The sequence below is a fragment of the Eubalaena glacialis genome, chromosome 17 (assembly GCF_028564815.1).
Source record: "Eubalaena glacialis isolate mEubGla1 chromosome 17, mEubGla1.1.hap2.+ XY, whole genome shotgun sequence".
Classification (NCBI taxonomy): domain Eukaryota; kingdom Metazoa; phylum Chordata; class Mammalia; order Artiodactyla; family Balaenidae; genus Eubalaena; species Eubalaena glacialis.
Window position 1 is genome coordinate 21,432,548 of NC_083732.1, and position 72,089 is coordinate 21,504,636.

General features: G+C 38.4%; 1 protein-coding gene across 2 annotated transcripts; it reads right to left on the minus strand.

Annotated features, from left to right (window-relative positions):
• Positions 1–27,650: 27,650 nt before the first annotated feature.
• On the minus strand, positions 27,651–43,568 carry PEX2 (peroxisomal biogenesis factor 2). Of its 2 annotated transcripts, XM_061171656.1 has the most exons (3): positions 43,428–43,568; positions 29,682–29,772; positions 27,651–29,521 (listed from the first exon to the last, which is right to left on the minus strand). In XM_061171656.1, the coding sequence occupies exon 3, from the start codon at positions 29,502–29,504 to the stop codon at positions 28,587–28,589; it is 918 nt and encodes a 305-aa protein (XP_061027639.1). In that variant the 5' UTR covers positions 29,505–29,521; positions 29,682–29,772; positions 43,428–43,568; the 3' UTR covers positions 27,651–28,586. The 2 variants fall into 2 exon arrangements, with proteins under 2 accessions (XP_061027639.1, XP_061027638.1); XM_061171655.1 differs by lacking the exon at positions 29,682–29,772 and having other exon boundaries at positions 43,428–43,566.
• Positions 43,569–72,089: the final 28,521 nt, after the last annotated feature.

The window sequence follows — 72,089 nt, forward strand, 5'->3', positions numbered from 1 at the left end:
CTTATAATGATCTTATGTGATATTTTGTTCAATAATTTTCTTATCTTTTGCTTTGCTCAAGTTGTCCTTTAATCTCGGTAATGAGATTCATCTCCTGAGGGCCTGGACTAATAGAGATAGTCAGAGATTCTCTGGAATAGCAAGATTAGTCCTTTTTAGACCAGAATAGCTTGAAACAATAACATTGTTGTCAAGATGTTTACTATTTCATGTAAGAAAAACCAATGAGCCATTCAAGTCTTGTAAAGTGAAGTATATGCAAACTGTGAGTGGAAGCCTCAAATTATTGTCTAATATGTGAACCAGAGATTTAAAGTCAATATTCACTAACTATTAAAATCTGTCTTTTTTCTGCAATAGATGTGCCACAGATAATGAAACTAGTGTAGCTTCTAGATTTTTCCCTTTTTTAAAACTTCTTGTAATTAAAGGCTATCAGTGAGTCCCTAGCCAAAATGTTAAAATGTCGGGCCATGAGTTCCCTGGCTCCACATTTAAGGACCTGAAAATATGAGAAAAAAAGTACATAAAAGGCATAAAGAGCAGATAGAACAGATTCTTGGAGATTGAATTTTTAATATCCTATTGTTTTTGCGAATAGGCACTTACTCACCAGCCATAGGTGATTATCAATTTCTGCCAGGGATGTGGTAATAAATGCCGACTTCATTTGTCACTGATCTGCTTTGGGGACAGAGAACTGTTAACCTTAAAGCGAACGCACACCATTTACATTCTTACATAAATCTAATTAAGAATTACCAAGGAGAAGAAAAGTTTCAGCCCAACTCAAAAAACATATATAATGTTACTCTCAATCTTTTTCATCAACAGAATATTTTGCAAAGTATTATGTCATTTTGCTCTAGAGATTTCAATTAGGTATCTTCTTTTGCATATAATCTTGCTATTGGAGGAAGGAGTCAGAAAAAAAATTATAAATAGAGGAGAAAACTTACATTAAGATCAGTGTTTAAAAATTGTGAAAGGAGATTAAGGTTACAAGAGAATATTTTAAGTAGACGTTATTAATTTCAAAGCGGTGTATTTCCTTAGATTTAGCTTGACATGTAGTTAATGACCCCACAGTTAGAAAATTCCTATTTATATGAAAAAATGACAGAATGGAAAGTGTACAAACTAACCTATTTAACCTTAAAACCACTTTGTTATTGAAAATGTTAAAAACGATCACCTTTCAGACTTATTTTAGAATGGAATTGACCTAGAATGAAGTTTATGACTTTTGGAAAACTAATCTTGCTAGATTTTCTTTATGTTTTTAGTTTATGATGGTTTCAAATTTTGGTGACAGTCACATTAAAAATATCAGTACAGAAGACTGCTTTTTGCTTATAAACAAAACAAAGAGAAAGATATTACTATGACCTTATCTTCATTCTCTTATGAATAGGATGAAACATATTATAACTTTTCTTTTAGAAATAATTATCCTAAACCATAGCCCAAGAAGTTTTAAATTAAGTTTAAAAACATTAAATGGATACAAATTACTCCAGATTTAAAAGACGTTTTTCCACAGGAAGAAAATAATGGCTGTCAAAGAGTCACCAACATTCAATTCAAGCATCAGCTCATAAATACTGTGTCCCAAGATGCTGGGGGACTATAAATATAAATAAGATATACTCTCTATCTTCAAGGAACTTTCAGTGGGGGTGACATGCAGAGCCAAAACATGCATAAATCAAGGCAGAAAAAATTTCCCAGACTCCTTTGCAGGGACATCCCCTTCCATGCCAGCTCCCTCCCCTGCACATACAAACTCACACCTTAAAGATTTTTCTCTGTTGATGTTCTTCAAGGATGGGTCCTTGGCTCTTATCCCCTCTAATGTTCTATATTTTCTAAGAAGTTTCTAGGCCAATGAGCCTCAAATATACATCAACACAGACTTCTCCTTGGATCTTAAGTGAACCTTAAACACAAGTTTCCCCAAAGTGAAAGTATCTTCTCCCCAAGAACTGATTTTCTTCCAGTGTTCCCTGTCTTGGTGAATGGCACCACCACTCATTATACACAACCCTGAAACACTGCCATCCCCCTCTCTCTCACTCTCCATATCAAACCATCACTAAGTTTAGATGATTTTATGATCTCAGTATTTCTCAAATCTGTACACTTCTCTTTACCACCACTGACATCCCCAACACCCAAGCCACCAGTTCATACCTGAACTACTGCAATAGTCTTGTAACTGGTTACTCTGCATCCGCTTTTGTTATCCTCAGATAATTTCCCTGCTACAACCAGAGGGTTCTTTACAAAACCATGTCACCCACTTAAAACTCAGAGGTTTTCCATTTCTCTTAGAATAAAGACAAAATCTGGACACTTCCTATCACAACAGATACTCTCACCTTATTCAGCCCTTGCTTCATGTCTTCCAAGTATCTCTGACTTTCTTTCATTTTTTTGAATAAACCAAAGTCACTCCCACCATGAAGCTTTAGCATTCTCAGCTCCCTCTACCTTTTCCCCTTTTCATCTAGTTGACTCCTATTAATCCTTGAAATCTCAGTTTGCCTGTCAATTCCTCAGAAAAGCTTATCCCAACTACCCAGGAAAACCCTAGTTATACATTCTCAAAAAAACACTTTGTTTTCTTGAAAAGCTCTTTTCCTAGTTCACGTCAGTTTATCCTTATATCTTAGGGCCATTATTTAATTAATAGCTGTCTTCCCCAGTAGTCTAAGCTTTGTGAGGGCAGAAACTCTTACAGGACAGAGCAGAGTGCCAAGTTCATGGTACGTTCTCAATAAACATTGTTGAATGAATGGATGGATGGAGGAATGAAAGAAAAGATGGATAGATGAGCAGAGGAATTATCAAGGCAAATTAAAAGTAAAGGGAGAATTTATTTAATTCTCAAAGTAAGGCAGGATAGGTTTCTTGAGGTCATAGCTTTTGAGCTGAACCTAATAGACTAAGAAAAAGGGGAAAGTTCTTCTAGGTTAACGGGAGAAAAGTTTTTTTAAAATAAGAAAATATAGAAGTTTTTAGATATTGTTGGCATGGTAAGTTAGCAAATGTGGCCAGAGTAGGAATTTGTGAGGCATTAGATATACAAAGGGCATATAATGATGTACTAAGAATATTATTTGGTAGACAGTGAGACACCAGTGAAGATTTGGAGGAGGAATGCATCATTATTTAAACTGTTGAAAGATAAGTTGAATTTAAAGGATGGACTAGAAATTCAAGAGATTAGAAAGAGAAATACTAGTTGAGAGGCTACTCAGGAAAGAGAAAGGAGGTCTCAGCTTGGACTGTGGAAGTAGTGTTGGAAAGGAGAAAAGGGCTAGATACATTTCAGAGAATGAACCAATAGTACCAATAGTACTGGGTGACCATTCAAATGAGAGGAGGAAGAAGGTGATGAGATTCAAGATGCTTTGATTTCTCTGCCCATAGGCCCATGGGAGGAGGACCAGAATTAGAAAGAATAACGTTGGTGAAATAAGTTCAGACTAGAAAAAATAAAAATTGGATAAACCAGTATAATATTATAAAGATTATTGTCTGATAATAATTGCAGTCCTGCCCTTAGACCCTGGAGAGGAGCCCTTGCCCAAGGACCCACAATTTAGAGGGCTCTACCCTGGTTCTGGTCTGGATATGTTTCCCCGTGGGATGAGGAATCCACAGATCTAAGAGGGATGTGCCCTGGAGTCCACTACTCATTGCTAAATCAGCTCTGGGTTCCTGAGACCCTAGAAACCATGCCCAAATGGCCCTCAATCCACTTCTGGAATAGGTGCAGTCTTCCTCATTAGGTCCATCTTCCGATGTGCTCCCTTAGGCTCAAGAGATGCTCAAAGGATAGCTGTCTGTAAGTGTATGGATGCAGCCTGCACCTGAGGTATGGGGTTCTACACATGAGGTCCCACATGACATTGGATAGAGCCAGGAGGTGGAGAAAAAGAGAGAGCAGGACTGGAATGGTTCTCACCTTTTGTTATGTTCTTGGGAGGAATTCCCAGAAATCTGAAAGAAGTTTAAATTTGAACCTGGCCTTTCAGGTTTTTATGGAGGCATATTTGCCAGAGCAGAAGAATCAACTATATTGAACTGTTAAAATATCAGGCATCTAAAATGTCTATACTGTTGGTGGGAATGTAAATTGGTACAGCCACTATTTTAAAAAACTAAAAATAGAGCTACCATATGATCCAGCAATCCCACTCCTGGGCATATATCCAGAGAAAAACATGGTTCAAAAGTGTACATGCACCCCAATGTTCATTGCAGCACTGTTTACAATAGCCAAGACATGGAAGCAACCTAAATGTCCATCAACAGATGAATGGATAAAGATGATGTAGTACATATATACAATGGAATATTACTCAGCCATTACAAAGAGTGAAATAATGCCATTTGCAGCCCTATGGATGGACATGGAGATTATCATACTAAGTGAATTAAGTCAGACAGAGAAAGACAAATATCGTATGATATTGCTTAGATGCAGAATCTTAAAAAAAAATGATACAAATGAACTTATTTACAAAACAGAAACAGACTTACAGACTTACAGAATGAACTTATGGTTACCAGGGGGAAGGGTCGGGGGGAAGGATAGATTGGGAGTTTGGGACCGACATGCACACACTGCTCTATTTTAAATAGATAACCAACAAGGACCTACTGTAATAAATAAATAAATATCAGTCATCTGTTAAGATATCAGGCTTGGAGATATAGACTCAAGAGCCATTAGCATCACTGACACCATGATATGGAGAAAGCGTCCTCTGGACCAAGTGCAGGCTCAGAAGTCATTATGAAGGGTTGGATGTGGGATAGGCAGAAAGAACGGAGCCAGCAAATGAGACTTAGATGAAGCAGTCCTAAATGTAGAAGGCTGCTCAGATGAGCAGTCAGAAAGGTAGACATTCATGAAAGCCAAGGGGGAATTTCAAAAATAGCAAGATTATTAATAGTATCTCTTTATAGATAGGTCAAGCTGGATGAGAACTGAAAAGTGACCAATAGATTCTAAAGGACCTTTTAAATAATTGTTGCAATTATATTTTATGGGCAGTAATAAGATCCTAAGGGATTAAGAAGGAAATGAGATGTGAGAAAAAAAGGGTCATAAGTAATGAATATTTTCTTGAAAAATTTAGTAGTGAAGGGAATAAAAGAGAAGAATGGGGAAGTTTTTATTAGGATAGGAGACAATCAGACTTGTAACCAATGGTGTAGAAGCCATGGAAGGTGCAAGGGAGGGTAGGTAATTGATGGAACAAGCATAGGGCACTTGGGAAGTAGCAGTGTTCATAAAGTGGGTTAAAGGGGGTACCGGAGTTAATCTAAAAATTAGTGGCTGCCATTATAAGTAAGTTTGGAAAGGAATAAGTGATAGCAACTGAGAGAGTTTGCATCTGGTGGTTTTCATTTTTTCTGTGATGTATAGAACACGTTAGAGTGTTGTTATGTGGGTGGTTTAAAAAGAGCAGAAAACTTCTGAAGTAATCACTGTTGGAAAAAGAATAGTAAGTTAACTAATTCAATGAATTAGTGAGCAGCGTTGGACTAGTAAAGGCTGCTCTATACACTTGTCACCAAATAAATCAGGTTTGGTCATGTCTCTCCTTCTTGACAGCTTCATTTAGAAAGTCAGGAAATTCAAAAATAGAAAGTGGATTTTAGGTTTTCCATGTTTATTTATTCAACTATCTAATATTTATGGTTTTGCCTAATTAGCTGATTTAGACAAGCACAGAACCTATATTTGGGGAACTAACTGTACAGTGGAATTAGAATAAGGTAAGTAGTCAATACAATTTTGAATACTTGTGAGTGAATAGTTGAACCTTTTCTTGGGGATCTGACTGGGTAGGAAGGAAAGTGAAACCAGATTGTAAACTCTGAGATCAGGAACAACTGGAATGTTTTTCTGTAAAATCTGCATTGAATAGGTTTTAAATAAACCCTTGATCAAGAAATGAATGAATGTATTTGGTCTTACAAAAATTAATGATTCGGGCATAAATGAATGGTTATAGAGTAGAGAGAAGTTAGACCTGGAAGTCTGGATGAAATTAAAGAGTAGATTTAGTGGTAGTGCAAGATTGACAATGAGAAGCTCAAAATAAGGATTGGAAGAAAAATTTAGAGTTTGGCATTTAGGGACTAAAGAATTCCAAATAATGGAAGTGCTAGGGTGTGGCTCTGTTACAACCAGATGAGGGAAAAATGTGTTGGATTTGGTCCAGGAACTGTGACATCTGAGTATTGGGTGGTTGTTCTACTGGAATGAGGTAAGGCAGGTCTAGAGGGAATCTGGTGCAGGTTTCAAGAACTCTGAACATGAAGGAGAGCTTCCTGAAGTTAAGAAAAATCCTGGTAAAAAAAATAGGAGTAGAGTCATATAGGTAAAAAAGTGGGAAGGGAAATTAAATGAGGGTGGACACGCAAAGACGAAGACGTGGCAGTGAGAAAGGAAAGGAGGTGGATCTTGATGGTATCTGCTGGTTCTGAAATATTATCTGTGATTGAGCGTAAGGATTTTAAAACAGAAAAATTATTCTAGGTTATCTCTGTGCAGTCAATCTAATCACATGTGGCCTTAAAAGTTGAGAACCTCTTCTGGCTGTAGTGAGTGAGAGGTGGCAGTGTGAGAATGATTCTGACACTTTGCTGCTGGTTCAGGGAGGTAAGGGACCACGGGCCAGCATTGGAGAGAGGTTTTCTCTAGGAGCTAAGGGGTCCCCCCTGCTGACAGCAAAGAAACAGAGATCTTGAAACCGAGCAGGACCCTCTGGAGCTCCTGGGCACAAAAGTCTTTCTGTGTCCCCCGTTTCTTTTCTTTCTTTTTTTTTTTTTTTTTTGAGATTCCAGGTTTGTTGCTATGATTTTTTTTTTTTTAACATCTTTATTGGAGTATAAGGATACAGGCTTCATTCAGCCTCCATGACCCTCTCTGAGTTCCAAAGAGCAGGTTCAAACAGTTGCTAATCAGGGAAAGGAGGGGATGCAGAGACAGGGGAAGAGCAGTCAAGAAACAATAGTGCAGCCTTGGGGCGGGGTCCTGGTTCTCCCTCAAGGGATACACATAACAGTATCTTTGAGCTGTTTTGCAGATACTGAAATCCCTACCAGGTGGAGAGGTGAACTGTATGCTGCCCACAAGCATGTAGACCCCAGACCGCTTGGAACCAAAAGGTTGATGATGCCGACTCGCACTTACCTCACCACCAAACGAATGTCCACGAGCTGATCACGCCCTCCTCTTTGAACCATTACTATAAAACTCCTCACTACCACCTCCAGGTGGGGACACAGTTTTGAGGGCATTACCTCTGTGGCCCCCTTTGCCTGACAAAGCAATAAAGCTATTCTTTTCTACTTCACCCAAAACTCTGTCTCCGAGATTCAATTCTGTACCGGTATTCTGAGGCCGAATTTTGGCATCAGTATCAGTTCTACAACTGCATAGAGTCATCCCTTGGTATCCCCAGAGGATTGGTTCCAGCACTTTGATTTTGCCCTGGTGAGACCTGTCCTGGACTTCTGATCTATAGAACTGTGAGATAATAGACTTATGTATGTTGTTTAGGCCACTAAGTTTGTGATCATTTGTTACAACAGCAATTAAAAAAAAAAAAGAATTCAGGGGCCATTATTGAAATAGAGATTTTATAGTAATTTTCTGACAAAAAATTGGGGATTTTAGAGAAAACATATAAAATATTTAGGAGGATATTGATAAAGACTTCTCAGGTTTCTAAAAATGCATGGAAAATTTATTTTTCAAAGGTCACACTCTTTCACAAAATTACACAGAGGTGAAGGATCTCATATTACATGCTTTAAAATAGAAATTATGTAATAAAATACAAAATGTCAGTTTGACAACTGGTCCTAAAAAAGTTTTTATAAGCTAAAATGAATAATATTTTATATCAAAACCCCACCACAAACCACTACTTTTTGTAATTAAAGAAAAACATTTTTTTTTAAATGAAATGGGGTGAATATCCATTGCAGAATACACAGTTTGTTCCCTATAATCTTAGGTTCTGTAGGGTTGACAAAATTAAAATGATTGACCTCTTGGCTACAATTTAAATCTAGAAAGGGTCTAGAAAAGACTTGGTCTTAGCCCTGGAGCTTAGTACAGCTCATATGGTAGTCTTGAAAATTGCTCAAGAAAAAGAAAGAAAGAAAGAAAAAAAACTAACTCTTTGCACCTTTTATGATTTCATAGCAAAGATAATTTTCAATCCATCCTGTTTCCATTCTAGTCCTACATGCCCCACTGGTCTGGGAAAAGTTTTCCTGACAGAGGGATGAAAACAAAAGGGAATTTGCCTGCATTTTGCTGATGTGCAGGCAAGATCTTTCCCAGAATTTCCTTTTGGCAAAAGCAGATCTTTCAATTTACATAAAAGTGACTGTGTTTTTCCTTTTACTTGTACCCTTTTGATTTACATTCTTCCTTATTGACTCACTTCTTCCTGGCGTGTTAAAAATCACTCCTCAAATTCTAGAATGATTAAGTGGACTTTCTGGCTCTTCTTCAGGCAATGCTTCTTCATGACCACACTCTCTTTCTAATTCCAGCCGTTTCACCCCCATGACTGGCCTGAAGAATGGGGCTCATTCTGGGGTGGTCCCTGTGCACCTCTTCTCTCTGCAAGTGGGGGAAGTAAAAACATATTTATGGCACAAGACCCTGTATGGTATTTTAGTGCCTAAAATATTTTAAAATAGTATTATTTTTATAAAAAAAGCAAATATATTAAAGTTTTGGTATACAAGATAGTAAAATGTCAATTTTTAAGAATAATGAATAAGGAAGGTTTGAGGAAGACTTAGAAACAAAATAAATTCAGTAAATTTTTTGTTTTTTAAACTGATAAAGGAAAGCAGAAAGTAATAATAAAAGGATCGTAGGTTTGGGAACTAGATAGAGCTATCTTTGATGTGAAATCAAATTTTGTAACATATTAACTCTGTGGCCTTGGACTTAATATTTAACCTTTCTGAGGTTCAGGTTTATGTCTTCTGTTGTTCCCATCTGTAAATGGGGATGGTGACACCCACCCCATTCAAGACAGTTGTTGTAAGGATTCAAACACAGTAATTCCTAACACATTGCCATCCTGTATGCTTGTTGAGGGTGGGAATGGTGTCTTCTCATTTTGTTTTTCCCATGCTAAAGACAGCAGCCATCTGGTAGACACACAAAAGATGTACATTGAATGGCTGAACAAGGGCAGCAATGTGAATAATCCAGAATAACAGATCATTGGAATGAATGTATTCCTCGTGGGGAAACTTACCTGTGGCTTTCCAAGGAATGAGATTTACATGATTCATGGATAGCCAATATTTGCAATTAGATTGCATTCCATGGGAACACATAGGTTGAGCAGAAAGCTACCCAAGACCTTGCTGAACAATTAAGGGACAACTGGCCTGGGACTAAAAACCCTTATAAAAATAAATAGAAGTCAATAACAATGCCAGTCCCTTTATATGCATTCTTTTCTTTTTTTAAGCACTAGGATCAATGGGTCTAGGCTGTCATCCATTTACTATCATGCTGCATTGGGAGCTTATCTTAGACCATGGAACTCTTCTTTTGGAATATCCAAAGACAGGGAGTATATTTGGTAGGGCAGTTTGGTAATTTGGGGGTTTTGATTTTTTGCTCTATGAAATCCCTGATCCCAGAGTCTGGAGAAACCTAAAAGCTAGAATTGAGCAAAGATTAATTGGAATGCTGGCTTCAATTTATTCTGTCTCGTTCCCACTGTTCTTACAACAGGTTATTAACTTATTTGGAACTCTGTAGTGAGAACATCTTTGAGTTAAAACTTGAGATCTTTTTTTTAAGAAATAAAGATGGTAACTAAGAGTAAGAAAAATAACATTACCAGTGATCAGGAAAAGACTTATCTTGAAAATAATATTATAGATTATTACTAGTATTATTTTTAATGTACTTGTACAGCCAATATGTCTTGCATTCAACCAAAAATGACTCATAAATATTTTAAGGCCATATGAATTGAGGAGAGTCAATCAAATTTAAACAAAGCACTTGTTTTAAAATGGCATATTTAAATGTTCAGCTAAAAGAACGAGCTTCCTTTAGCCTTAGAATAGCATCATGCTTTCTTTAGTGAAGCCAGTTGCACCAGGGAGTGAATATGAATCACTCTTAATTTCATTAGTCTATTTATATTACTGCTCATTATCTGAATCATCAAAATATGATGATGATCAGGCTTTTAAGGAGCGTGATTTTTCTTCTTCTTTGTTTTGCAATAGTTCAAGAAATTCATATCGTATCTTACTTGTGAGTGCCTACTATGAGTGGGAAAAGTAATTAAAGACTTGTGATGGCAAAACATTTCCGTACCTGATGGCATAAACCCCATGGATTTAAGCGATTTAAAGGACTTAGCTTGTTATTTTGTAGCGATAAATATGATGAAGAAGAGAACTGGATTATAGTTTTTAACAGAAAACAAAATAAACTTGTTTATATCTAATTAAATTGATTCATTAGCTATGTTATAATGACTAACACACTAAGGAAAGCATTGTTAAATAATTAAATACAGAGGCAGTCAATATTACAATATTGCATTGTTTTAATCAAAGTGTCAGCTCCAATAATGTAGATGGCCCTGGGTTGTGGACCTAGGACAAATAAAGCTGAAAGGATTTAAGGGACAGAGATGGTGAAAAAGCAGAGAAGTAAATAATAAAGAGATGGTTCAGTGCTCAGGGCTGAGCTAGTGTTCTGGTACCAGGTCCAAAAATTTGGCAAGATAGGAGGAAAGGGAAGAGCGGAGGCTTATAACTTTTATTATTAAAAGAAAATGTTCCTTGGAGATCGACATCCATTGGTTGAAATCTTAGTTCCACTGATTGCTTACAGCCTGACCTCAGGGTCATATCAGAGCTAGTTTTCTCATTTGCAAAAGGAGATAACGCTTGCCTCTGATGGTGGTTTCATGTGTTCCCACCATTAGGGGTTATCTTTGGACTGATCTCTCTTCTCCAGGAGCTTACATTTGAGTAGATGAGAGAATGTGTACTCAAGTAATGACAGTAGAGTGTGATGGATGCAGTGTGTCTGCAAAGTCCTCAAATGACAGAAAGATTGCTTGGACAGGTGAGGGCAACCTGCACAGAGAAGGAGACATTTAATGCTATATGTCATTACTGATTACCCAAGGTAGGCACTTGTCTTAGTCTGCTTGGGCTGCCACAATAAAACACCATCATTGGGTGGCTTAAACAATAGAAATTTATTTTCCTACGGTTCTGGAGGCTAGAAGTTCGAGATCAGGGTGCCAGCATGGTCAGGTTCTGGTGAAAGCTTCTCTTTCTGGCTGACAGACCCACTGCCTACTCCCTGCATGTTGATGTGGTCTTGTTCGTGCTGAAAGAGAGAACTGTCCGCCGTCTCTTCCTCTTCTTATAAGGTCACCAGTCCTATAGGATTGGGGCTCCACCCTTATGACCTCATTTAACCTTAATTTCTTCCTAAAATCTCTATCTCCAAATATGGTCACATTGGAGGTTAGGGCATCAGCATATGTATTGGGCTGGGGGTGGGTGCAGGAGAACACAATTCAGTCCACAGCAGTATCTAGTTAGAGGCAGGCGCCAAGGCTGTAAAGACTACGGGATGATGGATACAGAGTCCACACAGAGAGGCTGCGCAAAAGGAATTCACAGGCAGGTAGTCTAGTCCACTAGCAATTCTTCACCAGAGTTGAAGTTCTTCACAATAAGGTAACAGTTTTTCTCAGATTAGGACGTTTTGCATATTTGCAACTTTTTAGGGCAAAAAGCAGTCTCTAATGTCAGGCTTCTGGTGTAGCTCAGTGGGAGCACATGACTGAAGAAATGATGCTGATATAGAAAGAGATGATGGAGAAAGGGGAAGAACCACTGTCCCCTCCATCTTTGATTCTTCCATGGGGCCGGATACGCTAACAGATGTTCAATACATGTCAGTTTAATTAACTTGATAGGAAAATCCAAATACATAAAAACCAACTTGTGTTTTTGGCCCGGTGATAAAAGAAAGTACCTTCTTTTCAGAAAAAGAAAAGAAAATTGCTGCCTAATATTCCAGGAAAGGTGAGGTATTTGTTAAAATATCTGAAGTAGGGCTTCCCTGGTGGCGCAGTGGTTGAGAATCTGCCTGCCAATGCAGGGAACACGGGTTCGAGCCCGGGTCTGGGAAGATCCCACATGCCGCAGAGCAACTGGGCCCGTGAGCCACAATTACTGAGCCTGCACGTCTGGAGCCTGTGCTCCGCAACAAGAGAGGCCACGATAGTGAGAGGCCCGCGCACCGCGATGAAGAGTGGCCCCCACTTGCCGCAACTGGAGAAAGCCCTCGCACAGAAACGAAGACCCAACACAGCCATAAATAAATTAATAAATAAATAAATTAAAAAAAAAAAAGTCTTTAAAAAAAAAATATCTGAAGTACAATGCTTATTCTACAGAAGCTCATCCATGCTGAACTCAGTGAAGAGTGGGTGTAAATAGAGTGGGTGTAAATGTCCTTTCCACTGTCTCTTCTGTGTGCACAGGAGGACTACGTTGTGCCCCCCTCCTTCAAGTTTGATTGGGATCACGTGACCCAGGGCTGGCCCATGTGATGTGGGCAGCTGTGATGCAAGCTGCTTCCAGGCCTGGAACTTAAATATTCCTTGTGTGGCCCTCAACCTCTCTCTTCAGGGTTGGTTACACCCTGACTTGGAGACCACATGTTGTACATTGTGAAGCTGTTAGATAGAGGAGGCTCACCTAACCTGAACGGGCTTTATACCAGTGAGAAGGAAATGTTTTATTGTGTTAAAGCCACTTAGATATCAAATATAGGTTAGCTTATCCTGACTAATACATTACCCTTCCCGTGTGTGAGGAAATGTGTTTTCTGTTCTGCTTAGTTCTATTTTATGTTAGTTTTCAAAAACGCTGGCCCCAACCAATTAAACTGACTTAATGACCCCTACTGGGTCCTGATATGTAGTTTGAAAAACACCCTTTTAAAGAATACTAGCGTTCAGATAAGACAATGCGATGCTCACCATTAAAACAAGTGGATTGAATCACATTCTTAAAGACTTTGGCCTTATGGTTCAGACTGATCACAATTAGATGGTTTCATTGTCTTCTTAGGTAGCTAAAATCCTACCCCAGTCTTCTCATCGATTGCTAACAATGGGAACCAACTCTAGAGACGTGCATTTCCAAAATGAGGCAAATTCTATTAAAACATCATAAATATTAATGACACACTCCATAGAAAGGACAAAGGAAATAAGATATGAATTTTGAAATGATTTTGTGTTTTTTTTTCTTCTTGATCTGTGATGGCTCAGACTGCCTTCTTGGGTTTCATTTTCATGCACCATCTTCAATCTAGGATTCCCAAACTTTTACTCATATCTATGGCTTCCTGGAGCAGTCTGCCTGTGGGACATCCCCAGGAGCTGCTACAAGGTCAACTGCTCTTCCTCCTTGAGGCTTAAATCCTCTGGGATAAACGTGAAGCCAGTTAGGTGTTGACTTTTTAATTTACTCCAATAATTAAGCTCTAAGAAAAATTGTCCATTCACTCGGGAGCCAAACATTTTCTCCCTGTGCTCATGGCATCCCCAACCATGAAACTGTTCCATGAAACTTTGAAACTGTTCTCCAACAGAAGAATGTTGTCAGGGTAGCACCCTCACCCCCTTTTGTTTGTTTTTGTTTCTTTGTTTAAAGTAATATGTTGGTCAAGCAAGACAGTAGTGGGCTTGGAGACAGCAGATCTCTATCACTTCTGAAAAATGTAGGAAGTATGGATACCCTGGTGTATCCTAGGCTTAGATCTGACTCAGCTCACCCTCCTATCTGTGGGTTTCAAATGATTTTAAACCCTAAGGAGATTTTTTGGTCTATCCTATCTCTACTTGAACTGTTAGGAAAGTTTGATGACAAGGAGCCAAGTAAGCTTTCTGCTCATAAGAACTTTTATTTAAAAATTTTTTTTCATTAGACCATCTTAATATTCCAACATAACACATGAGGAGCAAATTTAAAACAGATTCTGACCTAACTTCTTCACAGGTTAAAACCCTCTGATGTTACTTAGTTTGGGGGGAAAATGGTTAGAAAATGTTTTCGCCAACATAGTTAAAAGCATGTGGTCACAGCCTTATGTGAAGATTCCACATTCTGTGGATTTGTAGACTACAAATAGAAATGTAAGAAAGTACATAAAAATCACAAAGTGCTAGATAACAAGCAAAGGTACAAATAATTAATACTCAACTATGGTGTTGCCATTTACAACAAGACAGAGTCTACTGAGAGTAAAAGTGATACATGTATGTCGGACATTTAAAAACAGAAAGACAGAAATCATGGTAAAATTTAAAGTGCCATTCTGAGAGGACTTATTTTAGTTACCATAAATTAATCCCTACTACTTGTTCCTTTATGGATTATGAAGAGTGATTATTGTTTAAGGTCACTGATAACTGGGATGAACTAGAAATAAAGATAATTAGGTTATTATAGCCATGATGGTTGTTGACATTTGGGAAGAAGTAGAAAGCACCAGTTATAAAGCAGTGGGAATCATCTGAAGCACACAGCCATAGATGTCCATGATATTTCCATTATGGAGAGCCAATTGGGGACAGAAAGATTTCAAAGATTTTGAAACCTGTGCCAAATGAATTAGATATTCTTCCATCTACATAAATAGAAAACCATCAAAAAAGGCGTTAAAGCAGTATAAGGCCCTATTAATTTGAAATTTAGATAGCAAGCCTCACGGTAAAATATTGGATGGCTGGACTAGAGACTGTAAGTCAGAGGTAGCAACCTAAACTTAGGCAGGAAAAGTAGAAATGGAGAGTCGTGGGTAGAAAGGATATATAAGGTAATGCAAATGTAGAAGTACCAGGACTAGGCGACCAACTGAGTGTGAAAGTGAAGGAGAAGTGGAAATTAAGAAAGGAGTCCAAGATTCCTTTCATGGTGACTGGGTAGATGGCGATACAATTAAAAGAACATAGTAAACAGATATGCACTACTATATATAAAATAGGTAAACAACTAGGACCTACTGTATAGCACAGGGAACTCTACTCAATACTCTGTAATAACCTATAATGGAAAAGAATCTGAAAAAGTATATATATACATACATATATATATATATATATAAAACTTTGAATCATTTTGCTGTACACATGAAACATTGGAAATCAACTATACTTCAATTAGTAAAAGAAAGAACATAGTAAAGAAGTGGGTTGGGGGATAATGATGATCAGTTCAGTTTTGAACTTGTTGAGTTAAAATTTCAGGTTAAACCAAATTTACTATGGTCTTTGAAAACCAGGTCAAAGAGTTCAACTTTGATACAGTAATTAGACAAGCTCTATTGAAGACCTAAATTGTGGAATAATATAAATTGTATTAAAGTATACTTTATTGTATATCCAGATACAACTTTTAAGAAAAAAATAGATTAAGAAAAATCCATCTTTGAGAAGCTGCTGATGTAGGCATGGTGATAGCAATAGAAAAATTTAGGAAGGAACCACAGAGGGGAGATTTGACATCATGTCATGTAAGGAACACAGATTCCCTGACATATACATCGGTGCCTGAATAAGGTCACTTCTCCAGATAAAGTAAGTCCTGCAGGTGGAAAGTTTGGCAAGGGGATTTAATGGGGGGTGGGTGCCTTCATGAAAATTATAAAAGACATCCTCTCCTGTGGTTGTCTACAGCCCCATGTTGGAGCTCAACACTTAGCATGGAGAGTGTGGCCTGAATTTCAGCTCCCACTCACCCTTTTGACCTAACTTCCCTTTGCAGTGTGGGTGTCAGTGCCAGAGGGAGGGTAAACCTAGATAAGAGAAAAGGAAGGGAGCCATGTTTTGTTTTTACTTTAAGTAGATAAAAGACTCTCTTGGGGAAGGAAGATTAGACATTTTCAAAGGGCTTTACTGGGCAGAATTATGACCAGCAGATAACTATTTCAAAATGGCAGGTAAATGTTTTAAGTAAATAAAACTGCTCAAAAGCATGACTGACTTTCTTAGGAGACAGTGAACTCAGTCATTGGAAGTAATAAAATGGACTCTGGTTACTTAGTTGATAAATATTTTACAGAGGAATTCTTCAAGAAAATTCTTTCAAGCCTGTGATTTGATGATTACTTGAGTGTTATGACCAATAAATCTGTGACCACAGAGGAGAGCTGACTGGCTGGAATGGAGGAGACAGAACTTGGGTTGGCTCTTGTAAGAAGAATATTTTCTCAAATACAAAGATTTGGGGAAAAAATAGAAGAGCCTCCTCCCCACTCCCACTTACCTTTTAATATTTACATAGCTGTATAATGTTTGCTACAGTTGACTATGATTTAACAGAGCAGCTTTGTCCTAAAAGACCTACTTGGATTGATAGATTATTCTAGTAGAAGTTGATATGGATGAAATCTTGATTTGACTTCAGCTAGATTATGTGTCTGCATCCCCCAGATTTTCTAATGTAGGTAATTGGATAGCTAGTGTTTGTTGGTTTCTGTTTCTGCATTCAATTGCTTTGAATTGGTATACTTCACATCTAGGACATCCACTTTATTTCAAAAGGGGGGGGGTCTTCAGTAAGATCCAGCTGTAAATAAGTGTACAGGTATCAAGTATCTGTATTTAACTGAAGTAAGAAAGTAAGAATAATAAATATCAAAAACCTTGTTTTCATTGAATATTAAATTAATTGACCAACTAATTTAGGGAAAAGAAACTTATTTTCGAAAAAAATTGTAAGCTTATAAAAATAGAGTTTTTTTCAGACTTCAGCAGTGAAGAAAGTTGAAAGAAAATGGAGAAAGGAAAACAGCTCACTAAGAAGGAAGAAGAGGAAACTGAACCAGCAGGTTAGTTTCACAGTTTATGTTGCTTCTGTCTTTTCAAAGGATAAATAGAAGGTCAGGAAGATAAAAATCCAGTTTCCTGGTTCAGGGGGTTCCTGCACATCTCGGAACATAGTCTACCTTCAAATTCACAGCTCTCATTGGAGATTAGAAACAGGTTCTAACAGATCAGTGTACCTAAGAGTTAATAGTTTTAATAAAGTAGAACATTGGGTCTACCAATTATGTAAACCAATACCTATTTATAATGACAGCAGTGTAATCAGAATTGTCAGAAATGGAGGAAAATAAACTTTTAAAAGATCAGAGGTACTCAGCGAAACAAATAACTTTTCACTTAAAAAAATGGATTCTCATTTAATTTATGGGAAATCCATTCATCAAGATGAAAACAATAAGCAGCAGCAGCGACCACCACCCAGTTCCTTTAAAAAAAAAAAATCAGTTGTTGTCAGCTTGATCTAACAAGCTAGCTAACTAAAATATTATTTCAATTTAAGTAGCTTTAGTAAGTGACCAGAAATGTGCATCTTTATGATAAACCAACTATTATTGGATTTAGCATACTATCATTGCTACTTAATTTAAAGTATTTATGTCAAAGTGGAGAAGAAAAATTTAAATAATATTTACTCTGTCTTATGTGGCAACCTTTCATAGTCTATTGCCATTTGGCATGAGCATAGTCTAAAACCAGGTTCAGTATTGTAAGGTACTATTGTATCAGTTATCTATTGCTGCATAACAAATTACCATCTGAAGATGGGGCCTTGTTTGCTAGTTCCCATTGCTGCAAATGTTTGAGGTATCAAAATGGTGCTGACTCTTTAAGTACTCATTGCATCAGACCATTGCTATGTTCTCTGTAAAGACCAGAAGAAGGCCTCTCTCTCCACTCTGACCAGGTTTTGTCCTTCAGGCCCCAGAGCAACATTGTTTATGTCTGTGCCTGACAAGGATCTTCCAAAGGACATCTCCTTTATCTTCTGTTGGCAGCCCCTCCATCACAGGATGTGTTGGTTAATTTTATGTGTCAACTTGGCTGGCACCATGGTGCCCAGATATTTGGTCAAACATTACCCTGGTGTTTCTATGAAGCTGTTTTGGATGAGATTAACATTTAAATTGGCAGACTCTGAGTAAAGCAGACTGCCCTTCCTAATGTGGGTGGGCCTCATCCAGTCGGTTGAAGGCCTGGATAGAACTAAAAGATCAGCCTACCCAGAGCAAGACAGAATTCTCCAGCCTGCTGGCCTTCAAATCAGAACAGCAGCATCGGCTATCCTGGGTCAATAGCATGCCTGTGTACTTTGCAGGTTTTGAATTTTCTAACCTCTATGACTGTGAAAGCCAATTCTTTATAATAAATCTCTTCATATACATAAAAATACATATTTATGTCTATATCCATATTTATGTATACACATCCTATTTGTTCTGTTTCTCTGCATAACCTTGACTAATACACGGGTCATATTTATTTAATGTGGGTGGGCAGGACACTATGCCATTCTCGCCTTCCTGTCTTGGCATCAGAGTATAAATCCTCTCCCTCCTCTTCTTGGTCTTAGTCAAACCTCCTCAAGTGACTTGATATGCACATCTCTCAAGTTTATTCCATTTTGGACTGCTTTCCTAGGATAGATTCTGAGAAGTGGAATTCTTTGGTCAAAAGCTATGAGTTATTTAAGGCTCTTCATTCATACTGGCAAATTGCTTTCCTCAAATATATCATTATTTGGGCCTTCATCAATAATGAATAGTCACATCTGTATAGCATATTGTTATTCTAATTAGCATTTCTTTGAATGCTGGCCAAGATGAACATATTTTTATGTTTTTTAGCCATTATTATTTCCTTTTATGAGAATTGTCTTTTCATGTCTTTTTATTCATTCTTTTAAGGATGAGGATCAAGGACATTAACCCTTTATTTCATATAATTTGAAAATATTTTTCTCATTTTGTTGCTTGCCTTTACATTTTTATGAATTTCTTTTCTTTTTGTAAAAGAAATATATATTTATTGTAGAAAATTTGGAAAATGCAGAAAATCACATAGAAGGAAGTAAAAATTACTCCAATTCCCCTGGAGATAGCTATTACCAATATTTTTCTACAAATTCTTCTAGTCTTTTGTTGTGAATATAGATAAATTTATATATACATAAATATTTCATTTTTAGGAAAATATAATATTTCACATTCTGCATGTAAGATTTTCAGTTTTTACTCTAGAATATGTAATGAACATCTTGCCATGTTATTAAATATTCTTTTATAGCATGATTTATTTGACCTATTTCCTGTTGAAAATTTTTGGCTGTCAGCAATTTTTACCATAGTAAATAGGAATGAACGTCCTGGTAAATAAATCTCTCCAACTATCAGTAGTATTAAATAATAGAATTATAATTTCTTGCGAAAAAAGGAGACATATTTTAAAAGCTTCTGATACATATAACCAATCCTTTCTCTGAAACAATTTATACTCCTACAGTAATATAAGAAAATGCTCATTTCTCTATACTGCTAACCATACTTGGTATGACTATTAAAAATAGCACCACTAGAAAATAACTTTGACAATATGTAGGGTAAAATGAGCATCTCTGATATTTCACCTTTCCCTTGACATCCATTCTTCTATTCATTCCACTAATAATTAGTGAGTCCCACCACAGACCAGGCACAATGCTGACTTCTAAGAAAACAGTAATACCCCCTCCTCTTCCTGAATCATTATCTTCATTTCCTGGGTCAGAAGAAATTCTTGGCATGGACTTTTCCTCTCAAGTATCTAAGTATCTCAAGGATACACTGTATCTCCCCTATTTCTCAATTATGCTACAGTTACTCAAATAGGACATTCTGACCAGTGTCTGCTCTATTTTGGCCAGTACTCTATAGGATAGTTCCCTCTGAGTAACTTTTTTTCTTTTTTCCTGATACATTCCTAATTTTTGTTGAGATCCATGTAATACAGGAGGTATGGACAAGCCAGCTGAACAGTGAGCCTCTGGGAGAAATTGTGAAATAAAATTGAAAAGCCATTTCGTATTATGGAAAGAGGATAGATTTTGAGTAAGAAAGATCGTAGTTCTCACACCTGCACCGTAACTTTGGACAAATTACTTAGTTGCCTCTTTTGTGAAGTGTGGCTTGTATAATACTTTTCTCATTGAATAAAAAATTCTAGAAGAGTAGCCACAGAGCAGAGCTAAGGATTTTTGGTTTGTTTCGACCAAACTTTGTTACTTGGGCTGCCTCATTTCACTAATCTTATCTCTAGCTTTGCTGCCCGGTGTCTTCTGAGGAATCCTTAGCCTTCCCTGCTGGCACTGGAAGATGTGGATCTCCACTTGAGGTTATTAATGTGTGCTTTCTTCCCTAGACAATGCCTTATGTTATGAACCTATCTTCGCCCTGCTCATGCGCAAACCCCTGCTCCGACTGGACCCTGCTTTCCCCAGTGATAAATAGTTTTCAAGGAAACCTATGAGCTCCTTGTGGACAGAAATCATGTCCTGTGTTTTCTCTGTATTTTCATCCTCACTGCTTACCTTGCACAATGTCTGGCACCCTGCAGGTGCTTGATGATTATCTATTCAATGACTATTCATCTGAACTTGGATGCTAAAGGCTCATGTGTTAAATCCCAGGAGTAATTTTATTTTTCTCTTTCGAATGTCTTTCGTTTGTTTCACCTGAAGATATCCTACATACTTATCAAGACTGAACCCGAATGTCACCTTTCCTGGGAGGCCTTCCACAGGTCCCCGATGAAATAAATTACTCACTTCTCCATGCTCTGAAGCACTTTGTCTATTTACTCTCTTCATCTTCTCATTTGGTAGACTCTGATCTCCTATTTATCTTTGGATTTCTAGTGCTCAATAGACGGAAGAAAGTGTTCGATAATTGTTTGTCTGAGTTGGATGGAGAGGAAGCCTACGTTTAATTGTTCCTATGACTTCCAATTTCAGATTGTATAAAGGAGAAGACGATCTAAAACGTACTTGAAGGACAGTAAGTGAAAAGAGGCAATGTGCAATAATCGGGGAGCGCAGGGGATGAGGAGATAAACTAGGTTTGATTGGTGGTTCTGTAGTTTATGGGTGTATGTATAGAGACCAACCTTCCCCTTTCTCTGGCTCCCTCTGGTCTCTGCCTGGTGCCAGCAGAAAAGCCACTAGAAGTGGCAGCACATTCCATATAATTTAGCAAATTAGAAATCATGCTCTAACTTTAGAGACATCCATTGATGCTAGAATTCCAGGCACCATGGCAGACTCATGGAAGATATTTATACTTTTCAAAACACACTTGGAAGCCCCTGCATGGAATTGTCCTGCTGAGACAAGTTCATGGGGCTTCCTTATGTAACTCATTAAAGGAAATATGTGGGTAACCAGAGCTGCAGTTGGAAGGCAGAGGGGTAAATAAGGACCAGCTTCAGAATCGAATTGGTTATCTTGAAAATCTGTCACTTCACCCTTGCAATACCTCATAACTTTGTGTTATTAGTAAATTTAATTATCATGCTTTTGATTCAACTTCTCAATCCAAAGACTGAGGTGTTTTTAAAAAGACTGGACTTTAATTTCCTAAGTTTTTTAGGAGATATTTAACCCTTTCCCTGTCAGCATTTCTGAGAAATTTTCATGTATCATATATGGCCTTAGACCATCACGGAATCTGCAGGCATTTTTTTCCCTCTTAACTCCTTATTTTATACCTGAATGTCCATTTTCCATTTATCAACTTTTTGAAACACCAGACAAAACTGAACTCAAGTATTGGTGGAGGTAGTTTTCCCAAGGATCACTGTCAGAAGTTCCACTTTTAATAGAAAGCCTCTTACACTCCTTCACTGTGGGGCTGAAAAGAGAAAGTAAACATTATTGAGGAAAAAGGATTTAGTCTTGGAAAAATTCTGTTTCAGTATTTCTAGTTTGACCTTGGGAAAAGGAGTATATGTTATTGTTTGCAGACATCAAGTAATCTGTGGGTTTTGAATTTTCTACCAGTTATCTATCCACATGTGGAAGCAACATACGTGGGAAAGGAAAAAATAGAAGACTGATTACTTAATTTTTTAAAAATAAAACTGATGAGACAGCAAATGATATTCAATCCTATTAAAGAGACTAAGCACAGACCTTAAAAAAAGAAAAATATCCTTACATTCCTTGCATTGGGATTGTGTGATATGGTTCCACAATTCAGGGAGATTGGAAATTACAGAACATCTGCAATGAAATTGGTTTTCTGTGGAAAACTGATGAATCACTTACTGCCAATGACTAGAAGGAAAAGCACTTGTTTATGCCCTTATGTAATGAATTTTTATGAGGTGAAGTTTGCTGCTTATAAAAAATACACTTTAAGCTGCTGTAGATGTAAAATAATAGAATTCAGAATTCAGAGCAATGCATTACTGCAAAGACAGTCACTAGCAGAATATTATCTGCTTACAAAACACCAAAACAGGGCTATTACTTCTATAATGGAATTTAAAAAAATCTCATCTACCCAGTTGTATTCTAGAAGAAAAAGTATTTAAAGAGACATAGCTGAAATTGACAGCTCCAAAATTGCATGTATTTTCAAAGAAAAGTTATTCTCTTATTGTGCTCCTGAATTCCAACTGTTTTCCCCTCAATGCAAAAATATCAAAGAACATTTTAAATTAAAAATGGTACTCCTAAGATTCACCACAAAGACAAACTGGGGGTGCTGGCCTCTCTATGGTGTTGTAGAAATGCATGTAGAAATCTTCTCACAATAATACCATTAGTTGCTCTGCTCGATGTTTGTTAAGGGGTTCATGATCAAACCCCAAACTCTCCTGCCTTCTTCAAACACTTACTGAGCCCTTGTATTGTGCCAGTCACTGTTTTCGGCTGTAGTGTCACAAAACAACGAGCAAGATGCAGTCTCTGTCATCACTGAGCTCACGGTCTATTTTGCCATTTAAGAAAGAGAGTCATCCAATTGAAACTGAGGAATATTCTGGTAGCTTTGAGAAGGGGCACTAAGAAATACTGCACACAATACCGGATGGGGGTCCTTACTCTCAAAGAATTTATTTGCCCTTTGTACTTGGTCTGGAGCTAAGCATTTTTAAAGCAAATAACCATACTTCTCATGAGTGGAAAACAATCGTGGTGTTTTATAATTTTTGCTGATTAAAAAGGCACTCTTACAAATTGTTGGAGATTTGAAAGCATAGAGGCTGTCAGGAGAGGATGGTATTTCCTGAGTGCTTAGGGAATATGTTTACCAGGGAACCATCCCTGACACCTCACAGGACGGTAAAGCCTCCGGCTCCACTAATTCAGAACTCCGACTAGATAAAGTTTCAGCTGAAGTTCAAGCTTGCATTATATCTTATTGGCAACCAAACCATAAAAATACCTCAGAAATGTCAGCATTTCTGTGTCCACATCTGGAAAGAATACAAACTCCTGGGTCAGAACCTGTGTCTTGACTCTTAGTTGAGGACATATGGTCATCTTACAGGCTTAGGTGAATTGATAATATAAAGTATTTATGTCAATTGTTTTGATCTGGTGTACTAGTTCTAGATATTTTAAAGTAACTAAACTACATTCATTTACAAATACTGTACATGTATTTGTAAGTACCATACAAGTACTTTTGGAAAAGGGAGTGGGGACTCTTTACCTTTTTGTTGCCTACACATTTCTAAGTGCTTGAAAAAAGTGTATATGCTATATGGAGTTAGAGATTTAATATGTAATTTATAAATGCATTAAATAATTCAGACTCTTTTAAGAGTTGTGGGTGGTTGGCCATAAAAAGGGCAGACTATTTATTGTAATGCAAAAATAGCTACTCTAAGGTTTTTAGGATCTTGTATCTCCTAAATTCACATAGTTAAAGGACTTGTTTACTAGCTGTGCAGATGTTTACCTTTGAATTGAACTGAAACAAAATTGGCCAGGAGATTTTAAAGAAATAAGTAACTCATTTTGGTGTAATTAAGGAGTATTGCATGCTCATTGTAGAAAATTGGGGAATACAGAAAAAGTATAAAGAAAAAATCAAAATTGAATTATTTATTGTAAGTTTATGTGCCTGTTTATCTCATAGTTGAGATCATATTGTACTTAATAACCTACTTCTTTCTTCATTTTAATATTATATTGTAAGCACTTTCTCATGTAATTAAAATTATTTATGTATATTTTTGCATAAAAATTTTTTCTATGGTATTTATAACATTGTGTTAATTAAATAGCTCTACCATTTTATTTATTTCCCTTTTGTTGAACATTTGTGTTGTTTCACATCTTTATTATGAATAGTGCTATACTGAACATCATTTCAATAAATCTATATCTAAAATCTTATCATTTCCTTGAAATAGATTCTTAAGGTCAATGGATATAAACATGTCCACATCCATCTGATTTTAAAATCAGCTTTACTTCCATAGATTTATGTTTTATTGGTTCTGGGATTTCAGCAAAGGCATGAACCAAACTTGTTAATGAGAAGAAGTTACTTTACTGCTAATGAGAAGGAAAGAGAACTACCTATTTAATACTGTACTCCCTGGCCTCAGAAGTGACTTGGTTTAACCTCATTTGACTTGTTTTAATTGCCAGAATAACAACTCAAGGCAGGATTCCATGAAGGCCCTTGTATAAAATGGTGCTTACTTTTTTTATTTTTTAATGACATTTTAAAAACCATACACTTTTTCTTGAAAATATCGAGAGAAAATAAGACCTGGAAAATATCGAGAGAAAATTACGACCTGGAAACATAAAGGCCTATTCTGTCTTGTTACTTAATGTACATACTCTTTGAAGGAAAAAAAAAAAATACACGTGAAATACTTGCCAAATTACTTGTGGTGATGAGTACAAATGTACACTACACACTAATTTTGGCTGCAGAGAACCCTGGAACATCAGTCCTATAGACAATATGGCCTTTTGGTTTGGCTAAAAAGTCTGTTTGGAATTGTTCTGTTGCTGAAAACATCTTTTCTTAATAGAGTAACACTTCACTTACTGAGTGCTGTTAGGAAAAACAGCTTCCAAAGGAATCAAGTTTTTGCCTTTGAGTGCCAACACATTTTGAAGGCTTCCTCAAATACAGCAATGTTAATGTCACTGCCTCCTTAACCAAATGATACAGATTGTAAAGTACTTTTATTGATGATCCGAGGTCATTTTTTTAAGCCACAATTACTATTCAGTTATTCTCCAGAGTCTGTGTGTCCCTACTGTAAATGTTACCAGATTAGAGTTTTTAAATTCTTTTTTTCCATTGATACCAGGTTTTCTATTATTCCTTGTTACTATAAACATGCTTGCTTTTTACCAGTGTTCTCCATCTCTCGTCTGTTATTTTTCATCTGTTGGTGAAAGTTCATTAGAAATCTATTCAAAATAAAGCAGCCCCTAAATGGGAACTCAAAGAACTATGCCATGGGTAGAGCTTTGGTGCATGAAATCTATGAAAACCTGTTTGAATTTCTCAAGGCTTTGCTGGCTGTGGCCATTTCAGATAGTGATGCCGTTAACGTACCACAAACCTAATAGAATTCATAAGAATCGTGGCTTGTATCGACTGATTATTTGCTGTAGCCTTTGAACTGGTTTTCTTGCTTTTACTCGTTAACTCTTCACACATTAGTCATTGTGATCCTTTAAAAGAATGTAAGTTTGATGTCATTTCTCTGTTTAAAACCTTCCGGTGGTTTCCTCATCCTTAGAATAAATTCGGGTATCTTTTCACCCTGGCCTGCAAGGGCCGGCCCCGGATCCCCTTATCTCACTGCCTCATTTCCCACCTCTCTTGCTCCCTCTCATTTCTTGCTGTTCTTTGAACAGGTGATGGACGCTCACCTGAGACCTTGGGCACTTGCCATTTTCTTATCCTGGCGCCCCTTCTCTGCTTGGCTCTCTCTCTCTTTTCATTCAGATCTCTTCAAATTTCAGCTCCTCAGAGAGGACTTCCAGGAGCATGTAATTCAATACAGCATCTCTTGTCACTCTCCATTCCCTTAGCCTGTTTTATTTTCTTCGGAGTACTTCTAACATCTGAAATGATCTTACAACATGTGTTTATTGTCTATCACCCCTCCAAGAATGTAAACTCCATGAAAGCCAGGGGTTTTGTTTTATTCATGAACACATCTCTGAGTACAGAAGAAGAAGAATGCCTGTAGGGGCTCAAGAGATAATTTTTGAAAGAATGATATGTTATTTAATTCCCATTACAGTCCTAAGAGGTTGACATTACTGAATGCCCATTTCATAGGCTGAGCAAACTGAAACTCAGAGAAGTTAAATAAACCTGTCCACACCCCAGAGCCGCTAAGTACTGAAGGTGGGGGAGCTGGGAACAAGGGAGTGGGTCATGCCTTGTGTTCACTTGGACGGATGTACCTTAGATACGATCACTGAAGCCACTTGGATACACTAAATACACAAGTAGCAAACCTGACTACAGAACAAGTTGCACAGGAGAGAAAAGAAAAATGTTAGTGTGGAAGTTCTTATTTTCTCAAAGGGGGACACTCAGGGCTGAACGTTAGGTTCTGGATGCTGAAGTGGAAACATAGGATGTGGCTAAATACGACCCAGTTGTCGTGAACTTTGGGCCCTGAGGCCGCTGGGGAGTGGGAACGCAAGCACCAGGGTTCAAGTAAGTCTCCTGGCAGCCACAGGGCAGCAGGTACTAGATGGAGTCCGAGGCTGTCACAGCAGCCTGGCCAGCAGGCCTGCGTCTCTGGGGGGGAGGTGAAGCTCCCTGAGGCAGCACTAAGTGTACACGTCACCCATTGACGAGAAGGTGAATGCCAGCTGCCCTTAGTGTGCTCTGTGCCAAATATCCTTAAAAGCAGGGAAAACAAAAGAAGGGAAACTATAAAGAAAAAAGACGGAGAGATGGGAGCGGTTGTGACACCCACCGGGGTAGCCACCCGGCTCCTCCTTTGAGGATGGCTCTGTGGCCTCACTGTGGTGGGTCAGGTCCGCAGGCCGCCTCAGCCCTCAGTTCCTTCAGGGTCCGCCCTGGGTGCAGCGCTGCCAGGCCTGAGGTCGTGCCCTCCCCAGAGCGGCCACATCCAGGGTCTGAGAGGTGGAGGTCAAAGGCCTGACTACTCTGGCCCCGCCTAGGACATCCTGAAAGACAAAACGCTCCAGAGATCTCCTCAGGGTTGGCCGAGGCTGGCAGGCCTGGCTTACAGTTCTGTTTCCTCTGCTATTCCTGCTTCTTCACCATTTCCTTTCACAGGCGTGGATCCCTAATGAATATCTTGTACTGATACTTCTAACCCTTTTCGACATCTGTTTCTGCAGAACCCGACCTGTGACGTTAGGTTTCATCACTGGCTAACAAGGTGTCTCTTGGTACACTGGAACCAAGAGGCAGCCTCTGGCTATCCAACGATGAGCAGAACAGCCACAGTCTCTGACCTCATGGGGGGTTATCACTTAGTGGGGGTGGCAGATGTGAAATGAAAAAAGAAAAAAAAAATATTGTACTAAGTGCCATTAGGGTCTGTAGAAAAGAAGAAAACCCCATAATATTGACAACCGTTAGTTAGCATAGGTGTATTGTGTTTTCACGTTAAAATTATGACAATGTGGGCACCTACTCAGAATTCGCTATCAAAATAACACCATAACAAAATTATTGGTAGAACAAAATCTTGTTAACTTTATTTCATCCTTTCAAATCTGCAATCTAAGATGACCATTTACTTATAATGTCCTTATCAAAGTAGATCACTGGTAAAATAGACTCCGGGATATAGAAGGCAAAGGGAGATTCTAGTTGGGATCTACTGCTTCCCCCTTTCTGGTGGCCACCATTCTCCTAAGAACACCGGTGGTGAACTGCTTCCTGTCCTGCTTTAGGTTCATGGGGTGTTCGTGAGGGTACGTCACCCAAATTTGAACGATCAGGAGCAGTATTTCTCCATCCTGGTTTAGGAATGTACACATAATCTCAGGCTGACCAATAACGGTGAGCTCCTGGACTTTGCCAGAACTATTAGGCAAGAAGCTCTCAGGCCAGTGGGATCAGAAAGCTGGTAAAATGGAAGTCTTGAGCTTCTGGTGGCCATCGTTTGGCCTGAGAATGAAGCTGACTGAATCCTTTAAAAGCTGGCTTCAGAGAAAAGCTTAAAATTACAACTGAGACATCAGATCTGAAAGTTTAAATCAACAGGTCTTACTATTGTCATTTTATGATGTTATGAAGTCATTTCTGAAAATAAATGCCCACTCATCTCAGAGTCATCACAATCTTTTATTTTTAGAGTCTAACCTATTTCCAGGAAGTAGTAGAATGAAGGAGCATTCTTAGTGGTCATTTGATAAAAACTATCCATTATTCTTGACATTAAAAATTAAATGCAATGATTAAAAAAATAATAATACGTTACCATTTGTATCATATATTTAGAATCATGTGGTTTCCAGTGTGAGTAGAATTTAGTCGTGCCTGGAAAGGAACAGAGGGCAGTGGCTGAGAAGCACATGTCCTCGTAAGACATACCTAAATAGTATGCTTAGGATGACTCATGCTAAGGATTTAGACAAAATACAGCTCTCCTCAGAGGAAACAATTTTAGCTTCTAAAGGGCATTCACTTCTGTCATCTCGATTCCTGATTTCAGCGGTTGCAGGCTGTGGACCTCTGTGCCGCACTTAGGACAAGCAAAGGACACATCAAATAAGAAGCTACTCTTCACACAGTAGTAACAGAAAACATGCTCGCAGCCTATGGTGTGAGGCATGGTGGGCCACTCCCCACACAGAGAACACTGTCTGCCGCTGGTGGCCAGCGTGCTGTCACTGCTTGGAGCTCCGGTCAGAGGGATACACCACGAAGAGAGCTTGGCTTTCAACTTCTGGATGTTGACAAGTGGTAAGAGGAAAATTAGAAACTCGGCAAAGCTGTGCCAGAGGAGTTCTCTATTCATATACTCAAAGCCTACTTCTCGGACATTTTGGGGCCTGCAAAATACAGAACGGATGCCCAGCAGACGCTCGGTCAAAGTTGCGAACTTGCCCCTTTGAAGGAAAATCAAGAAGTTAATCAACCTGCCCAGCTTCAAAAGTCCAACCACGAGATTCACGCACTGCTTGGCTTTCCTGAAGGATGCTACGTGACGGTTTCGAAACAAATCGTAGCATCGCTCTTCTAACCACTTCCCACCGATTGTACAGACGGCATACCAGAGCTTTTGATTTTTGCTCGGTGGCTGGTATCTCAGGTTTGGGGAAAAATCGTTCTTGTACTGAATATTCAAAACTGACTGTCCCACGGTGGCATTTTTAGAGTAGATGGTGAATCTCCACAAGAAAAGCCACAAGAATGCTTTCACCTCTGGTTCAAAGCGGGCTAACAGCCCTGGCTTAAATCCATGAAAGCACTGAGTAAACTGGGACCAAACGAGCTGCTCCAGGGCCTTGTTTAGTTCAAGTGCATCCAACTGGCTTATTCTTAGCACTCTGTTTGTCCGCTTCATATTCTCATCTCTGGAAGCCATGCTTTCTCTGAAGGTCTCTAGGAAAAAGTACAATTAGAAACCATCATCAAACAGTTGCAATCTTGTACCATCTTCTCGACTTACACTTGGAAAACTGTGACACACAAATGACACAGGACACAGAGGAGATGGGTTTTCAGTAGCATCAAAGCAGCACAGTAAACAATCACTTCTTACTTGGAACTTCTTCCTTTCTTCTCTCTCTCTCCTCCCTCTCTCCTTTCCTTTCTTTTCCTATCTTTTCTTTCCATTCTTTTTTTTGGCCCTCCTAATCAAAGGAATAACAAGTTTTAGCAAGTTGCATCCTTTTTCCACAAACTTTCCCCTAGGTAGTCCTCCTGGGTCAGATATTTTAAAGGGAGATGATAAAATCCTAAGGCTAACAGCGATGAGGCTGAATAATAACATGACCTATTAAATACATGAACTTAATAAATACAATGAACTATGTGGAACGTTGCAATGGATGGTAAGTCAAGACCTCAGTTTAATTTCCAGCATTTCTACTGACTCCGAAGGAATATTTTCAACAAGTCATTTAATGTGTCTCAAGAACATTTTACATTTGTAAAGGAAGTTAGGAGAAAACAAAATTAAACAGTAAGTATTATTCTAGCACACAGTCATAGACAATAAATAGTAGCGCAAAGCAACATGAATGCAGGAATGCCATTATTAAGGTGCACATACAGTTCTCTAAGAAAAGGAAACTATGATGTAAAAATAGACACTGAGATCATTTCATAAAAACACTAAGGAAACAAATAGGTGCTATAGGGATAAAAATCTTTTAAAATGAAATAGAAAAAAGCTGATTAATGGTTAGCTGGGTATGACTGACTCATTCAAAACACATTTATTAAATGCCTATTTTGTGCAAATCAATGAGATTAAACCACCCAGCAGCTACTGTTGTTAAGGAGTTTAGAGATTCTACATTTTCCTTTAGGTATTTTACATTTTATTAATGAACTGGCAAATCCAAACTATGACAAGAAATCCCTTTAAATTTAGTTCCTAAAACAGGCCCTCAACACACAGAGCTGGATCGTGATCTCTGGGCCATCAGAAGGCCTTTGCAAGGCCCGAGGCACTAAGGGAACACTGAGCTACAGATGGAGGCAGGGATCCCGGTGAAGTTCACTGCCGCCAACTGTGCAGCAATAGTGACCTTGGTCAAGTCATTTTACCATGTCTCTGCTTTGGTTTCTTCACTTACAAAACTAAGGACCGGAGACAAAATGACATCTAAAGTTCTTTCAAATTCTATTATAATTTTTTACAAGATTATACAAAAATAAGAAACAAAAATGACTACTAAATGATAGGTGGTTTAGTGCTGTTTTCGTCTCAAACCAGATCCATGACAGGAATGCTTCTCACTGATAAATGGGGTGGGTGACCTCAACTTTTTCCCCCTTCCTGCAGCTCCCTCAAGACTTGACTTGGCCGCCTATAAGCTACAACAGTGGGGATTTTGGCTGCAAGTTCTGTGAAATCCTTGCCTCGCACTAGCCAGGAGCTACAGGAAAGAAACAAGGGGATTAGGACAGAGTGCCCTTTCTTCTCTGTTTTTCTAATCCCCTCCCAGCCTTTTCCTCATCCTGGCTGCTCTCAGCTCCCCGCTGGATGACATCTAATTGGTCTATCTTACCTTTTGCGTCCTTCAGTGCATTTCCCACACGGCAATCCTTCTACCACACAAGCCTCCCCAGATCTACCCCCAGGCTGCTTTCCTTCCTAATGCTTCAACCTCTAGTCACAAAGTGGCCCCCTCTCTTGTTCGCTAGTGGACATTTGCTGTCTGTTCCCATCACCTGGAACAGTCTGTTCCCATTCTTTAACTGAAAAACTCACATGATACTAAGTTTTTAAGTACTAGCTTAGGGACCACTTCCTTCTGACCCTCCAAATATGAGTTAGCTGCCTCTCTAGCTGTTCCTTTAGCACCCCGTCCTTCCTCTTTCTTGGCCTTTATGTATTTACTGTTCGTAAACTACTTTTTAATTGTCTACTTCCTCCGCTAGAGGATAAGCCCTGTTGCAAAGATTCAGTCCTGTCACAGCTGAATCTTAGCAACTAGCACAGTGCCTGGTACACAGACCGCCTCCTGCAAATACTAGATGAGTGGAGTAGTGAACACGGAAGTCTAGGGTGGGTGAAGGGTAGAAAATACAAATTCCCATCCCCAAACCTTTAAAACTATTTCAAGTTACCATATCCAGACCGTTGATTACTATTTCTTTCAACATGTTTCTTGTGCCTCTGCTGTTTCCCAATGAATGTGTCAGAGCCAGTGATAAAATGGGAGAGCAGACACAGTCTCAGCCCTTGCGGAGATGATAATCTAGTGAGTGGGAGGAGGGGGAAAGGAAGAGTGTGCTGCAGAAAATAACACACAGGCGATTACGATAAGGTGTGATAGGTGATGCGCAAGGGGAACTTCAGAACATTTTGCTCGCAACTAGACCTCAGAAGGTCCAAGAAGGCTTCGGGGGCGGGAGGCAAGATCCCTGCAGCCACCTGAAGGATCAGCAGTGTCCGGCAGGTAAGAGAAGGTAAGAAAACCACTCCAACAGAGGGAACGCTAGGCGCCAAGGACAGGAGGGGTCAGGACAAAAGATGAGGCTGGAAAGGAAAGCAAAAGACGGAAGCGAAAGGCTCTGAACGCCGGGCTGAGAAGGTTGAGTTTTATCAAGCAGGTAATGGGGGAGCCACTGAATGGCTGTAAGCAAAGAACTAATCACTGCATTTTAGACAGCTTGTTCTGGCCACATGGAGAATGGATCAGAGGCTGAAAGACTGGAGGCAGAGAGACCAATTAAGAGGACTGTTAACATGATTTAGTGAGAAACTAAGGATGGTCTAAATTAGAAAGGTATCAATGGGGATGGAGAAAAATAGGTACCTTTGAAAGCTTTGAGGTGGAAGAATGGACACGACTTAGTGAGAAGTAAGCCAAGAATAACTGACTTGAGTAATGGAGTGGATGGTAGTCCAATTCTCTGAAATAGGAAACACATGCAGAGATATAGATTTGAAGGGAAAGATAATAAATCTGTGTAGTTTTAGAGATCTGAGGCTCCTGTGAGACAGTTCAGTGGAAAAGCTCAGTAGGCAGTTATGGGGATATGACAGAGAGAATCTGGGTGGAGATTTTGAGTGTGAGCCCCCTCTCATGGGACCGATCTATTTTAAATCTACTTGATCTATTTAAATGCTACGATCGGGAAGGCAGTGGTCTAAGGATAGGCAGATCTTGTCCATTTACAGCACATTCAACTTTCTTTGTAACAACATCACCTTGTTCTCATGGTTTCCTACTCCAGCTACTGTGGCATTTCATGGGTTATGTTCACTGCTAACACAAACCTTTGGCCTTTCAATCTTTCTCTGCTGGGGTCTTCGCATCACATTCCTGTAGTGCTTCTAGTCTAGCGCTCTTCAAACCTGGGCACTCATCACGTGGAGGCCTTGTTAGATTGCGTCCCTCAGTTCCAGATTTTCTGATTCAGTAGGCCCGGAGTGGGAGCCAAGAATTTGCATTTCTAGCAAGTTCCCAGGTGATGTCGCAAATTACTGGGCTAGTCCATTTCAAAGCTGAATTCATAATTTTGTGGTCATATCTATCACCCATACAGTTCAATGCTGCATGCTGGTCTTCCCACTCATTTCTGCTTGGTTTTCATTCCTAGATCTACAGAGGTTCTTACAAATCTTCACTGATTCAGGCTTTCTCGTTCTGCTATTAAGTAGTCCTTGTGAGATTGAGACCATTCACAGATTCCACAAATTCTATGAGCATCAATACATCCTAGCCCTGCCAGGTGCCTGGGATGCAAAGATAAAGTCTTATCCTGGCTCTCACTTTAAAGACCCCCACCAAGGTCTGCACAAGGGAAGCAGGCAAGGTGATGGACAAGTCGGGCATTAGCGAAGGGAGATGGTATTGCACGGTTCTCAAAGACACTACATAAATTTTCAAACTATCTCAATAGAAAAAAACTCCCAAAATTTATGTAAAAAATCATCAGTGATTATTTTGCTCACTTTTTTCTGCAGTTTACAAATCTTCTCTAATTAACATAACATGTATGTAATTAAGAAAAGAAAAAACGAAAACATTATTTGAAAAACCTCATAAGAAAACTAAACTCTATAAAGTTATTTGTTCTTATTTACCAAATCATGTCTTTTTTACCTCATTATTGCCCCTGGGATAAAGTACAAACTTCTTAGACCTAACCTAGCTCAATTCTGTCTCCATCTCTGTAACCATATAACCCATTATTCACCAAAGAACCTTTAATTGCAGACTATCCTTCGGTCCTGCGTTTGTACCTTTTCTCATGTACCTAAAACACTTACCTTCCCCAGCAACTCCTCCTACCGCCCTCGACCATCTGCCCTTCACATTCCAACCCAGTTGCAACATTTTCCATGAAACCTTCACAATTATCTCCAACTCCCATTGTCAGCATTTTTAACTCTGACAGCAATTGTCCATGTCACATGCTTGAGCCCTCAACTCTTTGTACCGTGATTTCAGTTGTGTGAATACATCTTCTCTCCCTAACTTGACCATAAACTAGTTAAGGGAAAGTGCCTCATACTTGCTTCTCAAAGTGCTTGCCACCCACAAAGTGACTTTGATACCTAACTCAGTTTTCCTCACGCAAAATTCTATAATCGTTCAGGATAGGTGGGAATACGGTATATGCAACTCTTCTACTGTGACAGTGTCAACAACTCGGCGTCTTCCCCAGGTTTTGTATTCTGTGGTCAGCAAGATAAGGGAAACTCCCTTATTTGTAAAAAGTACTCCTGAAAAAGCTCGGATCATACTGGACATCAATGTCAAGTCCAACACTACCAGTCCCCTCCCCTCACCCCTTCCCTGCCCCCAGCATTGAACTGGATGGATTGTTATTCTTTTCGGTTGAGGGTCAGATGAGAAATATGGCTTGTGTTAGAGCACCAGTTCTGCCAATTTATGTATCTTCAGATATTAGAGTCACAGTCAGTTCTTAGTAATCTTATAAAATTTACCACAAAGACAGGCACATAGTAGTTGCTTAGTAAAGATTTGTTGATCCCATATGCAGTGGAATGAGTAGTTTGGTAGTGAATCTGTACTGACTGAACATTGCTGAGAGCATCTAGAGGAACTGGAGGCTGAGGGGCGCGATCTCTTCTCAGGTTCCTTACTTATATGTAGGGAGAAACTGCTCAGAGAGAGTGGCTTCTCAGAGGAATCATCTATTTCAAGTCCCTCATTTCTGGAGGAATCATACTGACGGACATTTAGTAAAGACAGGAATTTTTAATGGCTGCCAGAAAAGAAGACTTAACACACTCTCTAACCAATCCAATATTTAACAATCCTTATTATCAAAAAATTCTTTCTTATCCCTTCTGTTACAGTTTAACATTTTTTTTTTTTCTTTCCTTTTCTTCGCCCCAGGCCTGGCCTCGGTGTAGATTAAGAACAGCTGGGCTCGATCTCCTCCCTACAGAAGACTTTTTACTAGAGCAGAAGACTATTATTAACTACTCTTTGGCCTTTGCTCTTCCAGATGAATAATTTGTTTCTCTGTTTTTTTTGTTTTAGGTTTTAGTTTCTAACATTTTAGTCATTTTTGTGACTTCTTTTAGTTGTAAACATAGAACAGACACTGTCCATTACGCACCATAGTTTGTTAAAGTACAATAGCCTTCCTATTGCTCTATATTCTTGTCTGGCAACTGTGACAGAGTAGAAAGACCAGGTTTAAAATCAGATGGACTTGGGCTCAAATTCCAGCTTGGTCATTTAGTTGCTATGTAATCTTAAAAAAGTCATTAGCATCAGATTCTTCTAGAAGTTGGAAATGAACCACTACCTGACAATGTTGGTAAGATTAAAGCGGATAATGTTATGAAAGTGGTTTGGAAACGGGAAAGCAGTATTATTATTGTATTATTGCTACTTTGGTTAGGGATCAGCATCAGAAGAAAAAGACTCGGTGGATTTTACCAAATCTCATTTCAAAAGACTGAAATCTTCATTATTACTCATCTAATGCCTCAATCGACCTGTGGTAAAAGAATTTTTTTTCCGCAGGAAATACTGACTACACCATTAAAACATAACTGGGGCAGTTACACAGTGAACATGATGTCACCTTGATGTGGGCACGTGTGGGGGCCGGACGGGAAGGGGCGAGACATGGTCCAGTGGAACTCATCACACCCTTCACTTGCATCTTATCTGAGAGGAGATGTTGGGGTGGGAATCCCGAGAGAACGGGGGTGGATGCCAGCATGACCTGCTCTCTGGGCTGTTTCACCTGCATCCACGTGGCTGTGCCTGTTGATCCGGAAGCAAAGAAACCTCCAGAATGCACACCGATAGCACCTGACTCTACGGTGCTTCGCTGAACAGGCCCTGATACAGGCAGTCCAAGACGAGCATCCAACATTGGTTCCTCACCGACACACTCCATTCAGTTCCTCCTCCCCACCCCTCCTGCTTTCTGGCAGGTCAGTTATTCTAGAATACTGGCTTTAGAGAAGGGCAGTGCTCAAGAGTAGAAGAAACTGATGAAATCGAAATAACTAGAAGTTCAATTCATCTGATTACAGAACTTCTTCCTTCCACTGTCATACAATACTATTTCCCCATAATGGGTGTAGAATACAGAAAAATGCCATAAGTGCCTTAAAATCACATAAAGTTATTCTCATTCTAATGTAAGAAGTTGGTGTTTCAGTGAATTCTAATTCTCTGACAAATGGCTACTCAATTTAACCAATATTTATTGAGTGCCGACAAAATGCCGGGAATTCTCCTAGGTACCAGGGATTCGGTCCAAATAGTTAAGTCTCAGTTAACTTCTTTTTAGTCAAGCATTTCTAAAGAAATAGGATGCTATGGTAATCAAGACTAGCCATCGATCTCTGAAGCAAAGAATGGATCTCACAATAGGAAAACACTATAAAGGGTCACAAAACTCCCCGGGGCAGAAAAGAGAAAAATTGCATTTAATGTTGTGCAAACTCCAGAAATATGCAAACACTGACACTGGCCATGGTCTGTCTGGGAAACACAGGGATGGGTTCCAACAGGAGCTGCGTCCTTCGTTATTTAATCCCCATCAACGTCTTTGCACTTGTTAGGAAGTAAAGAAACAAGTCGTCTGCTGTGACCAGAGCTTAATGGCTTGGCAGGAGAGACTGGCTGAAGAGTTAACACCCTGCAAAAAGACCCTGTTTTAAGGAAATTGCATTGATTTTGTAGCCATGAGTAACCACTGAAGAGAAGAGACATAACAGGATATAAATTTTAAAAGATTAATCTGATGGTGGAGTTCAAGAAGTTGAAGAAAAGGAAAACTGCAATTCTGGAAGACCAGTTACAGGACTTCTGCAACCTTTCAAGGGTCTTAACTAAGGTGCTTATTAATAACTTTCTGAACAAGTCATAGTAATTTAACTTGCTTCACTGACAACTATGAAAATAAAAAAGATTACAGTGTCCTCACATTTTCGAATCAAAAATCCCCAACTCTTCTGGTAAACCAATGCTTTCCTGACTCTGTTACATTGATTGCTATCCACACGCAACTATTGGTCAGTCTACTTCTACTTTCAAGAGTTTAAGTATTAAAAATCCCATATTATTGGTCCTTGTAGGTTAGTATCTAATTTCACAAAAGTAGGCTCAAACGTGAATAGTTAAAAAAAATACAAGCTAATCTTTTTTCAAAAAAGTTGGGATTGTTTTGAATTGAAACAAACACCATCAGATTTAATTCAAATTGATTTTTCCAGAAGGCCAAAATCAGGTGATGCTTTTTCCTACTCTGCCATGAAATCTCATTCTTTTAATACACAATCCTATCAACCTCTTCCTCCCCACTCCCCATTTCCCAAACTATACTAAGTTAAGATTCTAAAAAGCTAACCCAGGGGGAAACATTTACGGCCATGCAAAGAGACTTATACAATAATTAATTAAAAGTATAATTGGCACTAAATAAATTAGTGTTTAGTGAAGGATACTGCTATGTTAAGGATATGTGAAAAAGATGCTTAAGGCAAAAATCAAGACCAGATAAAAAGTATAGCACCTACGAGGGTTAGTGTCATTAACTTGTCACATAAATATGTTTAAGACAAAATGATCTAGCACTAAAAACTATTAAAAAGGTCTCCTGCTGATATTTTATCACTAGACAGGTCACACTGCTTTTCTTTCACAGAAGAAAAAAAACTGAAAATTCGTTTACTAAGAGCAGCGATATATAACCTTATCCCTTAAATAACTCATGCTTTCTTTTTAAGCTTTTCATTCCCCAAATAAAACTTTGTCATCTATATTGCATTCCAAAACCAAAACAAATGATTGTATCTCACTAAAGAGGGAAGAATTTTTCAGGATGTATTCCAGAGCTTTTATCGAGTATAGTACAAATTATGAATGAATATATTTTATTTAAAAACATGTTATTGACAGAAATCTATCAATAATAATGTGGGTATTGTCAAGGGCCTGTCAATATTAATGTAATTATGATTAAGAGGATAACATGGATTTTTAGCTATAATACCAAGTAACATCTCCTACATTACTGCTATCAATATACACATTATTATTGACCTGTTCCGAGATGCTCGGTACTAGATGTATTACCATTAGGCATGTTTGTCAATGCATACTGCCGACAAAAATTCTACACTTAAATTTACAGTCCTGTAAACTTTGTCAGCAGAAACATGTGATTCCCAAGTAATTGCTAAGGTTTCAAACCCATCCATGCACCCGCTCCCTGCCAGACTATCCTTTTCTAGATCCACAATAATCAACTAATTTTTAGTATAACAATGTTGCTGCCACACTATCCTAAAGGTTCTAGTAATCAAAATGGATGAGACCATTTTTGCCTTTTAGGTTTAAAAAAAAATTTTTTTAATCAGCATTTCATATTAGGAGGTTATATGAAAAAAGTTCTATAACCCGAGATCTTAAGCTTTGAACCTATACCCTACTATTTTATTTCCTTTGTGTAGTCAGATAGATTTACTGTCCATTGTATTGAAATCAATACTAATAAATGGGACATGCATCAAAGAGAGATTTAACAGGACACTGATTCCCAGAACACATTTCAAACATGAGCAAAAAAGAAAAAGCTATGGCTGGGACCCATTAGAACACAGTGACCTCTGGCACTGTGAACAGGCCTAGAAATCAACAACTGTAAGTTCAAATCCCACTTCTGCCACAGGCTTGCTAAGTGACTTGTCACTGCTCTTTTGTTCCTCTCTTTCATCAAATATGAACTAAGTCTCAATAGTTTACAGATATCTGATGATACAAATTCCAATTGTTCTCATTTGGATACAGACAAGACATGCAGAATTTGAAAATTCCCTTATGGACACTAGATCTCTGAATTACTCTTAACTTAAATGCAATCCTCATCAATTTCCAAATAGAATTTTTCTTTTTGGGGGTGCTAGTGGGTATGCAACAAAATGTCTTTAAAATATATCTGAAGGATAAAGTTCAAAATAGTATACATTTCTCAAAAAGACGAACAATGATAAGTAACTTGCCCTAGCAGAAGGGAAATACTCTTTTTATTTGGAGAGAGTTGGGAATTCAACTCAAAGACTACAATCTTCAAGACTATAATTAGCCTTACACAATTGAGCACCTTACCTATTTCATTTACGGTTATTTACTCAAGTATCTACAAATAACACAAAATACTTTTTTTTAAACCTGACCGCAGAATTGCCCACTACTTCGGCCTCACTTCACAAATACATTTTTAAGAAGACAGCATGGCACTCATAATCTTTTCTTTCAGAAAGTTGATACTTCTGAGTCTTTGAGAAAGAAAGCACATTGTGGAAATAAAGAGCAGATGTCTGAGTGAACATGGGGGTGGGGAGTTAAACTGCTTCCGATTAGTTCTGTATTCTAGCCCAGGTTTACCAACAGGCTGTGTGACTCTGGACAAGTCATTTTACCACACTATACTCTTCAGCAGTTAAAAAAAAAAAAGCGCACTGTAAAAAGTCCACCTCTCTAGAATCCTTATAGGATTTTAGGAAACCTTGGAAGAGGAAGAGAAAAAAATAAAAGAACAGTCATTTCCAACTGCAGAAATGGTTCACATCGAACATGAGTTTGGAAAAGACTAGAGAAAGTGGAGAAATCAGAACGGTGGTACCCATGAGACAGACTCAGTCCTCATGGAAAAAAGTAGCGAAGTCTGATGGAAGAGAAACCCAACCAATCTGTGAGTTTACAACTGCAGTAAACCTGTACCACTTACTTTCTGGTTATGAACTGCTAATAAGCAACGACCACAGCTAAGTGTCCTTTGCAAAATTAAATATTAAATCATTTAATCCTTACAATATTATGAAAGAGGTTCTCTCAGTATTTTTGTTTTAAATCAAGGAAACTGAGGCACAGAGAGATGAGCTGACTTGTATGAAATCACACAAGCAGAAGTGGTGGGGCCATGCTCTGTACCAGCATCCTCTATGGACAAGGCGATGACGGACCTAAAAGATGAACATAAACACTTCAGTATGGCACTGCAGGACATGCAGATGGGGCTGTTTTAAGTGGCTAAGTACTACGAGATGAAGAGTACAGGCATGAACTACAGCAAAAATTGCAATCCAAGGATGAACAAAGAGCAACCCCATGAAACTTACGGAGCAAATAGATCTTTAAGTGCTCTATAAATCTGGAAAAAAAAACCTGAGGATATAATTGCCTAAGAAGAGAATTCTAAATGACTTTAAGATTACTGGAACACAGGTTTATTTGCACATTTTATGGCACTTGAGAGAATGTGAGAAGAGCCACGAAGGAACAGAGGTATTAGCAATGGAAAAGGAGAAGTACCATGGGATACATACTATGTATGAGGCACTAGACGTTTTCTTTACAGTTCTTTACCTCATTTAATCCTCATAACACGGTAAATATTATGCCCATTTTAAGAAGTAAAAAATTAAGAGAAGACTGACAACCTGTTTAAGGTCAAGCTGGCGCTTAGTAAATTTCTGGTAAACACTAGAGAAATAGTGAAACACACAAAAGGAAGTTAGTAGTATGGGTATTTGGTAAGCTTGGATCAAATTCAATCCCACAGAACTCGAAGCAGAATTTTTCCCTCATGATCTTTCCAAACACCAGACTGCCAGTCAAGCTCTCAGGACTGTAGACAGGGAAGAAATTCAAGGAATCTGGTAAAGTTGCCCGAGTTGCCTGGGATGCACCTCATCTACTTTCCCTGTCTTTCCGTGTGGTCAGAGAACCATTCAAAGAGACTCAATATCAAATCTGAACCAAAGAAATATGGGGGTGAAAAAAGGAGGTGCCAACATTCATTTAACTATTATGAACATATACCATACGCAAGGTAGAGGCAATGCCAACTCACCTACCTGACACTGGAAAGGAGTGGGTATACATAATCAAACCAGAATTACTCCAGAGCTCTTGGTTTTCATGTTTTTATAGTAAGAAGAAGGAAAAGAAAACTGGGATGAAATTTTATCTCACCTTATTGACAGGCAGGTAAGAAGGAAGAGCTCTGGAAAATAAAATGAAGCAAGATAAAAAGCAGTCTAGAAAAGGGCATTTTGATTCCAAGGTGGGAAAAGGTTGGGAAGTTAACAGCCCACAATGGGAAGTACAGAGGGTGCTAGACATCCTCTTCCCTGCTTCCATGTCCACATCCAGAATTCACAGCGATGGCACTTGCAGTGACAGGATTACAGATGTGGGGCAAGTGCGGGCAGTTTGGGGCTTTTCTGCTGAGGTTTCTTCCACCTTCCAAAGGAACTAAGGAGGAACATGGAATGTTTAGAAACTGCTGTCATTTCACAGTGAAGAGAAAAAAGGGAACGTCCAATTTGCTTCTAGGTTGTCCAACCCAGATAATCAAGGGAGGAAAAAAAAAAAAGAGCCAGTGATTCAGAGCAGAACTTTTGTCCAGAAATAAAGATTGTGCATATTGCATACCTTTTCCTGTGCTAGAGGAACCGGACTGTGGTGGAGTGCAAGAGGCAAAGACACTTAAGATATACTTGATGTTGTGAGGAAAACATGGGGCCAGGACTTGGAAGTTTACTAGTAACGTGACGTTAGGTAAGACTGCTAACATCTTTATGGTTCAGCTACCAAAAATGGAAAATGGAAAATGGAAAACATCTGCCTTCCCTATTGCAAAGACTATTACGAGCTTCAAATGTAAGCAAAAATTTTATGGCTAAAATTTTAAAAAGTAGGGGGAAAAGAGAAAAGGAATTATGACTCTGATCAAAAAGAAAGAAACTTAAAATTTGTATCTATTAAATAAGGTTGAATATAGCCAGGTTTGTGGCTTTTGGTAATGAATTAACTGTGAACATATACACTTTATTATTTTAAAAAAACTGTAATAATCAAAGGAATGCACCTTGAATACAAATGAAAAATTAACCAAAGAAACAAAATTTTAATGCTAGAAGGAAACAGATCATCTAGTCTAAAATATGAATTTAATCTTCCTAACGGGATCCCTGTTTTTCAAGCAGAACAGAAAAAAATAGCTGTTCTTGTAAAATACTGCTGAGCGTCTGCTTGTTTCATCTCTCCTCTGCATGGCTCCAGTAAATTTCTACAGAAGTCCTCCTATGGAACAGTTTTAAAACCACAGATTGAGGTGCTACTCCTAATTTCTAAAAATGAGGAGAATAAGGCTAAGAGGTAGACCTGGTCAGGAGTAGAACTCAATTCTCTTGATTTAGTCTAGCATGTTCTCTACTATGCCCTGTTACTTCTATTTTCTTTCCCTTTTTTTTTTTTTCTTTTTTAAGGAAAAAAATAAGGGGTTCTCCTTTTAACTTGTACATAATTCCTAATTCCACTCTCTCCTTTCTTCCAAATCTCTTTATGGCCCAAAACCATTCAACTCTAATCTTTCTGGATACAAGTAATGGATAATATGGGCAAGATCAGGGAGAAGATAAAGTGAAAAAGAAAAAGGAAGAGTCAGCCATCCCAAGATTATTCTGTTCAGGCTTAACTAAAGGTAACTCATTATGGGAAAGTATTTAGAAGACAAACTGTGGTGTGGATGGAACCTCAGTCTCCCTGTAATTGCTTGAAACTGTTCAGGTATAAAGTGTTCCAGGGACATCATAGAATACAGACGTGTTGTGAGCGGTCAACAACTTGGTCTGATTCTGTGAACAGCCCTTTCACTAAGTGTAGTATTTTTGGAAAATGGGACCTAAAGAAATAAGTAAACAAACAATGAGTTTTAATTTAAGGCCTCAGAAGAACAATGATTTTTACATTCTATCTCTTATCAGAAATCAATGTTAAACATAACACGCTCATGGCAAGCAATTTTCTAAGAAAATTCTCAGTAACGTTTTCTCCCCAAGAAAATTAAAACTGCTTTTGAGTTCATCGTCTTTCAAAAATGTTGGAAACTTAAGCATACTCAAATTTTTTGGTACCAAACATAACATTTTACATGAACCATCAGATATTAAAGTTTTGACCCTGAATAATTCTTAAGCCGTTCGTAACAGTTAAATCTCACCACAGCCAAGTGCGGCGAAAAGATTTCCAAGTGTGTGTCTAGAAAGTCACTTCGCAGAATGCAAAGGAGCTCAAGTCTAGCAGTGTTTCTTTTTTTCTTTTTAATGGTGCGATCCTAAGACTATTTTTAGGAGTTTACGTTTGTCCCACTGCCTTTCCCAAAATCAGATTGTGATTGCCTCTTCCAGGAAGACAGGAAGACAATACAACAGGGAAACAAGTAAAAGGCGACAATTACAAGGTCGTGAAACTCCACGCCCTCCCAGCTGTAAGCAAGACCTCAGGTCCGCACTCCGGCTCTCTCGGGCGACACTGACCTTAGGAGTCTGCGAAACGCCCCGCTCCAAGTAACTGTTCCTGAAACATTCTCTGGGAAGCTTGGCTTTTCCTAGCAGAACCTGGGCTCTCCAAGCTTCCGGAACCCGCGCGTTTACGTAGTGACGCAGCACCCGGAAGTGCCTGAAAAAAACGGGAAACTAAACCAACGAGAACCACGCTTTAGCGCGCCGCGGAACCGCGAATGTCCATGTGCCGAAGGCCGAAGGGCCGAAGAGCCGAAGAGCCGAAGGGCCGAAGGGCCGAAGGGCCGAAGAGGACACCCGCGCGCGATGATTGGTCGGCTGACAGTGGAGGAAATCCGTATCTGATTGGCAGGAGAGTGGCGAACTCGGGGGGGCTGCGCGTGGCGAGGCCTGGGTGTCGGGGGTCGCTGGGAAGCAGGGGCTCTCGAAGGCAAGGCTTTTCCTGCCCTCGGGCGCCGGCAGCTGATCTCCGGACAAGCCCCGCCGAGTGGCGGCGGGGCGCCTCCGAGTCTCGGGGGCTCTTCGCTCGCCCCGGGTGGAGGGCCCACCGCGGGATAACCCCATAGGGAAGGGAGCCTCCGGCTAGCGCGGCAGCGTCCGGGCTGGGGCAGTTTTGCGGCGCGGCGCTGCCGTAGTGGTGGGGGGGGGGCGGGGCTTGTTGGCCTCTGCAGACTCAGGGAGGCAGGTGGCCCCGTCTAGTCGGCCGTCCACCCTGCAAAACCGCGGCTCGGGAGGCCCTACCGGGCGAACTGAAAGCGCTCGCAGCATTGGGGGCCGTGAGCTCCCGGCCGCAGGGTCGGTGTGAATCACCCCAGAGCTCTTAGAAACACCGACAGCCAGGTCGCCCAGTTCTGGGGAAGTGAGGGGGGATTTCTAGGACTGGGGCCCGACGGAAGGTGTTTTTTGAGCGTTCACCAGGCGATTATGTGTAGTCGGCGTTGAGAATCGCCACCGCCTACTCATGGATGGCACTGTCGGGCTGGTTTGCTCTAAGGTTTGAATGAAGTCAGGTGCGTAAAGTTTCCTGCACACAGTAGGTCTTAAAAACGTTTGAGCTCCTGTCTCCCCTGCCCCGCCTTCTCGCCAGGAACAATCAGTCCTCCAGTAGCTGTATTGATAGACGTTGGAGAGCTCATCCTGTAGAAGCAGTGATGCAAGAAAGCTTTGGGTTTTTTTGTTTGTTTGTTTTTTTAAATTATCCCGTGGAACACTTGTTATTTAGAATTTAAAACATTATAGACAAGATAAAAGAACATTTCTCAGTGAAGTCTAATAACTGTTCAAATTCATTTTTACCTGAAAGATACACAGTTAACACCACAGATACCTGGAATTTTCTTGTCTTCCATACATTAAGGAGTTCTCAGGTCAGGCCTAGGAGAATGATGGTGATGATTTCTCCAATTAATGAAATTCCCATTATAGGAACCAAGAGTACAAGTGATATAGAGTAGGAGCTCCAAGCTGAAAGGGTGTGTAGTTCCCTTAGGTACAGAAGGGGAGGTTTCTGCAGAGCTCGAGTTGGCCAACTAGTAGCCACTAGCCACCTGAAGTGTGGGTAGGCCAGATTGAGATCTGCTCTAAGTGTAAAATGCACACCGGATTTCTAAGATAAGGTATGAAAAGCAAAGAATGGAAACTATTCATTTGTTATATTGGTTACCTGTCAACATGAGAATGTTTTGGAAATTTTAAAATTACGTATGTGGCTCCCGTTACATTTATGTTGGATAGAGCTGTTCTAGCTCTTTGAAGAAGACCAAGTCTTTCATGTAGCAATTGTGAAGGAAGGCAACCATGTACTTCTCAGGTGGACCTACATCTGTACTGTGCTTCACTTAATTTTTATGAAAGGGAGAAAAAGGGACCAAAAGAAAGACTAACATAGGGGACATTTTCAGAAAGCAGTTTCTAATTCATGGAGCCTTATGTATCTCACATGAACGTCACGATATCCGTTGATAAAAGATACCAAGCTATTGAGAAATTTGAATTATGTTTAAGGAATCTGATTAAGAGGGCAAAACGTGTAGAACATTTAAAATTTCTATTGAAAATGTTTCACATAGGTTCTGGGTTTTACCATTTAATCTCTAGATATAGTGAACTTTTTTAGTTTTCCAGTGAGCTAGTAAGCTGAGGTTTCAGGGAAACTTTGTTTCCAGTTTTTTATATTTGCTTTAAAAATATATTTATTTTTCATTCATTTATTTAATAAAAGCCTGCCGGGGGCCAGGGGTATTGCTAAGCAGTGTTGATGTAAAGGTTAACACTCAGACACGGCCCTTACTCTCTTGGAGCTAATGGTTATCAATTCAGAGACAGTGAAAAAGTACATAATAACCAAGGCATAGTGTATTTTGCCATTGAGTAAGTGCTTTACCTCTGTAAATTCAACACCTTGTTTTAAACCCAGAATTTATATATTCCTGCTGACATTTTAATGAAGAGTCTTATTAGGACTTGACTATGGGCTTAAAATATATTAGTAAAAAATCAAAGTATACTTAATTCATCTGTTAATTATGAGAACTCAAGAAAAAAATTAAATTTGACTATTCACCTTTAAAAAGAAAGAAAAGATGAAAAAATTACAATAACATCTTATTTATGATACCTTCTTTTAGCCTTTCAGCAACTTTTAGGTTCTAAGGAATTTAATAATAGAAATGGAAAGGCGACATTGATTTATGCCCCAACATAGTTTAAAATTGCTGACTTTAAAAACTTAAATTTATTTTAGCATATTACAGAGTTCTTAAATCAATATATTTGAGTCTTTTAGGAAAAAGGTAAACATAAATCTTATGTTAGTTTACTACTGCTGCTGTAACAAATTACCACAAAGTTAGTGGCTCAAAACAACACCAGTACATTATCTTACATTTCTGTAGTCAGAAGTCCAGCTCGGGTCTCCCTGGGCTAAAATCAAGGTGTCCACGGGTCTGTGTTCCTTTCTAGAGGGTCTAGGGAAGAATCAGGTTTTTTGTTTATTCAGATTGTTGACCAGATTCAGTTCCTTGCTATGGTAGTACTGAAGTCCCTGGTTCCTTGCCAGCTGTCGGCTGAGAGATGTTCCCAGCTTCTAGAAGCCACTCACATTCCTTAGGTTGTGGCCCTCTTGCTCCATCTTCAAAGCCAACAATGGTAGGTTGAGATCCTCTCATCCTTCTGGTTTCTCTTACCTTTTCATCTGTTGTTTCCTCTAATTTCAGTTTTTTAAGACTCTGATTAAGTTGAGCCTACCTAGATAATCCAGGATAATCTCTCCACGTCAAGGTCCGTAAACTTAATCACATCCTTCAAGTCCCTTTTGCCGTAGTGAAGTAACATATTCATGGGTTCCAGGGATTAGGGCATGGACATTTTTAGGGGAGGTTATTCTACCTACCACAGATCATACTTGGGTCCATGCAGTATATCCATCATTTCTTATCAGTACTCTCAGTACTTTAGGATAGAATAATAACGTTTATAATAACAGGTAAATTTTATCATATGTATAATATGTTCCAGGCACTATTCCAAACCCTTTTTCTGCATTTACTCTTAGTCCTCAGAAATGCCGTAGGAGACAAGTACTGTTTTTATCCCCACTTACAGATAGGGAAACAGGTACGGAGTGGGGAAGTAACTTCTCACAGCTATTAAGTGGTAGAATTAGGATTTGAATCGACATGGTCTGATTCCAGGGCCTCTGCACGCTCTGATTTACTAAACATGCTTTAGTGATATAGTGACTATGAGTTCAGGCTCTGGCATCACAATGTGTGGATTTATATTCTACCTTTTACCAGTTACTGGACGACCTGGACAAGTTACCTAACCTCCCTGGTTAGGTAACTGAATTCATAATAACACTTGAGGATTCAATGAGGCACTATATGTGAAGTACTAGAAAAGGGCCTCCACGTGAGCTGTTGCTAGCTATAATTATTGGTGACAATTCAACTTTTAAAAACAGTAGTTTATTGTAAAACAGGAATGTTTCTTTTACGTAAATTCAGTCTCTTTATGAAATAAAAACTGAAAGTTAAATTTTTCCTTTTTATAAGATTTTATTTATTTATTTTATTTTTGGCTGTGTTGGGTCTTCATTGCTGCATGTGAGCTTTTCTCTAGTTGCGGCAAGCGGGGGCTACTCTGTTGCGGTGCGCGGACTTCTCATTGCGGTGGCTTCTGTTGCGGAGCACGGGCTCTAGGTGCACGGGCTTCAGTAGTTGTGGCACGTGGGCTCAGTAGTTGTGGCTCGTGGGCTCTAGAGCGCAGGCTCAGTAGTTGTGGCTTAGTTGCTCTGTGGCATGTGGGATCTTCCTGGACAAAGGCTCGAACCCGTGTCCCCTGCATTGGCAGGCAGATTCTTAACCACTGTGCCACCAGGGAAGCCCTAAATTTTTCCTTTTAAAACACCACAATGCTGTCTCCTTTCCCAGCCTCTAACTTCTCTCCACTGCAGCCTCGCCTCCGTCTTTCTGGTGGTGTTACTTTCTAGTGCTACCTGATCGTACACTTTAAACACTTTGTCCAGACTCTAGTTGCCCCAGGTTAACATCCAAATTCCATAGAAAGGCACCAGGACACAAGCTGCAAATACCCCCTGCTGCCATCCCTGCTGCCTAGTATTTACACATCCACCATTTGTAACTTCTCACTGTTCTCTTTTGCTATTATTATTCCTGGAGGGAGACATGGCAAATGCTGGGTCTCTGGCCATAATGCCTTCTAATACTACTCCAAACCTTACCCTCTTCTAATGATCTTTGCTGCCATTGCCTTAATTCAAACCCTCATGTTCTCTGCATTTTATCTCCTAACAAATTTGTGGCCTCCTTATCACCCTTCAAGCTTACTCTCCTCCCTGTTCACCAGAATAATCTTTCTAAAGTACAAAACTCCACACATAGTTACTCTTCTTCAAACCCTTCGTTGTCTCCCCCTGACGCCAGTTCCTGCAAATATTATTCCTTTTCTTATGTCTCTTAACACCAGTTAGGTGCTTCCACTGTTGCATTCAAGGTATGCTTATTTAAGCACTCGTCTTTCCTTCTAAATCATGAACTCATTGATAGGGAATAAGAGATGCTTTCGCTTGCATGAATTTATTATACTATTTCATCATTGCCTATTTACATGTCTGTCTCTTGTCACTGAACTGTGGACGCTTTAAGGGGAAGCTTGTATTTTTATTTCTCTTTTCTTCTGTGCCCAAGAAATAGGAGGTGCTTTGTAATTGTTGAATGAATGAATAGGGAAAAGTAACCCCAAATACATACAGTTAAAAAAACGCTGCTTAAATCCCCAAATGTATCCAAAGCAATTTATTGGGAATATATAAGGTTCTGATTTTAGAAGAAGCATAACTGGTAGTTAAGAGCATGGACTCTGGAGACAGAGTGTTTGGCTTTGAATTTTGGCTCTGCCACTTACTGCCTGTGCACTCTGAACCTTGAGTCTGTTCTTTGTCTGTAAAACAGGGATGATAATAGTAACTATCTCTTAGGGTTAATAGAGCCAAATGAGTTTGTGTTTATGAAGTGTCTATAGTAGTGTCTACCACATAGCAAATATTCTATAAGTGTTGGTTAAGTTAAGACACAATAGTTTATGTTCTCATTACTTTTGATAATAGCTAATGTCCTTATAATACAGTGATAAAAACAATAGCCCAGTGTTTTGTAATTGTGACATCTAACTAGCGATGTTTTAGCTTTCAGTGATGTTTAATATCTTACGTTATGGAATGATATATTCATTAAACATTTAGAGAGTACTTGTGTATGATCCCTCTCCTTAGTAACTGACATATTTTCTCTATGTATTATTTTTCTGTTACCTGCTAAATGTAACATATTACTACAAACATATGGCTTGAAACAACATGAATGTATTATCTCATGGTTCTATTGGTCAGTAGTCCATCATTGATCTGACCAAGGTAAGATCAAGTTGTTAGCAGAGCTGCATTCCTTTCAGGAGACACTAGGGCAGAATCCATTTTCTTGTCTTTTCCAGATTCTAAGAAATGTCCACAGTCTTTGGCTCATGGACGCCTTTCTCCATCTTCAAAGCCAGCAATGTTGTAGCTCTCTAACTAATCTGCAGTGATATCTCTTTCTCTGACTACAGATAGGGAATGTTCTCTGCTTTTAAGTATTCTTGTGATAAAATTAGATCCACCTCCATAATCTAGGACAATCTCCCATCTCAAGATCCTTAATTACATCTTCGAAGTCCCTTTTGCCATGTAACTTATTCACAGGTTCTGGGCGTTTGGGTAAGGGCATCTTTGTGGGACCATTATTCTGCTTACCACACTCTTGTACTGTAAATGAATCCCTGGGACTGCCCTAGTGGCGCAGTGATTGGGAATCCGTCTGCCAATGCAGGGGACATGGGTTTGATCCCTGGTCCGGGAAGATCCCACATGACGCAGAGCAACTAAGCCTGTGTGCCACAACTACTGAGCCTGCACTCTAGAGCCCACGAGCCACAACTACTGAAGCTAGTGTGCCCTAGAGCCTGTGTGCTGCAACTACTGAGCCCACACGCTGCAACTACTGAAGCCCACGTGCTCTAGGGCCCACATGCTGCAACTACTGAGCCCGTGTGCTGCAGCTACTGAATCCCGCGCGCCTAGAGCCCGTGCTCCTCAACAAGAGAAGCCACCGCAATGAGAAGCCCGCACACTGCAACAAAGAGTAGCCCCCACTCACCGCAACTAGAGAAAAACAGCATACAGCAAGAAGACCCAATGCAGCCAAAAAAAAAAAAAAAAAAAAAGAATCCCTGATGAAAGGTACATGGGCTGTACTTTCTGTACTTTCTCCATTTCTGAAAATGGAGACAATATTAACTAAATTGTGAACAGTTTTGTCAGTGTCACTTATCCTCTATTCTTCCAGTGGTTGGTAAGAGCCATGTCTTCTTTGCAGAGTGCTAAGGTACTGCAGGGCTCACTGAGCAATGTCCTTGTTTTCAAGAACTTTTATTCTAGTGAGGAAGGGAGAATCAGGTTGAATAGCTGCTATGGGCTAAGCACTCTACAATGAATTTCAGATACATTAGTCCCATTTAATTCCCACAATAACTTTATAAGGAGTGGTAGGCAGCCTAGAGAGGCCCTCAGTGACCCCCACCACATAGTATTCATGCCCTTGTATAATCTTGTCCCTTTGAGTGTGGGCTGGATCTGGTGACACTCCCAAGGAATGCAGTAGGACACTGGTGATAGGATATCATCTCGGGATTAAGTTATAGAAGACCTGTGACTTCCCTCTTGCTCATGCTATCTCTGTTTCACTTTTTCTAGCTTGTTTTGATGAATAAAATTGTGATATGTTATATTGCCCTATACAGAGGCCAAGGAACTGAGGGCAGCTTCTGGCCAACAGCCAGAAAGGAACCAAGACCCTCAGTCCAGTAGCTTGTTAGGAACTGAGTCCTACCAAGGACCAGAACATGAACTTAGAAGTGGACCCTTCTCTAGTTGAACCTTGAGATGCCTGCAGCCCCAGTGAACACCTTGACTGCAGCCTTCTGGGAGATTCTGAGCCAGAGGGCACTGTTAAACCTCACCCAGATTCCTGATCCATAGAATTATGAGGTAATAAATATTTTTTAAAGCCATTAAGTTTGGGGGTAATTTATTATGCAGCAATAGATAGCTAATACTGTTGCAGTACAGATGACGAAGAAAAAAACCACTTGGAATGTTAAGGCAAATTTGTAGGTCTCCCACTTATTAGTGACAGCTCTTTCCACTGCAAACAATGATGATAATAATAAGAATACTGGTAGTAGCTTACGTTTACTGAGCACTTACTAGGCTATGAGGCACCTTTCAAATTATTTTATATATATATTAGATTATTACAACAACTCTATAAGATAGGTATTATAATTATCTCCATTTTATAAGTAATAGAATTGGAGCTAAGAGAGGTTAAATAAAGGACATGCCCAAGATCTCCAGTTGACTAACAACATACTGGCAAGATTTGAACCCAGTTTGTGTGACTCTAGAGTTTTTCCTCTGAACAACTATAATAAATTGTTCCCTAAGGATCCATGTTATAAGGCAAAGGTGATGGGTGCAGCCGGAAGAAAGGGCAGGGCTCCAAGAGTTCACAGCTAGATGAGATTAATCCTGATCGGGGGTATTAGGAAATGCCAGGGTGCCAGGAAGGCATCTGATCTGACTCTCGGAGGCTGGGTAGGATTTAGGTACATGGCTCTTAGAGGAAGGAAGCTGAGCAAAAGAGGTGGAAAAGCATGAGACACAGATGAGAAAACACCACGTCACACCGTCTAGAGCTGGGCAGGATGAGGAATAGTGGGAGATAAAATTAGAAAGGTAGTTTGGAGCCTGGTTATAGTTATGTAAAAAGATTATGAATATTTTTAAGAAAAAAAATCGATTCTTGAGTTTTTTGATAGTAGTTTCAATCACCTACCTCTTAGTTTAAGCTATAGAACGGAACTATTAGAGAGGTAATATTCTGGTGAATCTGAAACAGAGAATCTGATTGTATGGATTGTGTGGGAATACAAAATTTAGTTCCAGTGAAGTGCAAAAGAAAAATAGAAATACACGGAGAACATTTCGTGTGGTTAAATTTCTTAACACATTCAAAGACGTGTTCAGTTTATATTTAGGTTCAGTAAAACTGCAAGAGTATCAAAATTTGTAGGCCTTTTTATTTCCTTGTAAAAACAATACTATTAGTGGTTATACTCAAAGCACATTAAGTATTTCACTAAAAATAGAGCCTATAGAAATAAAGAACAAAAAAGCATTATGATTGTGTTTTCAGTTACCTGGGAGTGGACCTTAAAAACAGTACTATGGAAGGGAGTCATATGAAGCAGAGCTTAAAATATTATCCTCTGTTTTTCTCAAAACATCATTCAAGTGCACTAGATGGAAATTTAATTTTGTAAGATGTCTGTACTGTTCAAATTTGTTTATGGTGTGAGCTTTCAATTTAGACAATTTATCATTACTTGGAGAGGAACTTTTTCTCTTAAGCCAGACTGAGTTTCCTTTCCAGGGAATAGATGAATCCAGGAAAAATGTTTCCACAGCTCATACCTAGCCAAAAGCAATGGCCATGGAGGAATGGAGAGCTCATTGAATAATGACAAAAGGAAAATATGTAATCCCCTTTCCTGTAGCCTCTCGTGTCCTTGACATGTCTCAAAACTCTCCAATGCATAGATTCAAGCAGTGTACATTTTGATTCTCAAATTTAGGGGTTGAACTTCTGTTTCACAACGGCACTGAGCAAGCAATTACAAATATGAAAAACCTACAGAGGCCTGACTCTGGTTTGTCGGACAGTTGTGTGACCTTTGGAGGGTCTCTCAACTGTCATGATCCTCGGTTTCTTATTCTCTCATCTGTTTGACATGTCCTCAAAGATTCCTTGATTCCTGTTGGTTTTAATGGATTAGGATTCTGAAGGCCAAGTTTGCACGACTGCAGTTTCAACTCAATGCTATACTTAAACACTTGGGTCTCCATATGTATTTTTCAAGCCATCTTTTCTATGTCTGCAGGTTTTCTGCAGTTCACATAATTACATCCATAAGAGAGGCTAAATATGGCTCCTCTTCTGGTTAATTCTGGTCTCATAATTTAGGAGCTGATACTCCCTCCACCTCTAGGGCAGATAGATTCTATACCAGTGCTAGAGGGATAAGCTTGAAGTCATTTCCTTGTAAAATCTCTCTCCTTTCTGCATGTATTTAAGTATTTGTACTGTATATCTTACTGCCATAACAGAGGTAGTCAGTGAGGACAAGAGAAAAAATATATGGCAGTAATTTACCCTGACACCTTTCACCTCATCAACCTCAGCATCCATCCCGAGCCCACAACTCGCAACCTGCGAGCACTGCAGTCAGTCTTAGAGGCAGGGAATTCCTTCAAAAAGAAGCCTCTGAAACCATGATAAGCTGTTCCGAACAAGAGCTATTTACTCATTACATCAGAAGTTCGGGACTGTTCTGCAGCCAGTATTCTTGTATCCCTCAGAAGTGTAGGGAGTAGAGTAAAGGTTTGTATAGGTGCACTGGAATTTCACATAATTTCTCAACAGCCTGGAAAGCATCCAGAAGTCCCCATCCTTCCTGAGTTTCTTGATTAGCGTGTTGCCCCTCCTGCGACTCATTTTAAAGGATCTAATAAGAAACATTCCTCCTGATTATCTCTGGGTCATAGAGATTCCCTGAAAGTTGGATAAAGGTGATGCTGTAAAATTACAAGACCTGAGCTTAGCATTAAGGAGACTTGATCACTTATGTCCACCATATATATTGAGTTGAGTGCTCTTAGACAAATGGCAGAATTCTTGAGGGCCTCAGTAGGTCACGTGACTTTGAAGAGTATGGCTTAGATACATTTTGAGAACTCTTTTAGTTCTAAATTTCTACAATTCTATGAGTAAATTGCCACATGCCTGTAGATACTTTGGATTAGACCCAAACGCCAAGGCAAATGAATATCAAAGGTTAGTGCTGCTTAGCTGGGCTTCAACATTATCCAGAATTGTAGAGGCTTAGGTTTACCCACTTTGATTCCAAGAACTTCTGAAGAGAAAAGTAGCCCAGAATGAATGTAAGGCTTGCTCTTGCTATACCATCTCTAAGTGCTTTGTTTTATAATAGTCAACTTAGATTTAATAATTTCAAGGTGTTCTTTTCCGCCATCATTACAGAAAGACAATATAAAATCTATGATTTCTATATTTACTCCTTTCAAATTCCATCATTTTAAAATTATTCTTATCGTTAGTAAAATCCTACTAAGTTTCACTAATCCAATGACAATGACACGAGATTTTTACTGCATATGTGATAATATATTACATATATGACACTTTGGAAGGATACAAACACTTATGAGAAAGCACTTGCCCTTAGGTAGCTTGAGTACTAGGAGAGGAGAAAAACCATAAAGAAGCAAAGATATGAACAGGAGTGAAAGAGTCAAAAATCCCAGGAAATTTTGCAGGAGAATAGCATTAGCTAAAAAGGAAAAATGTATGCTTTGGTTTTCTAATAAAATAATTTTGTGAATACTTTGTTAAAGATTATTATACTTAGAAGCAGGTTGAAATCTTTCTTTTCCCAACGTGCAAAACTTTCTTTAAAGATAAACGTTGCAGTGGTATTTTTAATTATTGAGGTTGGGTACTTATTTCCTTCTTACAGTCATGTGCTTCCAAAGGGATTTGGAACACGGAAGCATTTCATAGCTGTTTAGAGAAATGAAAACTTAGGTCTTTATAATTACAAACATTACTTCCCAGTTCTATCTAAGTTCAGACTCTATCCTCTGTAGTATTGAAACTTCCAAGTTGTGTTACACCAGTATAATGTATGATCTGTGTGCCTGGATCTTCCAAACATTGCTGAGTCTCTAGGATACATTAAGGCAAATTTGTTTCAGCTAGCTTTGTCCTGAGTAATTTTTTTCTATGTGGCTTGTGAATTACCAAATAAACATATAATTTAGGAAATACAGTTTTATAACATCCTCCTCATTCCCAAGTAATTGTAGCTCAAACACAATATAGCAATAACGTACCTATTATTGCTATCTGGCTATCAATCAGCTGGTTACCTGAAGCAGCGTCTGAGCATGTTAATCATAAGCTTAAGATGACCAGAAAATGCTCATTTGGGGGGTAATCATGATGGATCCTTGCTCACCTATCAAAATCTTATACTATATCCAAGTATGTTTAAGTAGTGTTTGGTGAAGGCAAATATTTCTGTGTTGTCATACAGAAGTTTTTAAAATAATGCTAATCTTTAATAAAGTGTAGGTGGCTTTTATTTCAGATTAAGGTTAGACTATTTCCCTCTATTTGATGAAATAATATTAATGGCTAATATTTATGTAGTACCAACTATTTGCCAGACACTATTCTAAGTGTTTTACAGGTATTAGTTCACTTCATGTCCACCACAACACCATGTAGTAGGCATTATGATGATCACAATCCCATTTTACAGATGAAGAAGGTGAGGCATAGAGTGATTAAGTAAATAGTCCCAGATCATAAAGGTGACAGTTTAGAATTTGCACTTAGGCACGCTGACTCCTGACTCTGGCATCGGTGCTCTTAATTACTGTGATATGCTTTCTCTCCACAAATCAGCCTGCACCTCAGCTCCCCTGAATTTTGAGGCCTGGAGCCACAGTCTGGGACTTGAGCAACTGTAGCCAAATCCTGCTTTTCACTTAATCACTCAACAGTAAATGAGTGAGATGGGAAGAACTAGCTTGTGGCCAGCGCTGGCTACATAATTTGCAGAACTCAGTCCAAAATGAAAACGTGGGGCCTTTTGTTCAAAAAGTAGGATTAACGATAGTAAAATATAAAGCCTTTTCCCTTCCTTTATGGTCACCCTCTTGTCACGAAATTTTTCATTAGCCATTGAATGTCGTTCTAAGTAAAGAAAAATTAAAAATTGAAATTATTAGCATGAATTTTGCCACTCATCTTTGTATTGTGTAATGTCTATTTTCAGTGCAAATAGAAGAGCTTTTAACTTTTATGTGGAATCGCCAAAATTGCACGATGCTTTTTTTGTAACTTGTACATCTTTTTTTTTTTTTTTTCTTACCAGAACAGTGGAAACTCTGCATAAAACTAACTCAATTGTTTTTATTTTACTTCTTCACACGCACTTTTTACCAACACTTTCTCCTTCTGGCTTACTGATGAGTAAGCAAGGACTGAAAAGAGAAGGGAATGTGAGTTGTCCTGTTTTTTTCCATTCTTTCTGTCTCATAATTTTCAATGTAAAGTAGTTCATTAATAACCGGAACTAGTGTAAGAAAGGATATGATAAAGTTCCTTTGTTGTTCATGTTTCTTATAACGCCATTGTTTTTCTTTCTTTTGGAAGCAATTCTGGTTCAAACAGGAAGCATAGCCTCGTGGGGTTCAGTTGTAGAAGCAACACACTTACTGTGTACTTGATTTGCATCGCTGTCAACTTTCGCTTATTCTGGGTCTCCTGGAATCCAGTGCACATGGACACACAAAACAGTACATGTAAATTGGGAGGTAAGGAACAGTGCAGGCTGACATGCATTTGCTTATATCTCCTCTGCTCATGTGTGTGTTCCATTGTCCCATTGGACTTCACTTAAAAAAAAAACAACAACACAAGTTCAAATATGAGATTATGGAGAATTTCACGATGGCAATAGCAGAGTCCTTTTGAAGGCAGGGCCCTGCACAGGTCACATGGCTGTGAAGTAAGCCAGCTTTGGGCCATTAGATGAGATGGAAGCTGGATTAGGCTGAAACCACTTTTCCAAGTCAACCCCAAACATCCCAAATATCATATTAAAGATGTAAGGGGTTTGGCCTGGGAGAGATAGGTGTGGTCACAGGTGATCAGAACAGGCCACCATGCCTACACATAGGGGATAAGAGCACTAGGGGCGTCTTTTGTTCTAACATTTGGTCTTTGACCTCAGTTCCTGACACAGGGCTCCTGAAACTCTTGGAATTTCCTGGGTGGTAGCAGTATCTTTTGTTCTAATGAGCCTCCCGGATGGGGGCTGGTCACCAGAGAAGCCAAGCCATGATTAAATTTGGAATTTTCAACCCTACTCCCGTTCTCTAGAGAGGAGAGAGGGGCTGGAAATGGAGTTAATAATTGTTCATGCCCATGTGAGGAAACCTCCATAAAACCCCAATAGCATGGGGTTTAGGGAGCTTCCAGGTGGGTCAACACATCTACATATTGGGAGAGTGAGGCATGCCAACTCCATGGAGACAGATGCTCCTGTGCTCAGGACCCTCCCAGACCTCGCTCTGTGTATCTTTTCATCTGGTTGTTCATCTGTATCCTTTATCATACCCTTTAATACACTGGTAAACATAAGTAAGTGTTTCTGAGTTCAGTGAGCTGTTCAAGGAAAAAAAAACAAAAAAACAAAAACAGGCTACCGTGCCTACAAAGACAGTGGAGTTGGCTGGCTACTGCTATTGGGTTGGCCAAAAAGTTCGTTTGGGTTTTTCCATAACATCTTACGGAAAAACCCAAACAAACTTTTTGGCCAACCCAATGTATTAAAGTGAGGCCCTGCTGAAGAATGATGAAAGATGGCCTGCCATTAACAAATGGATAACTGCTGAGTGTAAAAACTAGAGAGCCTGGGTGGTTTTAGCATATTTAAAGGGCAGGTATAGTCAAATGGTGGAGAGAAGAATTAATTGGGAGAGTTGCTGAGATGATTGAACCCTCAGCCAAGGCAGATCTGTTATGTGAAGGTCAGAGTCCTAGTAGGAAAAGCTAGGAGTTCTGAGAAGTGGGAGAGGGCTCTCTGGCTGTTGCTGAGGGTATTGACTCTGCAACCCTTCTGAACCCTCTAGATGTGCAGAGGTGGCCTCCCTTCCCTTCTGTAGAAAGAGCTGGCACTTCACCTGTGCTGGAAGATGCTGCAGAAGCCTCTCCCCACAGGGCAGTTGGTGCCTTGGTCAGATTCAGCCCTCACTGCCTCTCCTGGCTGCCAGGCCAATAACTACAGATTGTATTTTTAAGAGTGCTTGGTCAATGGACCAGAATGTAAACCTGAATAAGCAAGAATTTATTGACTTGGGGGCACTTTCTTGGGAAATAAGGATTAACACCTTAGCAAAGACTCTAGACATGGGGCATGTGTGCTACTGTGGTGACTTTTACAGACCTAGAAAAACAATGGGCAACTCTCAGTAAGTTAGAAATGCCTGAGTTGGCCTGGAAGATGGTGGATGAAGGGAAAAAATATGCTTGAGAGAAGTGGGCACATTGGAGTGGATATATTACGAAAAACCACAAAACCCACCATGAGATTATGTCCCATGAGAGAGCCAAAAGAAGACATGAAAGCCACCAGTAATGTGCTGGAGAGCGATGTAGACCGGCAATGATGACCATTATCAGCCTCCATTTCAAGGTAGTAGGAGAATGAATATGGTTGGTTGGGCACCTGGGTTCTAGCCCTCATTCTAAAATAATTGGGTGATTCAGGAAATATATGAAATATATGAAAGAATATCTAGGCAAATCACTTCAAAAATGTCATTTCTGAAAAGAGAAGCCTTTATGGCTTCCTCAGTCCGTAAAAGTCTATGCCTACTGCCCTCAGCTCTTCACGCATTTTTTTTCAAATTGACTTATTTTCCCCAAATGTCTGAAGAGGTAGATAATATTATTCACATTTTAGAGATTAGGAAACAGAAGCTAAGAGAGTCTAGATGACTTACCATGTTTTGAAGTTGACAAGAGAGAGAATAACTTAGTATTGCAAACTATGAAGCCAAGTGGCCTATGTTTGAATCATGGCTCTGTAATTTACTAACTCTATGACCTTGGGCAGTGACCTAAGTCTTGAGACTCAGTTACTTTAACTGCAAAATGTGGTTAAGGCTAACATTTGAATTATGGATTATTTGGAACTTTACCTGTGATAATCCAGGTAAAATGCATTAATATTCCTCAGCATGTAGCATGTATTTAATAAGTATTAACTCATAATAAAATACATTTCCTTTGCTGTTAGTGTTGGACTTGTCACTTGAATCTCAAACATATATCATTTGCCTGTCTGGTCTTTCAAACCTCGTTTTTGTTTTGAAATTCTAGTTCACTGGAAGATATGACAAATTATAACTGTTTGTTTTTATTTTTAAGGAACAAATTAGTATACAAGTATGAGGAATTTTTATCACTTTCTATCAATTTCCAATATCAAAATTGACAAATCGATGCAGCCCAAATTTGAAAATGTGCAGAAAGGAAGATTACCACTAAATCACTTCATTTATTTTCTCTTTCAAAAATATAGCTTTTAAAACAGCAGGATAAAAAAGGAGAATCATGTTCGAGAAAGGGCTGTTACCCTACTACATTTACTCAGTGATTGATTGCATTTTCTCCCAGGACTTGAAGAATAGAAGAGAACATGAGGGTTGATTGCATCAAAAGTGTGACACGAATAAAGGAATCAAGAAATCACATATATGTCTGCACAGAAGTCAACTAATAAATCAAAAGCATGTTCTTAGCTAAGTCAGATGTTTCTTTGAAACAGCATATGGTGCAATTCTAACATACTCTGTATTCAGCTACCTAATAGGCTGTTGCTTTCAACTAGTGGAAAATCTAGCAGCACAAATGTTTATAAGGCTGGTAAGACACTTTAACTTTATTTTATGCCCTGATTAGCTTTTTTTTTTTATTTTTGAATTTTATTTTATTTATTTTTTTATACAGCAGGTTCTTATCTGATTAGCTATTACTGGCCTGATGATTACGTTATAAAACCTAAAATCATAAATGGAGAAAATAACCTGTTGGCAAGAGTGAACTCTAATTGTTACAACATCCTATCTTATGTGTTCATAGTTTCTTTTTAGCAGTTACTTTGATACAAAATTTAACAAGTTTTCTTTCATCCCATATTCTGTCTGTATTTTTAAAAAAATTGTGGATTTAAATTTCTGCATCAGTTTTAGAGTTGAGAGTCATAAAATTAACATATGTCATAATCATTTTAACCAAATCAAATCCTCATGAGAGTATCATGTCCTAATCAGGAGAGAATAAAGATTATAACCTTTAAAAATGTTAATATGACTGTATCTTACTACAAAAAAGTAAGTCAATCCCATTATAATTGAAGAAAACTAGTTCACATGGATTTTTAAACTTTCAATACTAAAAAGTCCCTGACTGTGTGAAGGTTGCTGTGGGTGTATATAACTTTGTAGCAAAGGAGAAACTTGTTAGACTATAATTAATTGACAAGTGTAGGAGGAATTTGTCTCAGTCGATCATTATTCTATTTTTCACAATTATATTTAATTGCCATTGTATTGTAATGTCAATGTTAGTCAGTGTCAAATCTGAAAACTATATTCTATCCCCATCCATCCCTTGACCAAAAAATGCAGCCACGCATGTTTGTTGGTTACTGATACCAAGGAAGGACAGTCTTCCAGAGGAAATTATCGAGCACTGTATTTTATCAGATTTAAAAGGAAAGGAGGGCCAGAGGATATTAGTGAAAACTTGGGGAATAGAAAACTGAAAAAGAAGTCACTGGTTTCATTTTTCTAACCAGTAATCAGCAAGTTATTCTGAATGAAAACCAAAGTCTCTCATTTCCAGTGACCACACTCAGCAACATCCAAGGAGTTCATGAGAAGGCATAGTGGACTCCTTCATACATGTGGAGATACTTAAGTGCTCTGAGAGGGCCCTGGAGCTACTTTGCCAGGATTCTGAGATCCAGGTTCTCTTGCTTATTTCTTCCTTTCATTAAGTCTCATTATTTTCCAAGGCCACTAATTCTGTATGAAGTGTCTGTTCACAGCACTTAATATTTCATAAGAGCCTGGTGCTATCAGTAACAGCCAAACAAATAATGGAAAAGCTATGCTACAAAGCCAAGTGGTCAAGTGTGAGGGAAATAGCTATATGGTGCAGAAGTACAATGGCTGTTTCAGTTGTGTGATTTTTTTCCCCATCTGGCTCCCAAGTAAAATAATTGAAGAAAATAAAAAAGGAAATGGCACTAGTGAAATGTTCCCTCCCTGATAGACACTTGGCACACACTGTCTTCATCATTTTTCCACTGGTCCAGGCCCAAGACCAATTCTGTTCGTAGCTGAGAAATATTAACGAGCCTTGAGACAGTAACTTGCTGACTCAGTGTCAAGCCATCCCATATGGAAGACCTTGCCCCTTGCTTGTGCCCTAGTTGCAATAAAGGGTGTTGTCAAGCCTTTGAACAAAAAATGTGACCTTTCCCTGTCTCCTCCCTGCTTAATTTCTCTATGACTTGTTCTTCTCCCTGAATCTTGCCCAATTCTACCTAATACCAGACTTCTGGATGCCTTTGCATCCTTTCCCATTTGCTTACTTATTCAGACTTCTTATTGCCTGCATGTGCTTCCCACTAATAATTATGTCCCACCTTTAGCTGCTGGGATCTTCCTGCCTTGAATTGCCTGATTGCTTAGATTTCTCTATTTGCCATAATTCCCTAACATGCCAAGTGTGGAATCAGAATTATTCCCTTTTCATAATTTGGGATCTATCTTTAGTTGCCTCCTCTTTTCATTCAGGTTTTTTCAGCCTGGTTTTACTGTCTGATCTTCCCTGTGTGCTATGGTTCTTTGATTATGGGAAAGAGGAAGAAAAATGTGGGCAGAGGGCCTGGAAACATGGCAGCAGTGAGAAATCTGAACTTCAGAATTGTCTCTGCTTTGGAGCTGTCCTGGATAGATTCTTCCATCCTTTGTTGCTTTCTAACTGTAAGGAGAAGGGATTTGTGAAGTCTTGATTAATTTGAAGCTAGTGTGTGTGACAGCTCACAGATAGTGATTTCGACAGCTATTTTGAGTCTATCCACATGTCAGTAGCTGTAATTGCAAGCTTCTTTTCTTGTTAATTCCTGGAGTTGCCTCTCTTCTTCCCCTGCTGTGAAATTTTGTCCCTCTCCAAAACAGAACACATTTTTTTTTTCCTGATGCACAGAGCACACTCATTAATTTCTCACTTAGTAATGATTCATTAATCATGGAAGGGCATGTGAGCTGCAGTTAAAACAACTCCTTTAATTTAATTTAACAAACATTTATTGAGTGTTTAATGTGCAGAGCAAAGCGCTAAGCACAAGACCCAAAGAGACCCCGTTTGGATGATATGTAAATTATTTTTTCATCAGGATAAGTGTTTAATAAACTTTTCTGAATCAAATCTAATTGGTATAGACTTTATTGTGGTTTTATGTTTAGATAAAAGTTTTAACATAAACTTTAGTTATAAACACAAAGAAATGTACTTGGATTGTTTCTATAGAGAATCAATACGTTTTATTTAGATAACTTACCTACAGTTCATATTTTCATGAAAACAGTGCCAAGTCAAAAATTAAACCCGGCAAAATACCACAGCTTACACTTTCCTTTTGCACACCGTTTCTTCTCTGTTGATACCATTATGTAGGAGTAATACAGAGATAGAATAGGGAAATGGTTAGAAAAGGAGTGATCTTTGAGCAAAATTAGGATATATGGGAAATAGTCATTTTAACTTAATTATATCTTATATAATTTAATTATATTGTAGAATCAGGAATGATAGACAGATAAGACCTAAGGATCAAGTTCATTTCAATCATTTTACAGGTAAGGAGTCTCAGACCAAGGGAGAGGAGATGATTTGCCCAAGATTGCCCAACTAGTTGGAATTAGAAACCAGCTCTTTTGATCCAAGTCTGAAGTATTAGTGATGACTCTCTGAATGGTGAGAACCAAAAAACAATTTAAACTAACTTGGAAAGTTGTTGGTCATGCCTTTGAGAAGTGAGTGGATTGCAGTTATGGCTTGATCTAAGGGTACCAACTGTTTTAGTTTCATTCAGTTCTCTTTCCACTTTCTCCATCTCCAGAATCAGCTTCCATCTTTGGTGGCCTCAGTTCCTCCTAGTGGTGACAGGCTTTATCCATGCTGCTGGTAAAGATGTTCTTAAGTAGCCACAGAATCATGTGTTCCTCGCTTACTGACTTAATGGAAAACATGAACTGAAACTCATTCCTATCATTTGAACATCAGTCAGGATGCTGATTGCCTCTGCTTGGATCACATGGGCACCACCATGAAAGTCACCAATGCCCAAAACATGAGGGATCATGATTGGCCAGACATAGCTCACATGTCCACTCTCTTTGGCCAGAGAAACCCATCTGCTACTAAGGGCAATGTTGGGAGAATGTACTGGACAGACAAAAACGATGGCTTCATAGCTCACTACATTAGAAAAATATCTTAGAAGATTTAAAATGACTCAAGTAAATAAAAGAAAACAGATATTGTTGAAACCTAATTTTGTACTTTTGGAATATTGAAAAAAAGTTGGAGATATTGATTAAGCTATTGTTTGCTCTATTAGGTCTTATTGCAAATAATGAATAATTGTTATCAGCATAGTTCACTCTCCTTTTTCCATAAGCCTCCCTCATGCCCCCCATGATCCAAACCTATCCACTAATAATTAGTAAACCTCACCTTTACATTCTCTCTTTATCCCTCTTATTTTCAACTGTAAAACTCCAGGTAAGCATCAGAGAAAATTCTTATTAAAAAAACATTTAGGGGTTCTTATTGTTCATATTCTTTCAATTCTTTGATATTGCTTATGCTTATTACATTATACTAATGAGTTAATGAAGAATGAGTAATTTGCTTAGAACATTGCTACACACAGAGAAAGTGCTATAAGATTTTTTTTTTTTAGACAAATTAAAGCTTTTTGAAAGTTTATCCTTCTGAATATAATTATTTCTGTGCCTGTGCATTGTCAAATTCAGTCCTTGTAGTTCAGTGTGTTCAGACTCATACAATGCACATATTCATTGAACACTTAGGAAGTTCTTTCTAGAACGAGTTAGCCAATAAATGAGTATATATAAACATAAACCCATACACACATTCATAAACAAATACCTGACTTTGGGGCAAAGGGAGTTAACAACACTCAATCACTTCTAGACTTTACTGTTAATCTGTAATTCTGTCTCTGTGAGGTAGATGTTATTCCTATCTAAATGATTAAGTAATTAGCCCACTATAATATTAAGAGTAGCAGATTTGTCAGATCGAATGGGTTTTCGTTCCAGCTCTGCTTCTTACTAGTTTACTAACCTTTGCTAAGTCTTAGTTTCCTCATCAGAAGAATGATGATAGTAATAGGATCTAAACGTGCTTGGCAAAAACAAACAATTGGGTTTGTCTGATTCAAGTTTTTCTCAGGAAAAGTTAAAGAATTTAACTAGTAAATAATTTCTGTGTTAAAAATCAAAAGAAACATAGATAAACTATGGCTTCCCAGTTCCCTTTTACCTCGGTTCCTCCCATTAAGTTGGGTGTTCTAAACTAGATCTTAGACTTTCATTCAATTCCTTGAGCTCCTTATTTCCAGTTACTTTCACTCCTGCCTCATCGTGGTCATCCCACGCCACAGAAATTCTCTGAGCCTGGAAGAATTTTGAATTCCTCTACCTCTGAAAGACTACCTAATAATATCTCATTCTCACCACCGTCTCTCAGTTTACTAACTCACTCATTGAGAACTCCGGGTCTAGAAATCTCTTCACTCTCCCTATTAGCTTCCTTCTCTACCGCCTATGCTTTAGGCTTATTTTCTCTGAGAGTAGACACCGTCAATATCCCCAATTCTCTTCTCCTATTATCTGTTACTCTCTGTGCGCCGTGACCTTCAATCTCTCTCCATCTCCCCAAACTCTATACTCCAGCAGAACTAAAAGTACTGGAAGTTCCTTGAATGTGCCCTGCTGTTATGGGTTTTTGTTCCTTTGCTTGTGCCGCTCTCTACTTGAAATACCTGTCATACAAAGATACATTTAATTTTAAAGGCTTTCTGGGAAAAATCTCTATGAAGACTTTCATGATCACCCGTCTAGGTTAAATCTATTACTCACCCATTTGGTGCCCCACAGTGTTCTGTATCCATTACAGCAAGGCACGTGTTCTATTCATTTCCACTTATTTGATTTTTATATCCACCTTCCATGGCTGCTTAATTTCTGTATGCTCAGCATCATTGTAATGCCTCACATGTAGTAGGCTATTAATAAGTATTTATTGGATTAATTTATTAAATGACTTAAGCAAGGGGAAATACTGTCTCCCTGGAAAAATTAAAATTTTTATTTTTCTAATACTAAGGCACATACAACTCTACCCACCTTTCTCTGCAGCTACTTGGAAGTACAGGGTCAAGCGTGAGAAATTATCAGCTTTGTTAACCCTCATTTTTTGGAGTATTTGAATTCTTTCTTTTACTTTATGTATTCAAAACTTTAGATTATGTGATCTAAAAAAGTAAGGTGTGTGTATGTGTGTGTGTGTGTGTGTGTGTGTGTAGAAAGATGAGTATTGATAATTTCAACAAGTAATATTTCAGAAAATAACAATATCTTCCTTGACACGTTTTGATACTTATAGGTGCACCAAATTATCAAAGTTTTTCAACATGTAAAATAAATAAGTTGAACATTTCACACGAAGAAAATTTTCACATGAAGAAAATCGTATTCCAGCACTGAGAGTAAATCTCTCCCTTTTTGAAATTTATAATTATATTCAGTGCATAGAAAGATGAATATCTTGAATAAACCTAACATTTAAATCTGTAAATTTTAAATAATTTTCTTGACACAAACATTATCTATGGCTCCTGAAAATACCTAGTCAAACATTTAGATCAAATGCATAAGTGGTATTGTGCTAAACACTGAAGTCTAAGGTCTGTGGTCTAGATTTTTGAGAAATTTAGGGAAAAACATTGAGACATACAAATTCATTATCATATAGAAGAAGAATAACTAGAAAAATACAAGCCAAACCACTTACATAAGTCCTCAAGTTTGGTAAATTGATTTTCACACCAAAGACTTAGCTAATTATGTCAAATATTGGAATGTGTTTCAAAGTTTTATAAACAATAATACAACAGATAAATGGTGTAATCTATTGTAATTAAGATATGTATCATTGTGGTAGAATTTGCAATCAGTATCTTTAATAACATATGTGCACATGTAACTTGGGGGAACTCTTGGAATGAGTGAATTCATGGTTTATTATACAATTGATTTATCAAACAGAACATAGTTCATACTTGTTGATGTTGTTATGTTTTGTATAATTATCAGAGATATGCTGGTATATGTTTAATAACTATTTTCTGGGGAAAAAAAAGTCCTGATTTGCAATGTTTGCCTATTGCCATGGTGTAAATTCTCCTACCACAGCCAATTTAAAGCTACCACTGTGAGGTTACCTAACACAGTTAGGAAGAAAAGCACACGTTTGGCTCTCGTGAATTCTACAAGCCAGCTCTAGCACACCACTGCCAAACTCTTATGCTTCTGTAGATTTTCAGTAGAAGCTCACTGTTTTGATGCAGCTACATCTGTAATTAAATGATAAAAGAAGCCATACATGTGAGGCAGATTACTTCGAAGAGCTGTACTCAAGGATTCCTTTTATTTCTCTGAATTCCCTCAAACAATTAAAGGCAACGGAGTTCAAGTTGTGCTTTTGTTTATTTCTAATTAAGCTTGGGATGATAATTTTCTAAGAATTGTATTGAAATTTTCAAATCCAGGAAAGCTTTACCCATCCATTCTGTTATCTGGGCTGCTTGAACATTGCTCTTAAATTGGGGCCCATAGGTCTCAGAAAATGAGAAAATATCAGCTTCCCAGCAGGTTCTGTTTGAATGTACATCTATAATTGATGAGATGTATTCACATATTAGCGTTTGCTTTTTTTTCTTCAGCTTTTGAAACTTTTCCAGCTGCCATTATGAGTTAGTTCCTAAAGATTAGGTCTCTGAAGAGATGCACAAAGGCTTTGCTTAGAAAGGATATGACATTTCTTCATCTGTAAGTTGGAGACAGCATTATATTATGGAGGAAAACAACTTAGATTTTTATGGTCACTGTCTATTGTATAGAAAATACCCCCTGCTTAAATAAGCAATATTTTAGGTAATATAAGTAAAACTTGTGCAAGGTTACTAGTTACTGAAACTAAAGCTTGTTTGAATGTTTGTTTTTAATATTCAGATGGTTGCAGCTTTATCTTTTACGTATATTTAGTGTCTTTGGGATTTTTCAGAGTGATGTACAAGCAAAGGTATGAGCGTGAAAAATGTTTGAATCAAATAAAACCAAATGTCTTTCTAAGCATTGAAGTTTATACATTTTTATTGTATTTTTATGAGTTTTCTAGAGGGGATTGTCTTCCAGAACACCCTAGTTTCATCAATCCTGAAAATATTTCTGCAATAATAACCTTACTCTTCCGGTTTCTTTAGACCTGTTTCCCAAATTGTGTACCAGAGCACACAAGTACCTTGATGGTCCTTGCAAGAAAAGGGGAGATTATACAGTCAAGTATGAAAATGGTTATATACACTGGCCCCTATTAAAGAGTCAAGATCCACATAAGAATATTAAAGACTCTGAGAAGTCCTGCAGAAAAAGAAATTGTTAATATTTGCTTTAAAGCATCTCCCAGTAATATTGACCCTGGACCCTCTTTTTATGTTATCCTATTAACATCCATGAAGCATACTTTTGGGAATATCTTTTTTACAAAATCTTTTAGAAAAAATATTGAATTTATACTTTTCTTGTCAATATTATACAACACACAGCTAACTTAAAATTCAGAAACAAGTTTCTAAGTTTTCTAAAAATTGAAAATAACAAAAATTGACTCAAGAGATATAGATATACTGAGCAAAACAATGATAATGGAAGGAACTCATTACATTGTTAAATTAGGGTCTTGGCTGTAAAAATACCAAAGAATTTCATGGATGAATGTTTTCAAACCTTCAAAGAACAGGTAATTCCTACGCAATTTAAATTGTTTCAGGCATAGAAAATAAAGGATTCCAATTCGTAAAAAAACCCCAAACTACTATGACACTGACTCCAAAATCTGACAAAGACACCACAGAAAAGAAAATGATAAATCATCTCACTTATGAATATTAATGAAAGACAGTAAATAAAATCCAGAGAATAAAATGCAGCGCTACATTAAAAGAATAATGTCATGACCAAGTGGGGTTTATTTCAGGAATGCAAGACTGTTTAGCAATATGAAATCTCCTAGTACAATTGACTACAGGTCAAAGAAGAAAAACCCTTCATAAAATAGGAAGAGAAGAATACTTGTTTAAATAAAATGATATGCATATCTCAAACCAGTTTCTAGCATTGTTCTTGGTGATGAAACACTTTCAAGCACACCCCCTGAAGTCAGAAATAAGTCAGGTGTGTGTTGTTTTCCCATTATTATTTACTACTTTTCTGAAAATGTTATAGACAGTGAAATTAGACAAAAGGGTGAAATAATGATGATAAACATTGGAAAAGAAGGGGCAAGATTATCACTATTTACAGATAATATGATTATATATTTGAAAAACTGAAGAGAATCAATAAGAAAAAGTACTATTAGAAAGACTAGAGGAATCCAATAATGTGGTCACAAAATATATACAATGGCTTTGGTGAAACAATAAACGAGAAAATGATATAGGGAAAATATTCCAATTATAATTGCAAACAATAAAAAAAGTAGTAACAAGCCAAATACCTCAGAATAAGTGTAACAAGAAATATATAGTTGCTAAATGAAGAATGAGATTTGAATAAATGGATACATACACCTTTTTTTACTGAATAACAATATGCAATATTGAAACTATGAAAAAATTCTAATTCACATATATAGCCATTGTAATTCTAATTAAAATCCTGGCAGAGTAACTCTGAAATTCACCTAGAATAATAAATATGTAAAAATAGGCAATATATTTCAGTATTTTTCAAGTTTCTGCCATGAATAATATGATGTAAAATAACATTAGCCAAGTAACAGAATATACCTAAGATCTCACTGGCTTAATATAATAGAAATGTATATGTCGTTTAAGTCACAGTCGGTGAGGGTTTGCCTTGCTAGATGTGCCTCTTTGTGATTGTTCAAGGATCCAGGCTTTTGTTATCTTGTGGCTCCACCTTTGTTTAAGTCCTCTGAGTTCTACCCGTTAGAGTTGCTTCTTAATGTCTTTGCCCATAAACACATATCACTCCCAGGCCAGATCTTAGACACACAGTCTTAACCTTTTGTGGAGCTAGGAAATGAGATCTAGCTGTGTACACTGGAAGATAATAAAACGTATTTTGACAAAACAGAGCAATCTGGCAACACTTTTATAATCAGAAACCAAAAAGCAGATTCTAAAGTACATAATATGCATCAACTGTATCTGTCTTAAATATCGACAATCCAATTAACTAAGGGTATCAGTCCTTTTTAAAATACAGACTTCCCCTCTTAGGTTGAATAATACTATCTTGCAAAGAGAAACTAATTGTTTGTAGCCTTATGGTGTGTAGAAACGTGCCTTAGCATTTGTGCACAGCTGCGCTAGTTGGAGGCGCTAAGTGGGTAGATTTTCTAGTAGTTCTCAGTGCTTTCAAACTTTGCTGAAATTTGTGTGGCCTTGCTGCTTTCTCCTACATCTGGAACATAGAATGAACAAAACACATGGAACTCAATCTGGCAAATGTGTGGTACTGATGACATCTTGAGAACATGGGTGTCTTTCAACAATTATTACAGCCTGTGAACACTGATTTTATGTTGTATGAGCTATGAGCTTGGGAAATTATATGAGGATGTTTCCTAAACATATATTCCAAGTGTAGCCACTTCATGGTATTTTTGTGAGAATCAATTGCAATCATGTGTGCAAAATTACTGTTTTGCATAAGAAATGTACAATTTGGTAGATCTTTTAGATCTTTATTCTTTCCTCAAGTATAAATTGAGCACTTACAGCACCCAGACACTGTTCAAGGCACTGGGCATGGTGCCGTTCATGAAAAGGGACACACTGCCTGCTTTCAAAGAGCTTCTGGTTGGGGGTGGATGGCGTACAGGGGACATAAATGAATATATAAACAAGTAGAAAAGATAATTTCAAATAGTGATAAGTATTATGAGTGACATTAAACAGCCTACTACTCTAGAGACTGGAGGGGAGCAGGGGCTGACTATAGAGCTAGGTAGGCGTGGTATGTTCCAGAAGGCAGAGCTTGCGATGATACCTGTATCATGAGAGGGGCAAGTTTAACAAAAAACTCTCAATAAATATTTGCTGAATGAATGTGTTTACTTATTTATTTTTGATTCATCTTTAAATTCATTTTACATCATGAGGTAAAAGGTAAAATCTTTTCAACAGCTGAAGTAACTCTAAATAAGCATACAAATGATTTTCCTGATCTAAATGAAGTTATATGTTTGGACATCAGGCAGAATGACAGCTCGATCTGTCAGCTTTTTAAACGAACTAGAAGTTTTAAAAAGAAATAGAATTTTGTAATGAATGCAGCACTTAAAATTAGCCACAAATGTAAATGTTATGGCTTCTACTTCTGGCTACTCTCCCCGGGTCTCTGCTTCCACGCTCACCCTGCTCTCTTCCTTTACAACACGGTTAGTGTCATCATTCTTGGTGACTTTATCCATGTAGCTCCTCCATCCTAGCAATTAAACAACTATACCTGTTTTCTCATCTATAAATTTGGACTCATAATTCCTTCCTAGTCACTCAGAGGACTGATGTAAGAATCAATTGTCATGATTTATGTGAAAATACTATGTTATAAAGCATTATTTTATATTTTTCTAGGCTTGTAGACCATTCTAATGCACCAGTGCTGTAATTTATTAAATGAGTCTGTTGCTGACTTTCTCCACTGTTTCCTTCATAGGAAAAGAAAAACGTACTTCTGGTTAATTAAATGCATATCTAAACTTTAAATAAAAACCATTTCCTAGGCTGGGCTTCAAGATGGTGGAGGAGTAAGACGTGGAGATCACCTTCCTCCCCACAAATACGTCAGAAATACATCTACATGTGGAACAACTCCTACAGAACACCTACTGAATGCTGGCAGAAGACCTCAGACTTCCCAAAAAATATGTATGTTTTTTCCTTTTTCTCTTTTTGTGAGTGAGTATGTGTATGCTTCTTTGTGTGATTTTGTCTATATAGCTTTGCTTCTACCGTTTGTCCTAGGGTTCTGTCTGTCCGTTTTTTTGTTGTTGTTGTTGTTGTTTTTTTAGTATAGTTTTTAATGCTTGTTATCATTGGTGAATTTCCTTTTTGGTTTGGTTGCTCTCCTCTTTCCTTTCTTTTTTTTTTCTTTTTTTTATTACTTATAATTTTTTTACTTTTTAATAATTATTTTTTATTTTAATAACTATTTTATTTTCTCTTTCTCTCTTTCTTTCTCTTTCTTTCTTTCTTTCTTTCTTTCTTTCTTTCTTTCTTTCTTTCTTTCTTTCTTTCTTTCTTTCTTTCTTTCTTTCTTTCTTTCTTTCTTTCTTTCTTTCTTTCTTTCTTTCTTTCTTTCTTTCTTTCTTTCTTCTTTTCTTTCTTTCTTTCTTTCTTTCTCCCTTTTCTTCTGAGCCGTGTGGCTGACAGGGTCTTGGTGCTCTGGCCGGGTGTCAGACCAGTGCCTTGGAGGTGGGAGAGCCGAGTTCAGGACATTGGTCCACCAGAGACCTCCCAGCTCCACATAATATCAAACGGTGAAAGCTCTCCCAGAGATCTCCATCTCAACGCTAAGACGCAGCTCCACTCAATGACCACCAAGCTACAGTGCTGGAAACCCTATGCCAAACAAATAGCAAGAAAGAAACACAAACCCACCCATTAGCAGAGAGGCTGCTTAAAATCACAATAAGGTCACAGACACCACAAAACACACCACCAGATGCAGTCCTGTCCACCAGAAAAACAAGTTCGAGCTTCATCCACCAGAACACAGGCACTAGTCCCCTCCACCAGGAAGCCTACACAACCTGCTGAACCAACCTTAGCCACTGGGGGCAGACACGAAAAACAATGGGAGCTATGAACCTGCAGCCTGTGAAAAGGAGACCCCAAACAGAGTAAGTGAAGCAAAATCAGAAGACAGAGAAACACACAGCACATAAAGGAGCAAGGTAAAAACACACCAGACCAAACAAATGAAGA

Coding starts and splice junctions, on each gene's coding strand:
- PEX2 (XM_061171656.1), bottom strand. CDS start 29,504: ATGGCTTCCAGAGATGAGAATATGAAGCGGACAAACAGAGTGCTAAGA.